Source organism: Gossypium hirsutum, chromosome A05 (genome assembly GCF_007990345.1).
Source record: "Gossypium hirsutum isolate 1008001.06 chromosome A05, Gossypium_hirsutum_v2.1, whole genome shotgun sequence".
In the NCBI taxonomy this organism is placed as follows: Eukaryota; Viridiplantae; Streptophyta; class Magnoliopsida; order Malvales; family Malvaceae; genus Gossypium; species Gossypium hirsutum.
Window position 1 is genome coordinate 20,464,315 of NC_053428.1, and position 72,089 is coordinate 20,536,403.

General features: G+C 31.1%; 4 protein-coding genes and 1 pseudogene across 5 annotated transcripts; 1 reads left to right on the forward strand and 4 right to left on the reverse strand.

Moving 5' to 3' along the window:
• The first annotated feature begins 10,800 nt into the window (after positions 1 to 10,800).
• LOC107958130 (uncharacterized) lies at positions 10,801 to 15,501 on the forward strand. 2 transcript variants are annotated; one of them, XM_016893805.2, is made up of 8 exons: positions 10,801 to 11,192; positions 11,407 to 11,536; positions 11,711 to 11,800; positions 11,882 to 12,544; positions 13,094 to 13,463; positions 13,977 to 14,058; positions 14,439 to 14,695; positions 15,202 to 15,501. In XM_016893805.2, the coding sequence occupies exons 1-7, from the start codon at positions 10,998 to 11,000 to the stop codon at positions 14,643 to 14,645; spliced, it is 1,737 nt and encodes a 578-aa protein (XP_016749294.2). In that variant the 5' UTR covers positions 10,801 to 10,997; the 3' UTR covers positions 14,646 to 14,695; positions 15,202 to 15,501. The 2 variants fall into 2 exon arrangements, with proteins under 2 accessions (XP_016749294.2, XP_016749295.2); XM_016893806.2 differs by having other exon boundaries at positions 13,100 to 13,463.
• An 11,366-nt stretch (positions 15,502 to 26,867) lies between these two features.
• Positions 26,868 to 28,008, reverse strand: LOC121229463 (transcription factor HEC2). The gene has a single exon (XM_041113884.1). It carries the CDS (start codon positions 27,812 to 27,814, stop codon positions 27,005 to 27,007), a length of 810 nt encoding a protein of 269 aa, XP_040969818.1. The 5' UTR covers positions 27,815 to 28,008; the 3' UTR covers positions 26,868 to 27,004.
• A 5,949-nt stretch (positions 28,009 to 33,957) lies between these two features.
• Positions 33,958 to 39,458, reverse strand: LOC107960726 (protein ROOT INITIATION DEFECTIVE 3-like; annotated as a pseudogene).
• Positions 39,405 to 41,242, reverse strand: LOC107958133 (heat stress transcription factor B-4). The gene is made up of 2 exons (XM_016893809.2): positions 40,605 to 41,242; positions 39,405 to 40,481 (listed from the first exon to the last, which is right to left on the reverse strand). Exons 1-2 carry the CDS (start codon positions 40,851 to 40,853, stop codon positions 39,648 to 39,650), a joined length of 1,083 nt encoding a protein of 360 aa, XP_016749298.2. The 5' UTR covers positions 40,854 to 41,242; the 3' UTR covers positions 39,405 to 39,647.
• Positions 41,243 to 61,465: 20,223 nt separating this feature from the next.
• On the reverse strand, positions 61,466 to 63,865 carry LOC107958134 (probable BOI-related E3 ubiquitin-protein ligase 3). Its single transcript, XM_016893810.2, has 4 exons — positions 63,653 to 63,865; positions 63,427 to 63,527; positions 62,845 to 63,170; positions 61,466 to 62,037 (listed from the first exon to the last, which is right to left on the reverse strand). The coding sequence occupies exons 1-4, from the start codon at positions 63,820 to 63,822 to the stop codon at positions 61,510 to 61,512; spliced, it is 1,125 nt and encodes a 374-aa protein (XP_016749299.1). The 5' UTR covers positions 63,823 to 63,865; the 3' UTR covers positions 61,466 to 61,509.
• Positions 63,866 to 72,089: the final 8,224 nt, after the last annotated feature.

A 72,089-nucleotide genomic window follows, 5' to 3' on the forward strand; every position in this document is an offset into this window, starting at 1 on the left:
ACATTCATTTCACGTTAACATTTACTTTATTAGCTTATACATGCCATTGATTTCCAAAATAAAGTTTCTTTCTATACCGAAATCCTGAGGTTGATAGTGTGATGTGTCTCCGACCAAATCCGACCTCCGAGCTCTTAATACTACAAAACAGGGAAAAAGGAAACGGGGTAAGTACTTTGTGCTTAGTAAGCTCATGTAACAAGAATTATACTTACCTAATATTTTCAATACAATACAATACAATAAACATTCTTATATCCATTCAATGCATTATTACCCTAACATGCACAAACTCAACATTCAAGTTAGTACAATAATTTCTATGTACCAATAATATATACTATGATTGATGAGCTCATCAATATCATAATTTCCATTTCCTTGTTATTTTTCCATATTTATCCCGTTGAATTTATCAAAATTTCGATGGATTTTCAAAGGTACACTTTTAGTGTACATTCCCGGGTCCGTCAATTCACATTCATGTGCACACATTTCCATTTCAGAGAGCACACTCCCGCGAACCTCATCCTTACAGCGGGATTACCAGTCCAGGCTAAATCCCATGTAATATAAACTCATAGAGTATTGTCGGGATTACCAGTCCAGGCTAAATCCCCTGCAACGACAATTACTCTAATGAGCTTTGATCTGAATTACCAGTCCAGGCTAAATTCAAACCCTAATTCGAATTACCCGTCCGGGCTAAATCCATTTTACACATATTCTTCGGGAGAGTTATATCAGGATAGGATCACCCGTCCGGGCTAGATCCTTTTTACCGTTAATTCCTTTTCAGAGATCCATCGAAATTTCCTTTCATTCAACCGAGATTTCTTCCCCCTTTTTATCAAATATATCAATGTTTCATCAATTTTCATACAATGAACATTCAAATAATATTCACATCAATAACATACATTTCAAGCATTTAAGAATATAATTCAAGTTACACGAACTTACCTTGATACTTGTTTGTAAACAAAAAAAAAATCTACTAATCCCGAACTTTTTCCTTTCCTCGATCTAGCTTCGTATTTGAATCTTCTGGATCTAAATAAATAAATTTAATTATCAATTTAATACATTTCATGTTCATATGCAACATTCTCTATAATTCAACTATTATTATTTATAGTTTATTCAAAGTTGTCTATTTGAGTCATAGTCACTAAATTATTTATAACTCGAGCTACGAAACTCCAAATTAAGATCCGTTAATTTTACCTGAAACTAGACTCATATATCTTCTTACCATAAAATTTTCAGAATTTTTTGGTTTAGCCAATAAGTACAGTTTATTCTTTAAATTCAACCTTGTTCTGCTGTCTGACAGTTCTGACCCTTCTTCACTAAAAATTAATTATCTCTTAATACAGAATTCGGATGATATTCCCGTTTGTTTCTCTTGAAAATAGACTCATTCAGAATTCTATAAATATAAATTTAAACCCCTAATTATTTTTATTCAATTTTTTATGATTTTTAAAACTTAGAACAGGGGAACCCGAATTCATTCTGACCTTGTCTCACAAAATTCATTATATCTCAAAATTTAAAAATCCATTGCTTACACTATTTCTTCTATGAGAAACTAGACTCAATAAGATTTAATTCCATATTTTGTTCATCTTTTAATTCGATTTCTAAAATTTATGGTGATTTTTCAAAGTTAGTCTACTGTTGCTGTCCAAACTATTTTAGTGCAAGCTGTTTATTACCATTTTCCCCCTAAGCTTTTAATAAATGATAATTTCGTCCCTACTCAATTAGCCTCTCAATTGAGATGATTTTTCTCAATTAACATTTTATTCTATCACCTTAAACTAGTTTACAACCTTTAGGAATCATAATTTCAGTAATAGACTTTAATTCCAAGCATTTTCACAATTAGGTCCTAAAAATCAATTTCTATTGAAATTACCTAATAAAATCATCTCATAAACAAATTAAAGTTTTAATTTCATTCTATTTCATCATAAACTTACAGCACTCAACCATGGTGACTTTCAATTTCATCCATGAAATCAAAAACTAATGAATTTAATAGTAGGACCTAGTTGTAAAAGTCTTATAAACACAAAAATTACAAGAAAAAGGCAAGGATTAACTCACTTGGTGCAAAAATTATGAACTACCAGCTTATATAACCCTCCTATGGTGTTTTTAGCTGCTGGAATTGAAGAGAAATGAAGAGAAATCTAGATATTTCCTATTTAGTCCTATCTTTATTTAGTTAATTTTGCAATATTCCAATTTTGCCCGTAATTTATCAAATTTCCTACTAATTTCATGCCCTTGCCGTCCAGCCATAATAAATTTTGGGTCTAATTCCTTTTAAATCCTTTCTCATTAGACTCTTAAGCTATTTAATCATTCTAGTAACTTTTACACCTATTACAATTTAGTCCTTTTCATTTAATTGACTACCCAAACATTAAAATTTCCTAACGAAATTTTAATACCACATTACTAAAATTTCATAAATATTTATAAAATTATTTTCAACTCGGTTTTACGAGATAGAGGTCCCGATACCTTGTTTTTACCTAATTTCTTCAATAATTTCTTTTTTTAACTAACCACTAAATCGGTAAAATTTTTCTATCAATATTTTCATAAGATTTTCCTATCATATCAATTTTCATGCAAAAATATTGAAATAAATTTCTCTTTAAATCGGATTTGTGGTTACGAAACCACTGTTCCGATAATTTTGAATTTAGGCCATTACAGTTCATCCCTGCGTTTTTTGTTTTTGAAGTTTTAGCTCAACAAATTCTTACAAACCTCCATTCACTAAACACTACAATTATAAGATTTGACTACTTAATCCTCTATTTGTGCCTAAATCAATTAAAAGAAGACCCAAAACATTATTTACCAAACACTAACAAAATTTAAGACTTTTTTTTTTGAGTCAAGTTAGAAATTTTTAACCTAAGCCAAATATTGCCCAATTATATATAATATATATTTTTAAAAATAATAATTATAATAATTATTTTTTTGTGAAAGATAACAATAATAATAGCTAAAGGAAAGCCTCCTAAGAGTTTCTAAAAGCTTTATCTTGCTAAATAGCGGTAACCACCAAGTCGGGGGTACTTCGAAGAGCTGGAGAGATGATTTCCAAGAGAGATTGATTTTTGCCAGTTGATCTGCAATTAAATTACACTCCCTAGAGACGTACTTGAAGTCCCATTGGCCATTAGAGCACAAGATTCGTTTGATTCTTCTGAGAACATTAATGCCCGAATCCACTAATATCTTCGTGGATAATGCCTTAATCACTTCAAGATTATTAGACTGAATTTGAATTTTCTTATAACCCTTATTCAATAAAATGAGAATTCCATCAAGAATGCCCTAGAATTCTGCCTCCAAATGTGAGCATCTACCCAAATAATGGGTGTATACCAAAATCCAATTGGCACTCCGATCTCGAACCACTCCTCCCGCAGAGGCATTCCCAGAATCTCTAGCAACTGGTCCATCAGAAAATAAATGAACCCAACTATTAGCCAGGTGATGATGAATTCCAGAATTGATTGTAGATCTAGGTCCACCAAGAAACGGTTCAAAATGTTGAGCCCAACTAAGGGAAGTTTTGATGGTCTTGTAAGCCTCCAATTGATGTCTTGAAAGATGAATAGGTTCTTGCTCTTCCAAAGTCTCCAAACAATTATCAATAATTATATTTTTTAAATACATGGAAACATTTATGTATTGGTAATTGATATGAAGGAAGTAATTGATATATGTGAATATATGATTAAATAATATAAATGATTAATGATATTTAGTTAAATGAATTGTGATTTGAATAAGGGGAAGCATATGATTTAATAAGATAAATTCATTAACTTTAAAAAAAAGAAGATAAATTCATTAATAGGTATAAGTGCATGACTAAATTATTACATTACATTAACAGGTATACAAAATTTTGGGGTTTTAGTGGAAGGGTAATTTTTTTTATATATAAAAAATATTTCTTTTTCCTTTAAATTTTTAGGATTAATTTATCAATTATATAAATTATAATGTTTCTTATAAGTCTTTTCTTTCCCGTTTTCATTTATTCTACTAAACGCAAAGTTTTCTTTTTTTCATGTTTTCTACCCTTCTACTAAACATAAATATTTTTTTCTTCCTTTTATTACTTTGAGTAGAAACCAAAAACTTTAACACAAACCTAAAACTTCAACAATAACAAAAAAATTCCAACAAATTAGATTTTAGTCGGGGATAGAGTATATATATATATTCGGCGGTGTTGCCTGACAGTGTTTTGGGATAACTAGAGCTACCTGACACATTGACAATTTTGCTTAACACACCGGCAACACCTATTAATTTTTTTTTTATAATTTTTTTGACACAACTGTTTTCTCACATTGGCGTCACCACAGACTGGCGGAACCATTTAAAAAAAATATTTTTTTCTTCACAATATTTTTTAAACATTTTTTTAAACTGGTGCCACCTAACAAACCAGTAGCACCATTAAAAAAATATTTTTTTGGTTTTTTTCTCATTGTTTATACTCTATTTTCACTGGTATTTGGATACATATATGTGTGCCTCCTAACACAATGACAACGACCAATTAAACATGGTAACAAACAACCCATTCCCTTAAATAATTTGTCTCCAACACATTTTCGTAATTAATTAATTTTTTTATTTTTTATTTATAAAAACAACCTTTTTTTTTTGTAGAAGATGAGAGTTTTTTTTTTATTTATCCTTTTTCTATAATAATTCTTCATTGGCTAAGGAAATACCCAATCAAGCAAAAGGTAGAAGAAGATGAAGCCACATGGGAAAAGACAAAAGAAAAAGGTTGTATTTTTAAATATATATATAACATATGGCAGCACTACATTGGTCTATATTATGACGTCGTTAGATTATTGTAACATTTTTGTGATCGTTCAGGAACCAAATATTTATTGTCCATAGGTACCGAATTAAAAACAAAAACATGTTTAAGTAAGGTATTAATGAATGAAGTATACTACATATACCAAACTACATATCAACCCTAATAAATCTCATTTAACAGTAGTTTATAAGGATCAAACTTGTGAAGCAATCGGTTAGTAACAATAAATTTTATAGGAGTGGATAATAAATGAAAAAACAAGGCTAAATTATTGAGATTTCAGTTGGTGGTTACTTCGTGCTTCATATGCAGGTTTACTATTAATGAGTAAAGATGGATGCAAGTTAAGGTGCAGGGAAGATTCATGATTTGTGCTAAATAAGTAAAAGTAATAAATATTTAATGTTAAAGAGATGGGTGAATATGGATGCAACAACTGGATAAGCTAGTAATAAACAATATTAACAAACAGTTGCCAACAACGTGAGAGCATGTGCTTGGTAGGAAGATATTACAGTTATGAGTAGGATTATAAAAATGGTCCCTTTGGAGGTTCGTTTCCAATCGAAAACAGAGATGATGCATGGCCTGGTTTTTCAACTTTTTTCGTGTTATGAAAAGAAGACAAATACCATCTTAAAAGGCAAATCAGATTGGGGTCAATGACTCGAGATACCACGCAAGATGAACCAGAAGAAAAATATCCATTCAAATTATTGCTATCTGTGAAGTGTACCACAAAATAATTAATTCGGGCAAAGCGACACCTGAACCTCAACCTCCTCCTCCCATCCATTCTACTCCAAAAAGGGGTTGGGTCCATTCCTGCTTCAACCAAACACACCTAGCTAACCTCACTCACCAACAATGATAGCAACAACAATGCCGACCAGCATAAATCAATTTATTAAAAGATTAAATATCAAAATAATTGTACTGAAATCTTTTAAATCAGATTATTAATTTTTTGAATGATTAAAATGTATTTAAAAAAAATTACTAGTTTTTTTAAAGGAATTAAAAGACTGAAACTAAATTATTAATTTCATGGAGAGAGTCAAAATAATAATTTTGTCATTATTCAAAAACATGGTTGCTCCTAGCAAAGTATATTATCAAATCGGGACATCAAATTTACCAATTTCATCTCATGATATGTGCGTATATGTATATAAGTAGCTAAGTAAAAATAGTGAGTACATATCCTTTATGATTTATTTATTAATCGTTTTATCTTTGATTATTAGTTCTTCCTATTTTAATAATTTCAGTAAACATTAATTAAAAATTCAGCAGAATATGAGAAAAAGGAAGTGAGGGCTGCGAACTGCTGCCTAATTGCTTTTAGTTTTTTTTTTCTTTAAATATATACTTTATACCATTAAAGGTCACATGCAAAGAAACAGGAAGCTAAGCTTCGTTGTAGGCCCCGAAGGCTGTTAGAGATGAAGAAAACTGTTAAAATTAAATATCCATGCAAGTTGTAAGGTGAGTAATACTAGTCGGATGAAACGAAGATGACAGCTCCACGTAGTGAGGCAGTTTTTTGCCCACTCAGGATGCAATGCTATGCAAGATTAAACCATTGTTCATCAAAATTAAAATTTTACTATTTTATCAAAAGACCCCTGCATATTAACCCAAGTCAAATGATAATGTTTGGGCATCTATATATTACAAATAATTAATTCGGTGGAACTATGCTTTTTGTCTGACTTTGTTACTTATATTTGCAACCAACCAATTTAAAGCAGTCAATAACACACATGATTTATTATTATTATGATATAGTAAAAGTTAAGAGAGGAAAAGAGCTAATTGCGGTGAGTTTCGTTTATTATATAGTTAGAATGATTATTGATGTAACTTTAGAAACAATGTTTTATTTATATGTGGGGTTCAGCAGTTATCATGAGCAAGACAAGCCATCAAAATAAAGTTGGAATTGACCCTAGATTAGAATTCCATTTATGACTTGAATACATATAAAGTCTAACAATTTCACTTTTTTTTTGTTTTTAATTATATTTTGGTCATTTATATTTAAAATGTTACGTTTTAATTATTTACGTTATCATTTTGTTATAAAGTGATCACTCTATTGTTACCTTCCTAGCGGCAATCCTACGTGATAGTTCAAATGGATTTTAAATATCAATTTGGATGTCTAATTGCTAGAATAAAAATAAGGTTTTAATTAAATAAATTTAATTTAGACTGCTATGTAGGACATCCAAGTTAATATTTAAAACCCTTTTGGACTGTCATGTAGAATTGCCGTTAGGGAAGTAACGGAACTTAACAGTAGGGTGATTACTTCATAACAAAACAATAATATAAATGACTAAAATATAATATTTCAAATATAAATAATTAAAATATAATATAAGACAAATAAAAATGACTATTTTTTTATAACTTACCTTTATATATATTCAAGTCATAAATGGAATTGTAATGTAGGGGCAATTCCGACTTTATTTTGATGGCTTGTCTTGCTCATTCCCTGTTTCTATTATGATTTCTAATTTGTTGATAAACATAATTATTTCTACTTACATTTTTTATATCTTTAATTTCTCAAATTATATATTTGATAAAATTTACAATTAACCAAATCATCTTTAATAAACATAAATAGAATCGATGAACAGTTCAACCAATAACACGTAAATTAATTCAGGAGTTTTATTTTTTAATATATATTTTCTTTTATTTCGAAAAATCCAAATTGAATTATATAATTCAATTAATGTTAAAATGCAAGCTCCTTTTGATGGGTTTCCTTTTTATAACACAAGAATTCCAACTTACCAATTATTAGTTTTGACCATCCTATTTTTCTCAAAATAAAAAAAATAATCATAAAATTATTTTTTATATAATACTTTCTCTATTATTCTATTAGATAATATTAATAATTAATTATTCTTTCAAAAAATTTGACATAAAAATTCAAATTTTATTGTTTGTAATTATTTATTTTAAATATTGTTATTAAGCCAAGTGTCACTCAAATAACACTTAGGGATAGTTTAAATATATTAGATTAAATATTAAATTTATATTATTATTTAAGGTGTTAATTAAATTGTTTCACGAGTCAACAAGGCACTAATTTAATTAAAGAAATTATTGAAATTTTCTTTCGTAATCATAATAAGTTGTATTATTTAATAGTACTTTGGTCTTTTTATTTTAACAAAAACCAATATATATATAGTGGTATTTGAATTCATGCCAATTGAATTGATAAAAACGTAAATATCTTAAATTTACTACTCAACCAAAGCTAAGAATGACAATAGATCAAAGTAAGATGGGACGGGTTTTTGCCCTCCCCAAACCCAACCTAAAACTTGACCCATCCACCCTGACCCTAACTCTTAAGAAAAAAATCCACCTCGAATCCAAAATTTAATACGAGACCAAGTAAGATTGCAATTTTAATTGTTTTATTTCTTATATTGAAATAAATAATATTACTTTTTTAGTAGTAGCAAACAATATTAAGCGAAAGCAATAAAATCAAACAATTCTATTGAGGAAATTAATATCAGACTGTAAGATCTCTTGAAGCAAATAATATTATTATTGTTAGTTTATACTTAAAATTTAATCTTTATTTATTTATATATTTATTTATTGAAAGAAAAATTATATACATATCAAGGGTATTTTTATAAATATCTCAGGACAAGGCACGATGGATTTACTTCAAACTTGATCTTAACTTGACTATTTTATTTCTTTGGTAATTTCATCCAAACTAGCCTGCCTGAATCTAATTTTTCAAAAAAATCCAATCCTAATAGATCGGGTTGGGTTACAACCTGTCATATTCTTGTTTTTTTGTCATCCCTAACCAAAGCTTTATTTTGATATGTTATATACATTTTTTATTTTAATGTGCACAATTTATTATCTTCGTTAGTTGTATATATTAACAATGTTGTGAATTGAGTTGGTGTTGCAAGTCAACTCGACATTTGATGACAATACCATGATAAACAATTGTAAACTTGTAGTGCATTTAGTATTGTTAATACGATGTATTTATGTGTTCAAAATTTATTTTACTCACAATTTGATATATTATTTTATTTTAATATTATACATATTTCATGTGTTATTATGACTAATTAGTTTCAAACTATTTTTTTATATGTTATTTTTAACCGAACACAGGTGTTTTAAATCTGTAATTTCTATACGCATACGTGTGTGATAGGATTTGTAATACTAAATAAAAGACTTTAAATTATGCCATCATTCTATACTCAATGTAAGTTACAAGCATGTACTTGAATTTGGTTCATATTAATTTTTGTACGTTTCGGAGTTTAAAATTTTAGTCTTGACTCAAAAAGTTAAGGTTAAATTTACTATGTCAAAAATTTTTATTAGTCTTGTATTATATATAAGTTGTAAATTTAGTCCATTTTCTCTAATTGAATAAATTTTATCCTTAAACTTTTTGAAATTTGAAATTTCAATCATAGATCAAACTATAACAATTAAATCCCTTAAATAAAATAACATGATTTTATTGTATTATGTGAAAATACAAAAAAAAAAGACATTGCATCATATATATATGTGGTAATATATTCCTAATATAAAATATTAGAAATAATCTCATTTAAATAAAAGAATTTAATGATTATTATTTGTATTTAAATTAAAATTTCAAAATTCAAAAAAATTTAAAAAATCAAATTAAAATATGAAAATTAAATTTGTAATTTAACATAGTACTATACTGATAATAGAATTTGATTTTAAATAAAATTATTTATCTTTTATAATTTTTATATTTTTTACAATAAATTTAATGGTTTTTATTTTTAAAATTAACTTTTAATTTTAGAATTTTAAAAATTTTAATTAAATATTGGCGTGTCATCTACGTAGTAACTCACATGTATGTATCATGGGCTGCGAATCAAATAATTAAATGATTAAATAGAGCTCAATTGACCCATTTTGAACAGTTGAACTGATCTAATCCATGGAACACATGGAGAAGTCTATTTACTTGAAGTATTGGTGGCCTAGTGAAATACTCCAATAAAACTAGAATTACCATGGTGAATATTTGTATTCTTAAAGGATCATGTAAAGTGTTTAAATCCCCCAAGATTCTCAAACTTATAGATATGCTTAATCTCAACTGTCGATATGATTTAAATTGTACCGTTTGATTTGGGAGAGCTCAATTATAAATGAAGATCTTTCCCTTCCATTGTAATCATTCAAAGTAATAGAAACACTTTGAGAGCATTTACTCAAATACTTTATTACGGTTTTTTTGTTCACTTTTTTCTCATTCGCTTAAAAATTTACTTTCACTTTATTTCAAAGCCTTAGAAAATTAAAATTTGTGAATCTTTATTTTTCTAGAAATAAACTAATTTAAATAGTTTTGAAATTAAATTCCTACTTAAAGTCGCAATATTAATGAGACTTAAGTTTTAGTCTCAATTTTATTATTTATTTTGAAGTGATATGAAAAAAATTTAAATTTAAAGGTTAAGAAAACGAAAAGTTAAATGAAAGTCGGAGTGACAATCATTATGGCGTGGTAAATTTGTTTGATCAATTTTCCCAATTCTCCTTTAACGGTTGCCTTTTTCTCCTTCTAGACATCATCATTTAATTCCGATAATTTGTCCTGCACGAAAAGAATAATTCATAATAAAACCAAGCATCTACTTATATATAAAAAAAAGAAATTTGTCCTAGAACGTGACAACCCCGCAATTTCTCTAACAAATGTATACCTTAAAGTCCTTATTACCCTCTTTGATTAAATCTGAATTACCATATATGAAAGGGCTGTCAAGTCAATTTAAAGCCGGTCAAAATCCCAGTTCTAAGACCATCCAACCCCGCAAATCGAAGGCATCAAACCCACTAATTAAGAAAAAAAAAACCCACTAATAAAAAAGGGTTTTAAAAAGGCCTTCGTCTTTAGCTCGAACCCGCCATATCTGACAACAGAATACAAAAAAAAGAAAAAAAAAGAGGGAGAATAAACAAAAGAAAATGGCCGGCCGACATTTGTAGAAGTAGAAGAACTAAAGAAGTGAAGCTTTGAAGAAAAATGGCGGAGCTAGGGCTTCAAGATCGAAACACAGTGAGATCAGGCTACAGAGCTGGAGCTGCGAGCCCTGACTCCGTTATATTTACTTTGGAATCGAACTTCAGCCTCTTCTCGTCGGCTTCCGCTAGTGTTGATCGTTGCTCTTTTGCTTCCGATGCTCATGACCGCGATTCCATTGCTTCCGAACTCTCTTTAGTAACTTCTCTAATCTTTCAACATTTTATTATCTCAATTTGTGAGTGCAGTAAGCAGAGCAAGCTGTAACTGCGTACATTATGATCGACCATTTTTTATAAACTTGCATGTTTTTTTTTCCTTACCTGATTTAAGGTTTCTTTTTCAATTTTTTGAAAAGAGGAAAACAGAAGGAAAACAAAAATTGAAATTGAAATGTCAATGTCTTTTGCAGCATATGGCAGGACAAGAAAGTGGAGATCAGAATGAGAGTTCGAGTGGACCAGATCCAGATCCAGATCCAAACAAAGCTATAACAGTCCCCAAGCACATTCGTCTCTCCAGAAAAGGAGAAAAAGTGAAAGGTACTCGAGATTTCTTTCATAAGTAGCTTCTTTTGAAAAAAGTTAAAAAATTGAAATTGCACCGGAAAAGAAAACGAATAAGCCCAATTTTTTTTTTTAAATTCACTCACTGTCCTTGTCCTTTTGTCTGCCTCCCCCTCGCTTCTCCCTTTTTCCCTTTCGCGACATACGCAGTAAAAACGGAAGAAAGCGGTCCAGCTCATACAGAGGACGAAACGCAACTCAGAGATTCAGCAAGAAACTCGTTTTCCCTAGCTCTTAAAGGTAACCTTTAGTTACTTTTTAAAGTTGTATTTTTTAGCTTACTATATTTCAAAAAGTAATAATTACGAATTCTGTACATAGAGTGTCAGGACAGGAAGACGAGATCTGACGCTTTGTTGAAGAATCCTGATAGGCGAAGACCAGCTTCATTAGATCTAAATAATATCTCTGGTTTGTCTCCACGGTTGGGGACTGTGAAGAAAAGCTCTGTTGTGCCACGGAAATTGGGTGCATTTCCTAGTCCTGGGACACCCAATTATCATCATCATTCAAGTGTTGGGATGCAGAAGGGTTGGAGTTCAGAGCGTGTGCCATTGCACAGCAATGGTGGAAGGAGGCAGGGGAATGCTTCTGGGTTGTTGGCTTTTAACAATGGAAGGACTTTACCTTCAAAATGGGAAGATGCTGAGAGGTGGATTTTTAGTCCTGTTTCTGGGGATGCTGGTTCAAAGCAATCTATTGTGCATCCGCAGAGAAGACCAAAATCAAAGAGTGGTCCCCTTGGTCCTCCTGGGATTGCTTACTATTCGTTGTACTCTCCTGCGTTGCAAATGTTTGATAGAGGGCATATGGGGAATTTCATGGCTGGTTCTCCTTTTTTAGCTGGTGTAATTGCAGCTGATGGTTTGACAGTTCATTCTCGTAGCCATGGTGGAGGATTTGCTGTTCAGACTGAGCCTTGCATGGGCCGTTCTGTTAGCGTACATGGATGCTCTGAGGCAGCGAATCCACCATCGTCTCAAGGTACATTTCCATCTCTATTGTGCAAAATTTCTGGTTTAGTTGATAATATGAGCGTTGGCCTACTCCAGTAATCTCGATATTATGAGTGCCTTTTTAATTTTATGAGATCCATCCCGGAAATTTCTTTCTTCATGTTTATTGTCTTGTCATCCAAATTGGTAATATTAATATTAAGACTTTATATTTGATGCGTGGTCATAAACTGAAACTTGTCATTTAATAAAATTTAAAGACCTTGTATTAAATCCTAATTTTTTTTTTTGAGTTATTACCAAGTGCATACCTCTCGATATGGGAACTATTTAAACGTTAAAGAACGTAAAAGTCAAGGCTGGTGGACATGAACAGAGTAGGCCTTTATTTCTCTACATACGCTTAGATTTATGAAACTGATGCTTCTTTTTCTTAATATGATCCATGAAATATCAAAACGAACATTCACTAAATCTAACCTTGATGTAATATTAAGAGATAGGTTGTCATCATTATGGTAATTATTAAGACTATTGTACTCTATAAGTCATCTTTCCAATTGTTTTCTCACCAAAGATGCAGAAGAAAACCTTGATGTCGTCAAGGATGCAGCCACTGATATTTCTCAAACGGTTTCAAGAAGAGACATGGCGACCCAAATGAGCCCACAGAGTAGCACCCACTCGTCTCCCAAAGGAAGGCCTTCCTTCTCTCCCTCTTCCCCTTCAGCTCTACCTATCATGGAACTGCAGAGCATCCATGGCTCTAAATCAGTACTGAGAGATGTGCCAGTAGATGAAAGAGTGACCCTGACTAGGTGGTCGAAGAAGCATAGAGCTCGAAACACTGGGAAGAGCTCAGAAATTGTTGATGATTGGAGAAAGAAAGTTGTAGATACTTGTACATCAACATGGGATGTTACAGAGACAGGAAAGAGCATTTCCAAGTATGTCTACTTCACTACTACATTGCCTCTATTTATTTTTTTAAAGTACAGATCAACTACTTTGGGAGTGACAATATGCCTTAAGGACTGGAGTAAACATCCTGTGGGTTCATTTCTATAATCAAGCACTCAAAGATACCTTCAGTAGCATGCTAAAAGTTTCCAGTCAGACATTTTGTTCTCTGTTCACTCACATTCACATTCTTCCTTCAGTAACAGCTTTAAATAATTGCAGTATAATGATTAATTTAGGAGATATTATGAGCCTCCTATCAGATTGTGTTGGATTTGCCTTTTGTCTTTTCTGTAGATCTTGCCTAAAACTGCATCGAACTTATCACTTTAAACAAGCAAAACTTAGTCTAGTTAGGTGAAAGGTTTTTCTGAAGTCTTTCATGTCATCTTCAGATATCAGAAACTGATCAATATGAGAGGACATTGGAAGAAATTGAAAATCCTATAAAACAAGCATGGTAGATATTCAATATCAATTCGTTTCCTCCTCTTTTGCAGGATGAAAAGAGAAGAAGCCAAAATCACTGCCTGGGAAAATCTGCAGAAGGCTAAAGCCGAGGCAGCCATAAGGAAACTAGAGGTTTCTTTTCTCCTGAGTACTATTAACAACTGTAGTAATATATTTAAGTCAATGATCAACCTTGATACAGAAAAAATAAAAATCCTCTCGCAGTATGATTTAAATATTTCTTTCAGTTTCTTATCTGTCTAGCTTGCTCATTTAGGTATTAAAGCAATCATGTAACATCTTGATGAACTGGAACTGAGTAGATAGTGTCACTTGTTCTTTTACCGGCACAACTTTTGGTTTTTCTCTTAAATAGAATATACATGACAAAAACATAGACAAAGTGACAAACATGACCACTAAATATGATAATTTGTGGTGAAAATGCAACAGCTCTAGCATGACCAAAAACCTTATTTCTTCATCATTACTGACACAATGATGTACTTCAGATGAAGCTGGAAAAGAAGAGATCGTCATCAATGGATAAAATAATGAATAAACTAAGATCAGCTCAGAAGAGAGCCCAAGATATGAGAAGTTTGATGCTGGCCAACCAGGCCCACCAGGTTACAAAGACCTCGCATATGGCTATATCTTTCAGAAGAACCCGCCAGATGAGTTCATTGAGTGGTTGCTTCACCTGCCAAGCTTTCTAATGCATTTGCTTATCTATCTGTTACTGGTTGAATCAGGCCTGAAATGCAGGGTAATTTCTGCTTGGAATAGTGATTACTGATTTGTTTTCTTCTTTTTTCATTTGTTTCGTTCTCCCTTTCCGTGTTTGTGTGCGCATGTGTGAAGTATAAACATTTATTCACCCTAAGTTTAGACAGTGATAACATATCAAATATCATTACTGAAACAACTGAAATGTCATGAATTAACCGTATGTATGTATTGGATTGATGAGTTCATTGATGTGGAGAGTACTCCAAATTCTATAACAAGTCCCAACTGCAGATCTTGGTAAACATATTAGCTATTCGTGTTGTTTAAACGGGCAGCTTAGCACTTCATGTAAATAGACTGCTTCAAGTTTTGATTATATGGCATCTTGTTCAGTAACAAGACACGAGATTACTTGCTTGTTTTACATTTAATTTTTAGTGAATGTAGAAAATGGAAGTGTGTCCACTTAGCAATCAAAAGTTTTACTTATTATATCGGTAGTAGAGTTTTATACTTACATTGTTTCATCTTATCTCTTGCCAGTTTGAAGAACAGAGACCTCTGGAGACGATGAATATTGCACAGGAAGCAATTGTTACGCGGACACGAAAATGGTGTCGCCATAGTTTTGATTGAATGAAGCACTGCTACCTCCATAAAAATTCCCTACGAGTGCAAGACCCCAGTTGGCATGTCCCGAGACTTCCCACGGTTTCCTGAATGTTTTGAGTAATAAAATCCTGTATGCATGTATGTATGTAAATCGACCTTTCAAGTTTACATATTTTTTCTGTGACAGCTTGCCATGGAAATGGAAATATCACTCATATCTTTTAAGTTTTACCCTATTATCTCAAGTAATAGTACCGACGATAGATCAGATAGATGCAAAAGCATTGCAACTTTGTCATTAGAATATCTATCGCCGAGTGGAGATGGATTCTTTTGTGAGAAATTTTCAAAAAACCGTTCGTCTAGAGTTAATGGATCTCACAATAGATTGATATTGTCTCTCAACTCAATGGAGAATCCGAGTGCTTTGACCTTACTTGAAGAGGCAACGGTTCATCTCATTGGATTGGATCTTACTAGGTGATTATGTGGTGAATATGTGTCACATATTGCACATATGGACTATCTTGACGAAGCATTCTCGTTCTGATAAACCTGTCATCTCTTCTGATAGCATTAGGCAATCAATTTTTTTACAAAGTCGGAAAGCAAAACCTCGAAAGATAACAATACTAACCCGTTGAAAGTTTCATCCCAAGAGATCCCCTCAACGTCTCTGTATAGAGTGTTGGTGAAACAAATCCAGTTATTCAGATTTGCCAATGACGAGGTATATGTCACTGAATCATCTTTGCCTTTTAAGTTCGTGTTTATGTATTGGGTCTTGAAGTTGAAGATCCGAGGGCGAGGATCCCATTTGGGTAGGTTGGTATAATCTTGTGCAGTAATGAACTGGTCAACTTAAACCTAGCTTTCCTGATTTTGGGCCAGAGGCCTAGTTCACATAATGGAAGTTTGGAGACCAACAAAATATAAAATCATAAATGGGCCTGGAATTTGTTTATCAGTTACATTTTGTCAGGAAAAAAGGGATAACAGCAAGTTTTACCCCTATAATTTAGCGAAATTCCCACTGTGGTACCTAAACATTTTACTGTTGTGACACGTTGGCCAATCACCACCAACATCTTTCAGTTTCACATTTCAACCTCAACATTTACCATCACAATCGAATCACCATATTATCTTCTACCTTCGTCCCCTCCCATCGACACCATAACTAAACCCAACCATGACCTACACCCACAAACAGTTGTAACAAACAACAAAAGAAAAAAAAATGTTATCCTTTTTATAGTTTTATCAGTAAATCAGATAATATACAAAACAATTATATTTTTAATGAGGTTATATCTGACTAATCTGTCAAAGATAAAACACTTTCTTCTAATTTCTCATAAACATAATTATTAAATATTAAAAAAACTAAAATGTAAAGGGGAAAAATGGTCCTTTCATCCAAGTTAAATACAATGGATGGTATCCACCGAAAAGGATGTATAATCTTTGGACCACCGATATTTATTATTGTAGAGTCCATAAATAACAAGAACAATGTGATCCAATATAGTTGGCAGACGTTCTTTTTTGGGGGTCGGTCCTAGAATTTTTACAGTGATAAACCCTCAGCACCCTTCGATCGACATATCTCTCTCTCAAAGCATTTTGCTTTCACATTTCTGGAAAACAACAGAATGGGGACAAACTTTTCCAAGATCCTGCAAGAAATACATCCCACCCCTCAAAAAAGGACAAATTGGAAAACATAACATTGTCCCAAGAGATTATATTTGTGTCCTTATCCCAGAGGGACCCCATTTTTCCTCACTAAAATCTAATCCGACCAACCAACCAACATATTTTAATGTTTTGTTTTCAGTAACACAACCGTCGATTTTCTCTTTTCAGTTGGTGCGTATTTCACTTTGCAAATCACGAAAGAAATTCATTTATATCTCCTTGGGCTCATTTTCTTTATTTTTGGGTGTCATTTTCTCTCAAAGATTATAGATAACTATGCTCACGTTTTCCTGTCTGGTGTAAGAATTAAGACAAAAACGAAACTAGTAATTTTGCATCAAGTTTAGCAACATAGTTTTGGTCATAACTAGAAAGTCCATGATAAAATGTCTGTACTTGGAGGGCCATATTCCATAGATAAGCAGCCAATTACAATTTTTCAAAAGTTTTTGAGCCTCCAGAGATCAAACTCGAACCTAATGCGGTAGGCATCTCTTGTCCTTGTACCCAAAAAAAAAAAAAGGGTTTTTCCGGAGCTTTTTACTCTGTGTCACATACAATATGCCCATTTCCGACACATAATCATTCATAATATTTGCCTCCCTAAGTTATGTGCAGCTCAAAATGATAGCCCACTTATTTGGACTTTCAATGTCATAGGCATTGTAGCATGGTCAAATCTAGTCTTTAAAAACGTTTGAACTATTATACTATATTCACCACTGATCAATGAAATTCAAGTTAAATTCACCTGACATAAATAATTATTTTAAAATGTTTTAACATATTTAAAATTCGAATGTCAACACTTTCAACTTTTTTTCACTTAAATATATAAATAATTTACTTCATCTTAAAATTTCAAAATTACCTATTTCTACAGTCTTGAATTCATCAGTAGTGTTTCAGAATATTAAAAGCATGTCTTGAAAAATAAATTGGATTGGGGGTTATGCCTGAAATAGAGAGGACAAGGGGGGCTCCCCTTTGCTGAAACCCAGTAATCCCACTATGTGCTAATGTTGGAGTTATAGTGGGCTATCTCACATGGGTTTTCTGATAAATATCTTCCACCATTTCCTATTATTATTTGTCTGCCCTCCCTTGCTTTTAAATATTTATCTCCTTGCTTCAACTGTGGCTTTTGGGTAAGGAGGAATATTATTATTATTTTCACATGGATTTTGGGGATGACATGCATTTCCTCCATTTTAAAAAATAATAATTTATTTTTACAACATTTACTCGGCACTTAGATCATTTAAAAATAGCGTATGAAAATTTATATGATTTAAGACCCACAATTGATTTGTGAATGCATAAATAACATAAAAAGAAAAATATTGAGCCAAAAGAGATCAATCAACAAATTCAATATATTAGGCATCTACATTCTTATATGTTATTTATGTTTGAATATCTAACAAATAAATAAAACTATCAACATTAAAGATATTAACAAAAAAAAATTTATGTCTCGGTTTGATGGTCATGGTATTCACCGCCTCAAATGTGATCAGAATTTGAGTCGCACTAGTTGCATTACTATTAAAGCTTTATTTTCTTTTTATAATTCATAAAAATTAATAATTTAAAAGATATTAAAAAAAAATTCAATCAATCATAACATCATCAAAGGGGATACGGGTCAGGAACCCATGGCCATCGTGCTTACTACCAAGGCTTGAAAATCTCCTCTAGACTTAATGAACTCATACTTCAAAGCTCAATCAAGTATATATTCTTGTAATTTATTGTGCTTACTACCAAGGCTTGAAAATTTCCTCTAGATTCAATGGATTCATACTTTAAAGTTCAATCATGTTTTTATTCTTGAATCCTTTACAGGAAAGATAAGGAAAATCCGCACAAACAAGTTAAATAAAAGGCTAAAGAGATATAAGCCCCTAAATTTTGGTGAAAAAAATGAATTAAGCTTCTTTATAAAAATTTGTTTAATTAAGTCCTTAAATTTTCAAATTACATTATTTAAGATATTTGATCAATGTTTTCTGTTTTTGACTATTATATTACTGATGTGACTATTAACGAAGCTGATGCAGTGGTCTAGTTAACTACCAAGTCAAAAAAAAAAACTATTTATGTTTGGAATGAACCTGGATAATTGTCCAGGTTTGAACTCAATTTATTTTAGATTTACTTTATAAAAATAGTTTATAAATTTATAAAACATTATTAAAGTCTATAAGGAATATCAAATAATTTTTTTTAAGTATAAATCCAAGATGAATTGTGTAATATCCTAATTTTGGGCCTAGTCGGAATAGTAGTTTTGAGACCACAAATCTGAGATAGAAAGAATTTTTTTTTATAATTGTTTTGAGGTCTATGATATGATATGATTGCATGATTGTGTGAAAATTTCATGAAGAAATTATATGCATAAAGTGCTTAATTTGAAATTAGGGACTAAATTGAATAAATTGCAAAACTTTTGTTCTAGAAGCATTTTGCATAAAATTGAATTAGATTATTAATTAGAGGTACTCACAGAGCAATTTGACCAATTTGTAAGTCTATGGACAAAAATTGCACATGGATGAAATTTTTGGAAAGTTTAGTAGTAAGGGCATTTTGGTCATTCGGATATTAAATGAAATTATGTAGTATAGGAAGTTGTAGATAAAATGGAATAAAAACGAGGTATTGAGACCTCGAATTCATAAACCGAGCCATAAATATTTTTAGAAATATTTATGGAGTGTAAATAAGTTAGTATTAAAGTTTCGTCAAGAAATTTTAAGGTTTCGGTAATTAATTAGGTGAAAAGGACTAAATTGAACTAAGTGCAAAATTTGTGAGATGTGATTAAATAGCTTAAGTATTTAAAAAGATGGATTTAAAGAGCAATTAGACCCAAAAGTTAATGGCTGGACGGTTTGGGTATGAAATAAGCAAGAAAACAATGTGAACAATGGGCAAAATTGGAAATAGCATAAAAGTTAGTAATTAAATAATGATGTAATTGAAAAATCTAGACATTTCTTCATCTTTCTCAGCCAGAAACGCCGTAGCAGGTCTACTATGCTGGTTTTTTATATTTTTCCACCATGTAAGTTCAATTTTTACTTTTTCTTAGTAATTTTTATGTTTTTGTGACTTTTACAATTAGGTCCAATCATCTAATTCATTAGTTTTTGATTTGGTGGATGAAATTGGAAGTTCCCCTGGCAGAGTAAGGGCATTTTATGATGAATTATTATGAAATTGAAGTTCTAATTTCATATTAAGGTTGTTTTATTAAGTCATTTTGCTAGAAAATGGTATTTAGGACCTAATTGTGAAAAAAATTGTGAATTAGATGTTGGTGTTGAAATTCAGAATATCAAAGGTTTTGAAATAGTTTATAATGATAAAATAAAGAGTTAATTGAGAAAAATTAGTTCAATTTATGGGTGAATTGAGTAGGGACTAAATTGTAAAAACTATAAATTTTGGGGTAAAAGTGAAATTTCGAAATTTGAACAGCATAAATTGTGAAGTGAAATAGAAATCAAATAAATGCTAATGAGTAGAAATAATTTATATTATAGATCAAGAGAAACGAGATTCAAGTCGTGATCGAGGGAAAAATAAAGTTTACGAGGAATAGGCTCGATTGCTAATATTTTATATCGAGGTAAGTTCATATGATTTTTAATAATGCAATGTGTAATTTAATGTTTTGAAATGAAAATTTCATGAATGATATAGTATATTATTGCATATAAAATGTCATTAAACTGTGATAATTGTAAAATGATATTTGAATAAAAGTACAAATTAAATGGAACAACAGACTTGAGTACTTTCATTCAGTGGCTAAGAAGAATTGACGGAAAAGACCATGGTTGGACCATGGCAACATGTGAAATGTGATTTCCGTATAAGACCATAGCTGGGCTATGGCTTCGGAGAAATGTGATACGTGCTACTGTATAAGACCATATCTGGGATATGGCATCAGTGTGATACGTGATCCGTGTAAGACCATGGCTGGGCTATGGCCTCGGTATGTGATATGTGACTATGTGCAAGACCATAGTTTTACTATGGCATTGTGATAATGAGGTACTCAATTCCGTAATCGTTCCCTAATTTGATTATGAACGAAAATGTAAAATGGCCCGAAAAGATTAAGAATTGGTGAATACTATGAAAATGACACGATTTGGAATAAGTTCTTGATACTTGATGACATTGAGATTATGGATCTATGCTTATGAAGCATAATTATGTGTTCTTACCATGATGGATGAAATGATATTGTATGGATTTAGTGAATAATAGTGGTGAATGAATAAATATGGCCTTGGCAGTTTTGGGTTACTGCAGTAGTGTAACTTTTGAAATTCACCATAAATTGTGGAAATTGAGTTACGGGCTGAGTAAAATATTAAATTAAAGCCTGATGAGTCTAATTTCATATAGAGGAAACGGTATATGCAATTGGATTTTATGTTATGAGATATTTAAATTGTTGTGAGACAGAGTCTGAATGACTTCGAGATCCCCTGTTCTGATTTTAGAAAATCATTAGAAATTGTACAAAAATAATTATGAGTTTTAATTTATATATTTAAAATCGTTATCGAGTCTATTTTCAAGATGGATAGACGGGAACATCATCCAAGTCCCGAATTATGAGATAAATAATTTTTAGTGAAGAGAGATCAGAACTGTTGGACAGCGAAACAGGGGAAACTTTAATGAATAAACTGTACTAAATGGTTAAACCAAAAATTCTGGAAATTTTATGGCAGAAAGGTATATGAATCTAGTTTCAAGGAAAATTAACGGAACTCAATTTGAAGTTCCGTAGCTCCAGAAGTAAATTATTTAGTAAATGTATCTCGATAAAACAGTTTAAGCTGAGTATGTATAATTGTACAATTGTGGTGTTTTATCTTAAAAGCATGTTCGTAATTGCTTATTAATTTCATATGGACTTACTAAGCATTTATGCTTACTCCTTCCTTTTCATTCCTTGTAGTTTTGACAAGCCAGCTCGGAAATCGGGAACAGTCGGAGGCCCACTCACACTATCCGTATACCATCTTGGCATAATGGCTTGTATATTTTGAGTATGGCATGTATAGCATTATAATCATTTTGTGTATATGGTCTTATGATATGGATATTGAGTGGTATGGAAATGCTTGGTAATGATTAGCCATTGGAATGGCTAATCATGATCATATTTGGTGTTATGTATGCTAAATTGCTAGCTAATCCATGGAAACCATGAAATAGGCAAAATTTACCATAAAATAGATTCAGACAGCAGCAGTGATGTGAGTTTGAAAAATCATTAAAAATAGTAAAGATACAATTAGATGATGAATAAAATATGGAATTGAAGAATTATTAGTCTATTTTCATATGGATGGAACAAAACAGGTATATGAGTTATATTTTATGAGAAGTTTAAATTTTTGTGAAACAGGGCCAGAGTGATTTCTGGATCCCCTATTCTGACTTTGGGAATTCACCATAAATTGTACAAATATAATTAGAAGTTATGCTTTATATGTATAGATTCCTTATTGAGTCTAGTTTTATTAGAAACAAACGGAATAGTCATTGAAACTCTGTACAGGGAGATATCTGATTCGTAATACACAGAGGTCAGAGCAGTCGAACCCTAAAACAGGGGAGACTTTAACTAATAAACTGTACTAATTGGCCTGACCAAAAATTGTAGAAAAAAATTAGTAGATAGATATATGAGTCTAGTTTAAGGAAAAATTTACAGAATTTGATTTCGAGTTTCGGAACTCGAGATATGAATTTTTAAGCAACTATGACGCAGTTGGACAGCTTGTCCGAATTTGTTTAAGTGCTCAAATAAGTTTAGTAATGCCTCGTGCTCGACTCCGACGACGGTCTCGGGTAAGGGGGCGTTACAAATTGGGACATACAAATTTCAATTTCAAACTAAATCTGGACAATTGTACGTGGAAATTTATTCTTGATAAATTTTTTAAATTATATAATATTTAAAAATATTTAAAAAAATTATTTCAAAAAAATTTAAAATATATTTTCTAAATATCAGATGTGTATCAATGTTTTAATTTTAATGATACTTTTAGATTATATAAAAAATAAAAAATAATTTAGAAAATAAATAAATAAAATTTTATTAATCAAACTAAAATAGTGTGAACATATACCAATTAAAAAAATGTGTATCATCTATTTCGTTACATACGTAGTCTAAAAGGTGCATAAATTATTTTATTACATGTGTAGCTTAAAAGGTCAAATAATTGAGATGTATTTACATTTTTTTTAAAACTTTGCTAGTATGATTAAGAAAATTAATATATATTTATTTTATGAATTAATTTTTATATGGGTTAATATTTGGTACACTAATAGTATATTTTATTTTTTATTTCACAAATAACCTTAAAAAAATTGTTATGTGTGTTTTTAAAAAAAATATTTATTTATTTATTTTTAATATTAGATTATATCCCTATAAGACACTTATCGACCTTATAATCTTACTTGTGTAGTATAAAAACTCCATTGATAGTATACCAAATATTATTTATTTTTATATAGCATAAATAATAATAATGATATTCACATAATTAATAATGGATAATAAATCAATTTTAAATGATTTATCAAACGATTTATTTATGAAAAGAAATGAGAAAAATGATTATATTTGTGGGGAAAGGATTATATGAAACTGTGATTCCATGTCATCCTTATCCCTTCTCAATAAAAAAATGACAAATCAGATTTTTCCTCCTGATTTTTAGCATTTTTAGTTTGAATTGAATTTTGTCAGGAGAAAAAAGCTGAAAATCAAGAAGAAAAATTTAATTTATCATTCTCTCATTAAAAAGGGATAAAGATGGTGTGGAATCACAATTTGATGTTTGTGTGCAATTCCTTTAATAAACAAGTCTGAAGATGATATTCATATTTATTGTTTAGGTTGATAAATAAAGATAGAGACATATTTAGTGTCTTAATCAAATTTGTTGATTAGGAAGAAAAGGATTTGTGAGAGTAGATATGGGTCAGTGGTCCAAAATTCCAAATAATACATGAAGATGAAGCCCAATCCACGACAAAATTAACATCCATCCTTTTTGTTTGATGCTTACCAATGGCTCACATCCAGAAAATGACATTTTAGTTCCTTTGAACCTTTCCCACTTCTTCAACTGGAAAACCTCTTTTTTATTCACTTGAAAATGATATGTCTGTACCCACAAAATAGAAATGAGTTTTGTTTTTCTAATTTTTTTTGTAAATTGTCACAATCTAAAACTTTCCATTCCTCATCATATTTATAAATAATTTCAAATTAACAATTTATGCACCTGCTAATTCTCTGGAAATAAATTTTCTTGTTTTTTTTTATGTTAAGAAAATTAATTAGAAACAAAATTAAAAATACCCATAAACGGATTATTGTTGGTGCGTGGAGATAAAATAAATTCATGAGAAATTAATAAAATCTTCAAGGCATGTATCAATGTTGTTTTTTTTTAAGTTTTATTTGTCCCCACTTATATTATGGTGTGTAAATGAGTTATTGATAAATGAACCTTGAAGATACAATGAAAGCCAATGACTATCTACTTTTTGCACTAACGGAAATAGTTCACTAAGCACTGATGAGAGGATAGCAAGGATATCAAATTCTATAAATTCACTCATATTTATAGTAAATCTCATATATCTTCGTAGGACATAACCATCCAAGTGGATAGTCATATATTTAGCAATAAACATAATTATTTAATAGATATTTAATTGAATAATTATGATTATTTGTTATTAATCAAGTGACATAATTTTTGAATTTAAAAAACAAAACTCATCACTATAAATAGTGACAACTTTTGATTAATAACCAAGTGGCATAACTTTTCGTTATTTATAAATTTTCATTTGCAACTATTGAAATACCTTATATATTTTGAAAATGTTCCAACAATCTTCCCCACTTTTGAAATATTCTAAATTTTGATAACTTTATAAATCAATTGCATAAATAAATGTGTCTTACAATTGAACCTTCGCTTAGTAAAAACATTTTTAAATTAATCGATTGTAGACTATCCTTTGAACCAACTATTCCATCTGATTAACCAAACCATCTCACACAATTATTTTAACATCAGTCAATGCACAGTATCCAGGGACACTATTATGGCCATGTGTTTGTAATATCTTTTAATGAGTGCTGTTATAGTCAAGCCTTTGAGCTTCTAAAAGCGACATCACTTCAACTCACATAGGTAGATCCCATCGAAAGTGTTTTCGTAATTATAACACTCTAACATATTTATGTTATGAATCTATTAAAAGTATAATACTCATCATTCCCCTTATCATTATGGGTATCTAACACTTTTTTACCTTGAGATGATGATATATTATATATTATTTTACAATATTGATTATGTACTTTGTTTTATTTAACTTAAAACTTAACGTTATTGTAATAACATATATTTCAATGATGCTAAAAATGGTGGTTTTGGAATTTTATTTTTTGATGATCGAGTCCTTTAATATTTTTATTTAATATTTACAAGTATATTATAATATTATATTAAATTGATACTTAACTAAAATATAAAGATTAAATCGTAGAAATGATAAAAGTTAATCAATATAAAATTTTAATTGCTAAAAGAGCTAAATAATATTATAATAAGGTCAAAGTGGAAATTAGAGCATTTTTACTAATAGTTGACGGTTGGTGCTTAGATTTGGGTGATTTACTTGTTGAAATTTTAATTAAAATAATATTAAATGTTAAAATGATAATAATAAACAAAAGAAAAAGTCTATCATCATCATCATCTTTCTTTCACCAACATCCACCGAATTTTCACCATTGAAGAAGAAATAAAAGCTCCAAATATTCGGACATTGCATGCAAATCCAAATCGAGTCCGTTTTTTTTTTTATGGATTTTATGTTTTTATCATCATTGAAATTTGGTTTAGTTAATCGTGAGTTAAATTTTAAAAGGAGCGTTATAAAAGTTGAATGTCAAAGTCCTCTGTATTGACAGGAAATTTTCAGTTTCTGAAGTAAGCAATCGTGAAAGAAAGTAGGTATGAGACGTTGAAAACTACCGTAGTATTACGTTGAAAACAGGGTTGTATAAATTTCGATTGGGGTGTGAAAACAAAACGGGTGCTGTCGGCACGTAACGCATGATATTTTGACGTATAATACCCATTTCCAACAAACAAACAGAGAGAAGATAATTAAAATAATGTAGGATATATTAGGAATAATATTTCACCTGCATCATGTATTTGATTGTAGAAGTGAGTTGCTTTCGAATTGAAAAGTGAGAGAGGTGAGTTGACGAAGGTGGCGTGGAATTAATGGAGTATCATCACGTGAACAGCTGTTGAAGGAAAACGACGTTATCGAATTGCCACATTGCTATTCTACAATTCCCTCCACCGCTTTGTCAGTCTTCACGTGAATTTCCCCCATGCATCTCTCTCTCTCTCTGAAAATGACATGGAAAATCATCAAAACACAAGACTCAAGTCACTTTTATCACCTTTGATGGGTTAATATTAATTCCAACATGCATTAATTACTGTTTAACTACTACTTGGATTCGGTAGTTTTAGCCCTCCTTTGTTTGCTGGAGAGAATCGATGTCATGATAAAACAGCTCGCCATTTGGACATCATCTTTTGTACAAATTTATATTATGAGACAGAGACAGATACAGAGAGATGATCTTGAATGGAAAAATATGGAGTACTATTGATCTAATATGAAGTTTTGATTTGGGAAATATCTATTCAGGGATTTGAGCCTGAAATATACATAGCAATACAACATGGCTAAAACATGAAGACACTGCTAACAGTCATCCATGATCATGATTATCAATTCGTTTTGCTTTTTGTTTTTTATTTTATACATCCAAATAAGTCTAACATTTGCTAGCCAAAAAAGGAAAAAAAAAAAGAAAGAAAGAAAGAAAAGGTTTATGCTAAAGATACTTGTTTTTATTAAGCTAACTTAGCCAAGCATCTCCAAATTCCTGAAGGTTTTGAGTAGGTTGATATGGTTTTCCCATTGGATGTAAACTCCCATTAGACATTGCAACAGGGAACCCTAACCCAGCCGGCCTGCTAGTGGCAACTCTCTCCAGTGACTGCACCTGAGTCTTCAAAAACTTGACATAGTGAATTGCCTCATCTAACATGGATGCAGTGTCCATTTTGGTTCCTCCGGGGACAAGCCTTTGAAGTATCCTAATTCTCTCACTTATCCTCTCCCTCCGGTGCCGTGCCGCCACACTTTGAGGGTCCTTTGATATCTTCACGTTTCTTCTCTTTGGTGGCTTCACTGACTCAGGGTCTATATGAATCGGTTGCATAGCGGCTATTCGGAAGATCATCTCCCTCATCGCGGCCATTGAATTCATCTTTTGGGAAGAGGTGGAAGAAGCATTTGAACCGGATGATAATAATAATAATTCCCCTGCACTTGCACTGTCTGGGGTAAACGAGAAACTTGGTTCTTGAACCGGCGTTGAACCATTGAATGAAATAGTGGTCGTTGGCAGGTTTGCAAATGGTCCGGGTGAACCAACCTGTGGGTTTTCAACAAAATGCGGCATGCTATTGCCATTGATGCTATAATTGCTAGTATTGGAACTATTGGTAGCGTGATCAGCTAGCTCAGCGTGAGGAAATTCAACAACGTTGTTGTAGTCCCCGTAGAATTCAGGGAGCTTTCCCATCTGCATCTGCATCTGCATCATCATCATCATCGTCTTCATTTCATCTCCTGTTGCAGACTTTAACTGGTCAATTTCCATGGGACTGGGAGAATGTCTGATAAACAGAGTGATGGGGAAGATAAAAAGAGAAGTGTATAAGAGTAGGAGTTGTATCAGAATTTGCAGAAGGGATAAGAAAATAGTAGCTAGCTACAGCTTATTATTACAAAGGCAGGGAGAGAAGAAAGGAAAAGGAAAAATAAAATAAAATAGTAATATATTTGTAACAGGCCATATCAACCTATAGTGGGAATAGATGACTATATATAGCATAAGTGGTTGAATATTATAATATAATATTTAAAATATTTCCCCAAATTTGATATTTTCTTCTTCTTTTTTTAAAAGAATTTTCACAAGGTAGTTAAGGTTTTGTTTGTTTTCTTTTAATTTTGGAACAATAGGATTGCATGGTTTAAAGAGTTGGAGGAGATGGACAAATATTTCTATTTATGAGGATAGCAACATACAATACATCATTGAAGCATTCTTTAATTGACATATTTTATTTGGACAATTTAAAATTATTTGTTGTCATTTTCATGGAGATGGGTATGGATTCAATGCCAAAATCTGGATGTAATCAATATGATGAGTAATATTTACTTTATTTGTTTTAAAGAAATTCTTCTGTTCTGTTTTGTTCATATATTGTATGAAGCATTGTGAGATTAAATTAAAAAATGAAATTGTGAAAATGAGTAACATAGCAGATAGTGAAGCCCTAGGGGAAATCTGAAGTAGTGGACTTTGTAAAGGAAAGAATTATAAATACATAAATTGTTTTAAACTAATCTAAATATATAATGTCATCAAATGAAATGTGTATTTTTATATTGTAATAATGGGACAGCTGTAACGTGAAATAGAATTATATATCCTGAAGCAGAGGGGGTATAAAAGACAGGTGAGGGTGACAGTGTAAGGTAAACCCATTTTCACTCTGCCCCCCTTCGGCCCCTCCGTTTCGAAAAGGCCACTGTTTTATAGGTTTCCTTTCTGACGTCAACTTCCTTTAATTTCACTATTTCACAAAACCTATTTCCACAAATTGAGATATTTCAAAAATTTGTAATCCTTGACTATCTAAATGAGTCAGTTTAATCAGTATATCAACTTCATAATTCTCTTTTTTAAGAATATTGTAGATTCTCCAATATTAAAATAAAAAAAATTGCTGAAAAATTCTCCTACTCAAAATAGAGTTAGATCCATTTGTGAGTCCCTTGTAACTACTTCAACACTATTTCCCATCTTAATTCAGTACTAATTCTTTTCTAAACATGGAAACACAACTTAACATGCCATGCTAATTAAATTAATACACATTAATTAATAATATTATTGAAAAAAATAACCATCAATGACAAGATTAAAATTTCTTTGCACACCATGAAATTAATATAATGATCCTCTTATATATGAGTTTGAGTGCGTTAAAATGCATTATTTTCCTATTTATAAGTTAGGGAGGGACTATAAATACTTTGGTTTTGTTTAGTTTTGCTTCTCAAAAATGCTTTTCAACCTTGAAGTAAAAACAATGTTTTTTAGCTTTTCCTTTTGGCAAAAGTGCTTATAGGAATAAATAATAATTTTAACCTTTATAATGTATTTTATATAAATAATAATTTTAACCTTTATAATGTATTTTATATAATATTTATATGATACATGTAATTAGTTTCTTATTAAAATTTATTTTATATATAATATTATATATTTAAATTTTTATTGATCATATTTTATTATTTAAAATACAGTTTATATATTCGAATTAAATTTTATGAATGATTAATATTAATTTCTTAAAAAAATTGAAATTTAAAATTCATATATTAAAATATTAAGAATAAATTATAATAAATTATTTTTATATTATTACTAAGATATCACAATATTAATTTATTTGAACATTATTTAAATACATATTTATTACTTTATAACACAATGTTTAAAATAGACATTTTATTTATCAAAAATATTTTTTCACAATAATACTAAACACTTAAATCTTAAACTAAACTTTTCAAAACTACTTTTCCCCAAAACACTTTCCAAAAGCAATGCTAAACTGGCCCTTCTAAACATTAAGTCAAAAATAACAAATATGATTAAAAACTATAATAAAATTATTCAAGAAAAAAACTTAAATTTAAAAGAAAAATAATATTCAGATTTTATCAAATTATAAAACACATTATTTTTAAAAGAAATTTTTAAGTCTAGTAATAGGTTCACCGTTGACGGTACTTAAAACCGAGAATTGCCTTTAAAAAACCAAACTCTCTACTATTTAGGGCAAGAGATATTTTTTTGTTTAGAACAATAAAAAATATTTGTCGCAAAAGGTGTACTCAAAAGGTACACAAAAAATACCATGATTGTTTCTAAACAGCTTAGAGTTGGCTGATTTTCTTCGGTTTAGTACAGGTACAGCTTTCTCTGTACAGACTTATTATACCAAGTTGATCACTTTTTTTTATTCCTCAAAAATAAAAAAAAAGAATAAAACCAAGTCCGAAATCTGCTTTCAAACCCAGAATTGGAATCCATGGAAATACAACCATGCCAAAAATGCAGACAAGAAAAAGATAAATTAAGTTTATCTCTTCGAAGTTTAATATTTCAGGGTTTCTATTTTGCTTACAGGCTACGGATTACTGTAAATTTCATTTTACTGGTAATTTAGTTTTGAGATACTGATCATCCTTAGGCTGCTTCTCCTGCTGGGCACACGATGATATGATGTGGACGTCCTTAAAGGAAAGCTCTATTGAGTGAATTAATTAAGGTTTAATCCTCCAACCAACGACAAAGCTTTGATTTCTGCCATTTTTGTAAGAGACAGATAGTGACTCAATTGCCTTACCGGCTTAGTTATGAAAAATGGGTTTGAAATTCTTGAACAGTGGTTTTGAGAGCTATCCATGCACGTAAAGTTAAAATATATGCTAAGTATTTGAAGCTAAGCATGGATATTTTCACTAATGTTCTGGGATTATATCTTATCTTCTGTCTTATTAAATTGATGTAATTCCACATTGACAATTAGTTGGTTGCTTTCATGCAGAAGCCAAAAAGCCTACCTAAAACATCGCATAGCTAATGAAGTTGTGTATGATAAGAGTAGTTATCAAGACCAGAGTTGTGGCTGCAAAAGGTGAGGGGTGATGAAAACTTGAAAAATGGAAAAAGAAACCCGGAATTCAGTTAATATGACCACTTCTATTATATGATATTAAAATATTTGGGCTTCTTTTTGTAAAGAAGAAGGGAAAAGTGAAAAAGAGATTGGAGTTTTGCCTATTATTCTTCAGTCTTCTGCAACAACACCAGTAATCTAAACACACATTAGATCGCCCTGATTCCAAAGCAAAACTGCTTGAGATTGACTAATATATTAACCACAAGTTGAGAAATTAAAAGCGCCCATATTTCTCTGTGTGAATTAACTTTATTGTGATAATGATAATAAATGAAAGGATCTGTTGATATATGTGAAATTGATTTTATAATAGAGAAAGACATGAACAAAGCGACATGTTCTGTGCAAGAAGAGGTTGGATTGGATAAAAAGAATCCAGAGAAGCAAGATATTGCTGTTGGGTTGGTTTCTTTTACTTTGCATTATCACAGTTGCACCACCACCTTATCTTGTAGTCCCCACATCCCATTTTATAATGCTTTTTTTTCTTTCTATTATTATATGATATAATATGAATCCAACATAGCAAACAAAGCCACCATTATTATATTCATTATTCTTGCTTATTCCTACTTCCTTCACCCTCTCTCCCTCATCGGGAACTGCAGGGTTAGCAGGCTCTGTGATGTCAAGCAAAGGGAAAATATATATATATGTATATATAAAATATTACTTTATTCAATAAAGAAAATGGTCCCACTTCTACCAATCCCTCTCTTTCCCTGCATGATTTTCAACATTTTCGATTTGGGATCGTTTTCAAGTTGCCCAATTGAACAAATCTTAGGGAGTGTTTTATTTTTCTCCAACTTGCTTTTCCAGCCTCCCATTTTTCATGAATTGTTGTAAGAGTAAAAGAAAGAGCGGTGAAAGTGGCTCTCTTTGGAAGGAATAAAATAGCCTAGGGTTTTGTAGAGGAAGGAGAAGCAGGGAGAGCAGCTTCCCATTTTACTTATGGGGGTTCATTTTCTTATTTTCTAAGTGCTAAATAATATTTCATGATATATACCACTATTAAAATAAAACAGAAAATTGTACACAACTTATAAATTAATATTTATTATAATTATCATATTTCCTCAGTTTAAATTTAAAGTTTATATTGAATTTTGGGTTTTAATTTTAAAATTTTTATTTAAATAAAATTATTAGTATTTATTTATAAATATTTTTTATTTTACTAGTAATAGGTGTGTTATTTACTATTTATTAAGTGTTTTATTAAGTTAGTGTCACTCTAAACAATCCCATTAAGAATAATGTTCTTTCATAATTAAATTAAATGTGAGTAATCAACTCGGTTAGAAAATTTCGAAAATCTCCTTCTATAATTAAATTAGGTTATACTATTTAGGGATATTTTAGTCTTTTTCTTAAATAAATAGAAATATGCCTATGATAGGATTTGAACCTTTAGTAAAAATTTTAATTTATCACTCAATTAAAGTTTTATTTTAATATTTTATATATTTCAATTTTTAATATGCACACATTATTACTTCCATTAACTTGTTTCAAATCATATATTTTATTATTTATTGCATATTATTTGTGGTTTTAGATTTCTAATTATTTATTATTATACTAAACTTATGTAGTAATAATATAAAAAATATTCACCTCTATTTTAAAAGGATTGTAAGAATTATTTGGAGATTGAAACCAAAATTAATGTGAACTTAAATATAAAATTTTTACCAGACAATTTTCAGATCTTTGGAGTTTACGTGGCTTCCTCCTATCTTGCATGTCATTCACGGTTTCCTCATCAAAACAAAAATTGATAAGGCGTGAACGTGTTACACATGAACATATATTTATTTAATTTTGGTAATTTTGAAAGTTTTAAATTTCATACTTTCTTTTATTAGATATCTCAAATTTAAAACATTTTTTTTACAAAATATTACATCAAAATAAACCATTCCAACTGTTATCTTTTTCAATCTTTTTACGTTTTACTTGAATTGATGTCTTTTTAATTGTTGTAACAGAGATAAAATTTAATCCATAGAATATAATTATAGATTTTAAAATTGAATCGGTAATCGATTTAGTTAGGTCACCAATTCCTGATTCGGCTGTCGGTTCGGTTCAACTAAATAAATTATTAAAGAATTCATAAAATTTAAAAAAATATATAAATCGGGATCACTCGATTTTTATTTTGCTTCAATTGATTCAGAGTAATTCGCATTCCAACCGATTCAACCCCTTTATCTATAATTATATACCGATCAATTTCCAATCTAACTAGTACAGTCTGATTGCAACATAGTAATATACAAAATCAATCGCATGTTAAAATTATAAATAAAAAACATATGATTATGATTACCCGTCGAGATAATATATTCCAACCATCAAGACTTGTTTGAAATAATGATTAAAATTTTGTTGAACTTAATTGATAACACAATTCAAACCCTATCTTCTAATATTGTAATAATAAAATGTAGGTAATATAATAAAATTGAAATGAGTTAAGAGTCTAGAAGCCTCAAAACATTATTGAGAAGTAGTTGATAGACCCTTCCATTATTATTATTATCATCATTAAGAAGAAAACAATGAAATTATTAGTATAATATTGGTTTCTTTGCTGGACCCATGAAAATGCTGGGTTTGATTCCCGCAGGCCTACCACTTGAATCTGATACAATGGAATAGGAATAGGAAAACATACAATTCCATGATTTCTTTTCTGAAACATATTTAATATTCCATGAATTAATAATTCTTAAGAGGCTAATTAAATATTTCCTTGAGAAATCTAACTTCATCTTTTATATGGTATACTTGGGATTTCCTTTCTTCAGATAAGATACACATCTGATGAAATTATTAAAATATTTCTTTGATAGCATTCATTGTTTGAATATAATAAATTTCAACAATTTGTCTCTTGGACACGTTTATAATGTCTTACAGAGCTTGAATATGAAATTATTGAGAGAAAATAGTAAAAAAACATTACGTTCAAAACAGAGACCACGACATGCAGATTAATACATCTCTTGTTTACTTGGAGAATGTCTATGGTGCATGCCTACATGGTTATATTTTAAGACCATGGAAATGGAGGTAGATAGATCACCAACTTTGCAGACACACTAGCATTCCATGTGGTCACAGATTTCTAACTTTGTTGCTAGCTGAATGTGATTGCATAGTAGAAACATTACTCATCAAACTGAACATTTTGCACACCTGTCCTGAATCTGCATAATCTTTCTAGAATATGTTTCATTATTATGAGGAAAATTTGCATATTTTTGTAGTGGAGGTGGTAAATCTCGACTTCTTGAGGAGCTTGCCCATTTGGTCCTGCTGCCTGACCAAGAGGGAAGATTGGTCACAGGGCCTGAATATGATTGAACATAAGTTAAATGGTTTGCGGGTGCAAAATAAAGAACATGGTGCAAATCTATAGTAGGAAAAAGGAAAAGGAAAAGCACACCAACTAGATGAACAAAATCTTAGCTTTGGCAAAGGAAAAATACTAATTTCCTTCTTATGCTACATTCTTTGGTTTGTTTATCATGAGCACGAAACTATAATGGAAGCACTCCTTTAAAGTGTTGGAGATTAATTCTTTTAGCATGATAAACTAGGAGAGTTCTTATTAAGATGGAAACTTAATATGGAATTCTTGGTAGTTCTGAAAATCTTAGTCAAGTGCCAAGTTCAAGGGACTCGTGATTAGTAATCCTTCAGAAACAAGGGATTATATCATAACCAGACTGATTAGCGGTCCAGTTTTTCATTTCTCTTCATGGCTCTCTCGTTGAATGTTCCAGGGTTCTGTTCAATAGACTGTGTTTTAGATTCCCCTACTTTAAGACAGTAGTAATAATATTTTTACCATTTTATGCATGCAGCATGGACTAAATGTACAGCGCAGAATGTGAAGAAACAAAATCTATGCTTTTTCAAATGAGATCCGTTTTAAAGAAGATGCAAAGCATGCAATCTAATCAAGCCTTTTGAAGAAAACAAGTAAAATCTCTTGTTGTTTGGATGAAACCTTTGGCATGTCTAAACATGTGAAAGATGTTTTGGGTTTTCACATCCCAAACTCGAACCATGCAAGTAGCAGCCTTACTGTTCTAAAGTTTTAATGGGGAAAGCACAATATTTATTATAAACTACGACTATTATTAATCCATCTATGAGTAAAATTATGACGTATCATCAACTTCATGTTGGTGTGTGACAAACAAAAAGGACTAAAATTTAAAAAGAGATACCACACCAACCATCATAGACTAACAATGCCAGAATTACTTAATTCAGTAAAGATAGGAAAAACAAAAACAAATAACAAAATAACTCCTGTGATCAGGTAGTGAACCGATGATGTGCAGCCCATAACTGTTGCTAGGTGAACTTTCAGCATTAAGGGCAGCAATATAGATTTTACCATCTTGAAAGCCACCGTAAAAGACATGTTCACCAGGGTCTAAAGCAATTGCATCAATGATGGAAGGAAACATAATGTTTCTTAATAATCTTCCCCTGGACAAGCTCCAAACCTATCAGCAATGTACAAGATATCAGGAAACCTTTATAAAGCAACTAGTAGAACAAAAGGATAGCACCATGTATTAGCAAAAAAGGCATCAGAATCACATCAAGTAATTACAAGAAGAAGTCAAAAGATCTACTATGCAATAAGGTTCTATCACCAGCATGATAGATTTGTCATAAACACACACAAAAAATGGTGATCTATTCTCTTCTGAGAGAGCATTAGTTGCTCAAGCAACCCGCGTCTTTACAACTATATGACTAATCTTCAATTTATGACTAAGAAAATGCTTTGGCAGATGCCTCAACATCAATCTCACAATCAGAAAAATATCACCTTGATAACAGAACATTTCTTAGCTTTAATATTACCCGTTCAAAAACAGAAACCGAAAAGGACTATAAATAGGTTCAGTTATGGTGCCAATAACTTGCCACCTAAAGATTCCATCTTGGTTCTAATGCATAGTCCAGAAGGAAGCTCTAGTTACCAATCTTCCAAGACATTACATGCATTTGGGCTTTCAACTAAAACCAGAACAAACCTACATGTGTGATCCTCGGAAGCCGACACTATAATTGCATTGCTTCTACCTTAACCCATAACGATATCAGTTACAAGCAGGGTGTGTTCTGCAAAACAATGCTCTGTACAGATGCCTTGCCTGCAGCCTCCTAACATCATCAAATACCCTAGCATAACAAGCTAATAACCACAATAATCAAATAAACAAGCGCAATCCTGACAGAACATGGAGCATGCATGAAAAGCGACCAAACTCTAACGCATCCATCCTCTGATCCAGAAATGAGGAGTGAATCATCCTCGGAGAAAACCAAGCATGTAACTGCCTCATAATGAGCGTGCCATTTCTTTGATAGCTTACCCGTAACAACCTAAATTGTCAAAAGAAAGTAAACCTAAAAACCTTAGCTTTAACTAACAAATCAATGGCAAATAATAAAGCAATTGAATCTTACCTCCCAAAGGTAAATATCACCGGATGAAACTCCAGCAACGATGTATCTACCTTCGCTATTAACAGCGAGCTGTTTAACAGCTTCCGTGGGAAAGCTTTTAACTTTTGCCTGAGGCTGTGGGGAAGAGAAAGAGTTCAGGCGAAGAGTGGAAGAGCTAGTATGGTTTTTAGAGTAAACCTTGGAGCAAGACTAGTAAAGGAGGTGGCGGAGGGGTGGCAAAGTTGAGAGCAGGCAAGGAAAATGCAACCTACGGAGGCGAGGCCGTGGGGAGTAGAGGAGAAAGCCTTGTAACGTAGTTGCTCGGGACCCAGTGCAACCAATGGCGATGTCAATAGATGATGGCGCTACTACTACATTCATTGTTGTTTGGACAAATTTGTTACAATTTTTTATTTTGTTCCAGAATTTGGTTTAATTCAACAGTACAGACCAGGGGGGTTTTGTTGGGGTTTAAGTACTACAGTACAGAGGTGAATGCTGGACCCTAAACGAGGCCGTTTCTATATTTATTGGTCATCCTGGGCTGAGCCTTAAATGGGCCTCAAAGCGGAGTCTTCTCTGAGACTTGAGAGAACCCTAAACCCCAAACGAAACCAATAAAATAAAACCTAATTTCCTCTCATCATTCAAGCCTAACCTAACCAAAATCAAGTAGTATCTATAATATATAAAAACAAAAATTAGAAGTCTGTTCTTCCTTTTCTCAGTCACTAAAGGATAAAGTAAATGTTAAAATGAATGCAGGTCTACAACCAAAAGGGACAAAATTGGGGATATATCACCCAACAAATCTATCTATATATTCCAAAATTTATATGAGTGCTTAGCCATGTGCATTGCCGCACTCTATGTATTTATATATTTACAGTTCTAATCCAAAGCAGATCACCACATCTGTTTTTTTAAAACTCACATTCCAGTTGAATATATCAGATGAAAACTTATTATTTATCGGTGTATAAAATAAGATAGAAAGCCAATGAAGTGATGCCCCCCGAAAGCCTTTAAAACTTATGCTGTAGTTCCATATTGTAATATTCAATGTATTATTGAAAATGATTAAAATGATGCTTCAAATTCATCACCAATCCAAATGTACTTTGCTCAACAAATTGGATGAAGGAGAAAAAGTAGCTAAGATGGAGATTAAACAAATGGACACATGCATCTTTGCAGCCTTTTACACATTTCTTTATTTCCTCTCTATACATACACTTTTTCTTAATGTAGATGTTATTTAATAGTCTTCTCTTTTTCTAAATTGTCAATAAAGTGTTGGACCAAAAGGAATGCAAAAACAAAGTGGATTTCCAAAGTGCAAACAAGAAGAGGAGTAGAAAATAAAAGAGAAAAGAAACTTATGTCTTTTTTTTTTTTTTTAATTTCACATTTCTCTCTTCCTTTTTCTTTTTCTAAACTTTCTGGGGAAAAAAAAACAAAATAGAAGAAAATTTTCTTGGTCCAACAGGGCAACTTGAAAAAAAAAATACTATGTCGTTATATTGCAAAATATTAAATAAAAAAAATCAATGAATATGTTGATAGTAGTACCTTTTCTAGTATTTAGTTTCTCCCATGCCATCCTTCTGCATCACACGTACACTTCATTTCTAGGTCACGTGCAATACTACAACATCAACTTGAGAAAAAGGGTAAGAGGCTGGCATAGACATATATAGTGTCAAACTAGCTTATTAGGGTTTAGGGTGTTTCTTTTTAGAATTTTATTTTTGGTATGATATGGAAAAGAAAGCATGTGCACGACAAAGATACTGTAAGAATTACATATCGATGCATTTATGTCTCTAGGTAGAACTTAAATAGATGTTTCTTAACTTACTTTCATCACTGTCTCACATAGTTTTCTCTGTCTTGGGTAATTAATAACAGCATGAAAAAAATATACAGAAAGAAAGAAGCAGATTCAAGAAAAATAGAAAGCAAAGAGCCTGTTGAAATGCCTAGTCAAACTTTATCTGAAACTTTGTTTGTATTGGGATTTTAGACAAAGAGACAACAAGTAAAAGACGTAAAAGAGAAAATGGGGTGTTTTTTCTTGGGAAGAAGGAGGGTTACATTGTTTAGCTGTCAGTCAAGCGTTCTATCTTAAGGTTTTTGGTGTGGAAGAAGAGGAAAGAGAGATTGGAATTAGTAAAAAGAAAAGAGGGATCCATAGATGGATTTTGAAGACGTTGATCAGATACTTAAAGTAGGAAAAGGCAAAGGTTTTCTGCTCCTCAGAAGAAGTATAGAAGCCTTGATTGCAACATTTCAAACAACATTTTTAGTTATTTTCTCTTATATTTCGCTTTCATCGAATTACTCACTCTTTTGGAATTTGTTTTTTTTACTCTCTATCTGATTCTCAAATTTAAAACTCGGTATTTTGGGTTTTTCCTTTTTTGCTCGACTGACAGTTGAGTGGAACAAGAAATGATAATGGAGCTGATTATGATTATAAGCTTCATCAAACGATATGATAACCTTCTTTTTTGACAATAATCATAACCATAATCATAATTACACTGATGATGATGAGAAACCAAATGTGAACTGCTGGTTATTTACCCCTCATTTTTAAAGTAAATCTTTTTGAATGGGATTTTTTTAATTTCGGAAGAGGGTATCAATTAAAAGCATGGGTTGTACGTATCATTCATTAATGGAGTAAGCAGAGAAAGCCCTTGAGAAGCTGTCAATGGGGCAGCTATAGCCAGAGACTTTCTCAGGCTCACTTGAAACTGAGGACACTGTCTCTCTGATATCTCTCTCCTGCATTAATGCAAGCATATATGTAACTGGAACATACAGTACAGATATCAGAATCGTGAAGAAAGGGAGCAAGAAAGGGTATGAGCAATAAATTGCACCAATGGAAAACTGAAGAAACATCAAAGAAAAAGATTGGTGTTGAAATTTTGAAATTGATTTTCATCTTCACTCTAACCCAAAACCCACCTGCATTCATGTGGCTAGCTAGGTAGGGGAAAGAAAATAGTACCGGCACTAAAAATTATATACACAGTCACAAACACTCACACACACACGCACAATTTCCTCCAACAATATCATCATCAGATTCTAAGAGATAAACAAAAAGAAAAAAAAAAGATGGAAGAGGAAGCTAGAATATTCTTGAATGGATATTTGAAACTAACATGTAGGAGGCATAAGGTTCAGCCGTAAATCATCTTTTTCCAAGACCAAACGTGCTTTGTTAGTCTCCATGTTAGTTGCACCATACTCGGGGTGCAACCTCTTCTTTGATTGTAAGGGTACACCAAAGAGCTTTGTTTTGCAACTATTGCTGCATGGTTCTTCAAGAATCGTCAAGGAGCTTTGGGATGTAGCCGTTGGAGAGTTCAAAACTTGCACTCGGGGCTTCTGACTATTTGGATAGTGCCCAAGAAGCTGGTTGGAAGGCTTTTGCAAGAATGAACTATTGGTGGTGGTGGTATTAACAACAGGAGCAGCAGCAACGGATGAAGGAGGGCCATAAAGAAGCAAAGAAGGGGAGTATGAATTGCTAGGAGTGACAGGCTTAACATGGTTTTGAACAAAATAGATAATATCATTGTAAAGCTTTTTCATATGGGCAAGTTCAGACATCAGCAAGTTGTTGCTTTTTCTCAGCCTCTCATTGTCTTCTGATAAAGCTGTGACCGAGCTATTATAGCCTCCACCCCCGCCGCCACCAGCAACTGAGACTCCAGTGCCTCCTCTTGGAGAAGAAAGTGGCGGTGAGTCACACCAGTTGGCTTGTTCGTCTGAGTCTGCTGGAGAAATGCTGACTCGGCTTGGAAACGGAAAGAAACTCGGGGCATTAACCAAAGGAGAATGTGGGTGGTGATGGTGATGATGATGGTTTATCCCCACTTGTGGTTGCGCAGTTTTTCTTCTGTGGATCTCACAAAGCAAGTGTTTTTCTCCTTTCTTGAAGAACTCATTGGCAAACTCCCATCTGTCTGGCACAATCTTCCTAAAACCCTAGTTCCATTAACAAAAGAAAAACGCAGAACAAACCCAGATCAGTACAATAACCCCCAAAAAGAAAAGAATTTACAAGAAAAAAGAGAAAGTGATAAAGATTGGGTATTTTTATTATTATACATAAGTATTGAGCTGTCTGACAAAGCTGGAGAAGTTGTTGTGCTTGAAGTAATTAGGGAGGAGATCACGAGCAAACTCAGGAGGTCTCCAAACAACGAAAGTAGTGTCATCTTCACCCCATGAGACGATGCGGTCAGTGGCGGGATCATCGACTAGTTGGTATGTTTTAGTGAGGAATGGAGCTGGCACTGATTTGTGGGAGTCTAGTGATAGTAATATCCCTTCACAGTTATCAAGCATCAGAGCCATTGAAAGATGAAAGCAGGAATGGAATGAAAGAGAGGAAGAGAATGGAGAGAGAGATGGTTGAGGGAGATACAAGGGGTTTAGAGCAGACGATCAGGTCAGGACAGATAGTTTGATGGGTAGATCCTTGGGTGGGATAAAAATGTTGGGAAAAAAGGGGGGGTGGGTTACTGTAAAGAAGCGGTTGTTTTTTTTTTGGCTTTATTAATGCTTTTTTTTTTCGGTTGGCAAGTTTTTACGTGTTATTTTTTTGTGGGTAGGAGGATTAGTATATATTTGTTGCTCTCCTCGGTTATGTAGTGTGCGAGAATATGTGTCTATCTGTCTGTCTAGGACTGTTAAATAAGGGCCTTCCAAGACAAACCCGTGACTCATTCTCTCTCTTTTCTGACAATTGATCGCTCCTCGCACACCCACTTAAAATCAGGCACAGGGGCATGGATGGTTGCAGTGTGTCTCTGGGAATTGACAATGTAACCCCCCCTCCTTCCCTGTTTTTTTTCCTCCCTTGTCACGTTCTATATTTTAATGTTGCTCATCTTAAAATAGTCAACAGTTCCTTAATGCAGAAACTTGAACGAGAAGGGTAACCATTGTTCATATTTGATCTTAAAAAAGTCTTTTGCATTTTTGAGTATGTTCGTGCTACTCATAATTAGAAACTAAGGATGAGTATTGGGTAATATGGTCAGAGTGAGAGACTTGTTCTTTTGATGCATGAAACAAACAAACAAAAAAAAAAAAGAAGGGAGAGGTGGTTTCACTTCATGTCAAAACGAGGGTCCTCTTTGCCATTTTGTAGCTTTACGTTTGTTGTTTAATATCAAGAAAGCAAAGCCAACCCAGCCCAGGACACCCTCCTATTTGGAATCCCATGATTTTCATACACCAATATACGACTTTGTAATAGATATATGGTAAACCATATATATCCAACTACGTGGTCACCACATTTGTTGTTCTTTTTGATAATACTCATTTTGTTTTTTGTTATTTGCTTTCGTAATGTTCCGAACTTCAATGACGAAAAATAGACATGCCCCGTGGATGTAGCCGCTAGCTACCACCTTTACTGACTAATAAACTTACAATTGTAAAAACCCATATAGCTCTATGTGTTGTAGACCTTTCTCTTTGAGCCTCACAACTATGTATCAGCTTCTTTCTTTGCTCAGGTGATTGAATTATTGGCTCTAAAAGTTTCCATGGATAACTGAAAACATCACACCTTTTCCCTTTCTTTCTTGTAATCTTTCAAGAAATATTTGTTTTATTTATGTCTCTTCTCTCTCCGAGGGGCCAGGGATAATTTTCTTAAATTTGCGAGTAAAAAATGACGTTCGAAAACAGCAAGCTGAGACAAACATTCAGTCTTGGAATATTTATGGATTCTCTAATAAAATATACTATATAGAAAAGCAATACCAATAAGAACATAAGAAAAGGGGTCGTCTAGGATTTTACTCCAACAAGTGTCAAAATTAAAACGAGATTGCATGAAAACCATATAAGCAATTAGTGGACAGTGAGGGATCCTATAAAAGCGAGGAATGGATTCATGTTGTGATGAGTGAAGGGTGAAGAAAAAGTAAGGAACATTAGGGACACCAATGGCAAAGGTGAAGTCCAAAGTGAGAAATAAAATAAAAATGATTACTAATTATTTCACATAGATCCTTATGTGATTTTATTTTTTGATAATGCCAATGATTCTCATTATTGGAAAAACAAAGTTAAAAATCTGATTCCACCTTCGAACCCAAAAAAAAAAAAACATATAACTTGTTCCACCACCCATTATAATTCCTCTCTTTACATTTACTTTGTGGCAGGAGAGGGTACTTTCCATTCTCAATGAAGGAGTTTTTTCTCCCAAAGTTAATCCCCCTATAATTAACTTTTCAATATTTTTTTATTTATCTATAATATATAGATATAAATATTATAAGCATAAAACTTTTAAATTCACAAGAATATATATCTTTTATTTTTTATTATAATATTAAATTAACTTTCAAAATAATTATAATTTAATTTAGAATTATAATATTAAAAATGTCGTGCTAATTTAAGATAAAATTATAATATAGAAAAAATAATCCATGAAAAAATTTGGTATTAATTTTATTTTTTAAAATTGTGTTTATTAATGTAAAATAGAATTATTACTTGAATAAAACTCTAAATATCTTAATTATCACTTAATTAATATTAGTTATATACCAATTAAAATTTAAGTTTAGCTTGATAAATAGTATTTGGTAATCTAGCATATTCAATCAAGTAGCATCTAACAAAATTACTTATAAAAAATATGGAGATTTTTAGCATTTACAAGTTAGAATTATAAAAAAGAATAAAGAATTAAAGTCACGATTCATCGAAGAGAAAATATCGAATCATATTTGAACAACAATGACATCAGAGAGTGATCGAAGATTATATTAATTGATGAAAAGATAATATGATACTATGATATTATTATTTTTTAAATATTCTATAAGTTTATATTACGCGAAGCAAGTACTCTTAAAACCATTTCTTTTTTATTATGTTATTTGTTTAGTATAGGTGGAAAATGTTTTGTGGGTTCCTTTTTGAACAAGTTATTTTGCCTATTTTTTAAATTTGTTTTCAAATTATCATTATAGTTTACTTTTATATATATATATTCCAAATTTGTATGTTATTTAAAGACTAATAGAAAATTTTTATTATCAATAATAGGTAACAATAATTAAAAATAAATTGTTTAAAAATTAATTAAAACATAAATATGTAAATTTTCATGCAACAGATCTATCATTAAAAATTAGTCTAAATAAAAAGGTTAGTAATTAGAATTTTATAAGTTATTGACTGACATTTAAGGTTTTTATAAACAATCCATTTGTTTTAGTAGTATATTTGGACACAAAATAATTGGATGAAAGTGTAATAAAATTAAAATATTTTATTATTATTGTATAAAAATAACTAGGCTAATGTATTATAAAAGCACTTAAACTAGACATGTTTAAGGGTCGAGTTATCCAACCAAACTTGAAGGCCCGCTTGAAATTTGAAAGGGTTTAAGTAAAAATATTAAGCTCAGAAAATGGGTTTTAAAAAAAGTATTTAAAATATGAGTCGGGTCAAGCTTGAACATTTAATACTCAAGCCCGACCTGACCCAACCTTTTTATAGTTTTATTATATATTATATTATGTATTTTATATACGTAATTTATAATAAAAAAGAAACAAAATCTATAGTTATATGTAATACTATAATGTAAACATTAAAAAATGTTAAGTTACCTATATAAAAAATTAAAATAACTGAAAAAATATAATTATTACATTCTACATTAAAATAATGTAATATATTTTGAAATTTGATTATTGTTTTTGAGATCACGATACCAAGCCTTGGATATTGCGATACTCACATGATATATTTTGAAGTTAGGCTACTGCCTTCGAGATTGTGATACCAAGCCTTTGCTATCACGACATCCACCTAACATATTTTGAAAATTTTTAATTTAGTCCTGATTTGACCCCGAGATGGAACTGAGCTTTCGTAAGCTCGATTTAGACCTGTAAATGCTTGTTATCATATTTTGAGTTTGATTAACACTTGATTACATGTATAAATGTTTGTATATTGATTGAATGATTGTAGTTGCTTTGCAACAAATATGGCAACTTGTAGCTTGGACCCAATGATTGGGTCTTGCAAGGGTATTACACTCTTTCCCCTTAAAATGAATTTTTTTTCATTTAAGTCCCTTTATAATTTATAAAATTTTAAATTAGTAAAGTTAAAATTACACTTTTTCTCTTAAAATGATAAAAATTTGATTTAATCATTTAAAATTTATAAAGATATACGACTATTTAAATGGTGAAATTATATTTTTATTATTATAAAAATATATAATTTAATTTGTTCGAATTATTTTTTTCTTGAATGCATACAGTAGCTTCCACAACAAATGTCGTAGGTACGTTCATATTCATATGGGTATATCTGGGCAGGATCAAACCTTCTTAATTTCTTACCACTACTCCAGAACTTGAAATTTCCTGCTCCCTTCTAATCGTAGTGTCGAAGTTAACTTTGATCGGAGCTTCCTTTGGTGGTACCCAGCTAACGTCTGGGCGAAGAACTAAAGATTCCTGAAATCGTGCAATTGGGCTAAACTCCAATAAAGGTATGTAACTCTCTATTCTTCCTCTAATGAATATGCTTATTACGAGCATGCCACGATGCATACAATAAAAATAAATATAATATATAATATTTTTGAAATGTGATAAATTTTGTAAAAATAAATATAATATATGTTAATCGACTAAATCAATACATAGCATAATAAGATTTAAATATATACATTATAAAATTAAAATAATTTTACATATTTTTGTAATTATTTATATAATTAATATTTTAATTATCTAACCGTGATATAACATATAAAGTATTTTAGATCGATATGATAAAGATATTAGATCGATTCGAAAATTTACATGCATGAAAGATACAATTATATTGATAAATTTAACAATTGAATTATATAAATAATTTTAAAAATATTAACTAAATCCCTCTTCATATATACATAATGTGGAGATTTAAACCTAACTTTAATCAGTGTATTATAGCTTTATTGTTTTAATGGTGGAATAGATTTATTATTTGGAAAAAATTATAGAATAGCAATAAAAAAAATTGTGTTAGAAATTGTTTTATAAAAAGGAAAAAAGGGGGCTAAAAAGATTAACTCTCTCACATCATATCTTTTTTCTTTCTAAAATATACAACTATTTCTAATTTCACTTTAAAGACCATAATTAGTCGGTGCAAAGTAAATAACCGTGCTAAAGACTAGATTGGGGGACTGTTTGTTAGCTCCTTTGTTTCCCAATGCATTATCATAACAAGAAAATAAATATAAAGATTTTGCTAAAACAATGGCAAGAAGATTCGATGTGAGCTTCTAAGAAAACAGATCACGGTTTCACGCTAACCCTTCTATTTCCTCTTCTTTCAGTTCTTCACACCCTCGCCAAACCCCTTTTCTTTTTTTTTTTATTTTTATAAGTATGTACAACCAATTTATCTCACCAACTTAATTATGATGTCATCCTCAATTAGATCAATAATTTAGTTATGAAAATTATAAATATACATCTTCTTTTAAATTATAATTGGTATTATTATACATCTTTTATATTTTTATATTATCTTTAAATAAAATAATTAAAAATATAAATTTATTATTGAATAGCATTTAAAAATATTTACTAAAATATCAAATTTATGAGATTAATTACCGAAATTAAAAAAAAAGAAAAACATATAGTGCCATACACGGTGGCATACTAAACAAGGACGTACCCAAAATCTTGTCCTCATTTTCCCACCAGTCATTGTAGAATCAAAATTAAGAAAAATAACAAAGTTGCATACTTATTAGTGATGCAAATATTTGAAAGAACTGAATAATGCATAACGTGACTGCTTGTCACATCTAAGGCCACCGGTACCCTTTTCCTTCTCCCCAAAACCAATATACCTTACCCTTTGTAAAACCTAAGTTTCAATTCCAAATAAGACAAAACGTATCTAATCGCAACGTTTCCACTTGATGTTGAATAGGTTTGGAGAGATACCATGTTATGATTTTGATTAATTTTTTTTGAATGGGTTTGGAGAAATGCTTTGTTAAGAATTTGATTAAATTTAAAATTTCAAGTATCTTTAAAAATTAATTTATTTTTACAATTCTATTAATGTACCTAAAATAAACTCTTGCATTGACAGAGGCGAGAATGAGAGCAAGGCAAAGGGTCTTAGCCCCTAAAAATGAGAAATTTTTAATTTAGTCCTGTCACAAATAAAAAAATTATAAATTAATATATAATAAAATTATATTTTGACCCCACAAAAAAAATTTCAATTCAATTCTCTTATAAATAAAGAAATTATAAATTAATTTTTAGTAAAATTACATTTTAACTCCCTTGAAAATAAAAAAAAATTATGCTTGATCCTTTCAAAAACAATAAAATTATAAATAAACACATAATAAACTTATATTTTGATTTATGCAAATTTATATGTTTTGCCCCTGATTATAGGATTTGTCCAAATAATTAAATAGTTTTGCTATAGCCTTTTATTTAGAAGCACAAACTTCAAGATTTGAGAGGGTGTATTTGAATCGAGAATGCATGTTAGCAATCAAGATGAAACTCGAAATTATATTTTTTGCTTTCACCAACGACATTATATAGTTGCAGATTAAGTCACAATCCAGTTTCAATTATCTTGTATAAGTTGTACAAAAGTGCATGTGTGGGTCCAACTTATTTTTTAATATCCTAAAATAGTTTCCTCTTTATTAATGTTTCCTTAACTCTCCAATTGCACCTTTCCCTAAACATTCAACACTCCCAACAAATAATGTCGTTGAAGATATGGGAACTATAAACCGATATGCAGACATCCGATACTTGGTGTTGAACTCATCATATGTCATGGTAATATATCAAGATATTTCAAAATTTTTAAGGCATGCATTACATCTATGTCAATGTTGCACATATGATACATGGGTTCATTTGTTATAAGAACGCGAGTAGATCCACTAGATTGAGGGGCGTTTTTAGCAATATTGGTTGAGATGTCTCGATCAAATTCGAAATAATCACCATCACTATGGCCTCATTCTTCATCATCGATGTCATCAAGTACATTGTGATCATTAAATTCCGTTATATTTACATCGCTGTATGCTACGTCGTACGAGACATCCTCCATACTCGACTTGATAACATTTTTTTGAGTGCAATGTTTCCAATTGGAACTTTTACTAGGGGAGTGCATTCATTTTTTTAGTCGGCTTGACCATTTTTTTGTTAAACCAACTTTGTAACACCTCATATTTGACCCGATTGCCAGATTAGAATGTGTGATGTCACATTACGTTGCCGAAGCAACTCAAGCTACTATAACACAAACACATTCAATTTAATCATCATATAATTCATATGCATCATTTCATTAGTTTATGAGGCATAAGGGTTAATTTCAGAGCTGGGACTCGAATTCCAAATTCATGTCTAAAGGCAATGATCTTTATGTCTTGAGACAAGTCATTAATTATTATAGGATTATTAACTTTGAAATTTGCATGTCTCGAGACACTAGACATTGTGTCTCAAAGAAAGGTTCTTTGTAGCACCTTTTACCCGATCTCGATACCTTATTATTCGACACCACTGACTTTTGGTACGCACCACTTGTACATTGACTAACTGACCAATTAATAAAATATATCAAATCATAATTCACTACTATATTATATTTAACTAAAAATATTAATTAAATATATCTATAAACTCTCTCGTCGTAATTATGGTCCCACAATCATTGTTTCCAACACTATTGGAAAACGAGTTGTTACAACTCTCCTCCCTTAGGAAATTTCATTATCGAAATTTTTACCTGTGAATAGATTTGAGTAATGTGATCTCATAGATTTTTCGTTTTCCCAAGTAGCTTCTTCAGTGTCATGTCGGTGCCATAAAACTTTCACTAACGGTACTCATTAAATTCCATAGTTCTTCTATTTACAAAGCTAAAGTTTGAATGCTTTTCTAAATATAACAAGTTAGGTTGTATTTCTCTTTCATCGAGAGTAATCACGTAAGAGGAATTTGATCTATACCGTCATAGCATTGAAATGTAGGAAACATTATGAATCTTTTCGAGCTCCGAAGGTAATACTAGTCTGTAAAGCACATGACTAATTCTCTCAAGAATTTCATATGGCAAAAAAATTCTCGAACTAAGTTTCCCTTTTCTACTGAACCGAAAGACCTTCTTTCATGGGGAGACTTTGAAAAATACTTTATCACCAAACTGAAACTCAATATATTTTCTTCTCAGATCAGTATATAATTTCTGACAATATCAACCAAATGATATTTAAACCAAACCACATATATAATTTTAAATGGTAAAATACCAACTTCAACTCAAAATACATCATAATTTATTTTCTATTCTATCACTTTGTTCACACTCACCATTCAATTTGTGTCATGCACCTTTATCATAAACATTCATTAGCCAAAATCAAATTCCATATCTTCACATTTCCATTATTTTACTTCTACCCCATGAAACATCGTAAAAGAATTCAGTACACAAGTGAAAATGATAGTGTCTGGTTACCTAATTGGGTTAAACTTACACGAATAATGAGTAATAATGTCTGGTTACCCATTAGGGTTAAACCTATACGATGAATAGCCTGATCAAGGCTTAGTGTACATGTATTCTTGAGTCTGCAACACGTATTGGAGCTCGGAACCTTTAGGCATTAACCATAACCTCGTGTACGAGACTTTTACTAAGTTCATCGATATTTAACATCAAATTATACCATAATTCATAATCACAAACAAATCACTATTTCATAATTAAGTATTACACATCAGTAAAAGGAATTTATTTATATTGTATTAAGTTACCTCACAAAAACAATAGTGGTTTAAATAACAAGGGTATTCGACAGTTTTCCCTTTTTCGCGTAAATCCTCCGGTTGTTGTAATTATTGATCTAAATCATAATTCATCTCAATCATCTATTCTAAATATATTTTAACGATACATTGAAGTTAATTAACAACTCAATTTCATTTATATAACAATTCTTCAATTTTTCATTTATTTCAATTTAGTTTCTAAGATCGAAAATACCTTAACTTTCACATTTGAGCTTCGGTTTCGAAATCGATCTCAATTCTGTCCTCCTATACAATAGTACGCATAATTACAAAATTTTCCATTGTAAAAGTTTCACAATGGTCCTGATTTAGTTTCGAGTTTGTTTAAGGGTTTTTGTAAGCTCGTTTCACAATGCTCGTTTAAATTCTCATACTTATAGGCCATAACAAGACCTTTAATATAACCAATTCTTAGATCTAAAAATGTCATATTATCACATAGATATCCTAACATTGTAAACTACCACATTAATCAATTCACACATTTGATTACCTATATCAACCGTGTTTTACTAACTCATTCATCAACGTGCCTTAAAAATATTCATCAATTAGCCATATCTATACATATATCTAGCATGATAAAACTATATATATAAGTTGATTGGAAATATAAACAAAATGTAATTCTTAACATTTACACAAACTTTTCCAACTCTATACATGCCATATAAACCATAATGTACGTTGCAAAAACTACCGGAATGATCTGGATAGTGTGACTTGATATGCTAATCCGATCTCCCGACCTTACGATAATCTACAAGGACATTAAACAACACAAGTAAGCTTAATAAAGCTTAGTAAGTTTGATGGGTTAAACGTAAATCTTACCGAACCTACTATAACATATCAATTGAGTAAATTATTCAATGTACACTTCCTGCCAATCACAACTTCAATTGATGAATTCACTAATTTTAGATCAATATCAATAATAACAATAAATTTTCCAACATTAATTTCATATGTCTCTTACTACATCTTACCCAATCGGAGAACGGCTTACGAATATGAGTACATCGTTTTTAGAAGCTCGAAGGCTGAACTGAAGCTCATAAGAGCTAAACAGAAACCCAACGGAAGCTTGTAAGAGCTGAACGAAAACCCATAAGGGTTAAACAGAAGCTCAAAAGAGCTGAACGAAAACCTATTAGGGTTGAACAAAAACTCATGTGAGTTAAACAGAAGCTCGTAAGAGCTAAATAGAAAGTAAACATGGAAGTTCACAACAAATGCTGAACCTTGGTTTACTTGGGTAATTTTCTGTCAATTCTTTCTTTGCTGTCTTTCACCACAGAACGGTTGTACTCAATCTCGCGTTCCATTCATTTTGAACATTCAATTCAATTTCATAATTTTAACAATAATTTTATTTTCAAAAAAAGATATGAATAAATACATAATACCATTCATTAATTTAATATATAAACATTAAATTTAAACGATCCAAACTTACCTAGATTGAATTGTAAGATTTGCAGAAGTTCGAGGACTATTTTACTAATTTTCCTTTTTGATGATTATCTACGGGCTCTTGATCTAAAATATAAAATTACTTATTTATTAGCATATATTTCAATTCCAATTCACTTCACAATTAATACCCTTCAATTTTAAAAATTACACAATTACCCCAACTTTTACAACTTTTGCAATTTAATCCCTTACTAATTAGTCTATCAAATAAGCTAATTTTTCTCAATTGATAATTTATATAAATATTCTAGGCTATTATACAGCTCTTGATATTTATAATTTCAATACCAACCCTAATATTTAATCTTTCCACAATTTGGTCCCAAAATTAATTTCTATCAAAATCACTTTATAAAATCACCATATAACAAAATTAAAGCTCTAAATCTATGTTAATCCATCAAAAAAATTTAGTATTCATCAATGGTAACTTTCAAAATTACCAATAAAATAAAAAAACTAATGAAATAAATAGTTGGACCTAATTATAAAAGTCTTAAAAACACAAAAATTACAATAAAAGAGCAAGAATTGAACTCACTTGAATAAAAAATATGAAACCGGCTTCTCAAGCTCTCTCTCCTATGGTGTTTTTAGGCTGAAATTTGGTGTTGAAAAGTTTAGAAACTCTTAAATCCCAATTTAGTTATTTTACTTTTTAAATTTTATTTCCCATTTTGCCCTTCTCTCACCTAATTTCATGATTTTTTTCTGCCTATGCCGTCTCAGCCAACTCATTTAGGTTTATTTACTCTTTAAGTCCTCCCTTATTTAACACTTAATCCATTTAATCATTATTTTGCATCTTTTTCAATTCAGTCCTTTTTAATTAATTAATTATCATAACGTTAAAATTTTCTAACAAAACTTTAATACTAACTTAATGACACTCCATAAATATTTATAAAAATATTTATGGCTCTGTTTATAGAATCGAGGTCTCAATACCTCGTTTTCTAAACCACTTAACCTAATAAATCCTTATAAAACACAAATTGCTAATTAAAAAATCTTTCTAAATTTACGTTTAACTCGTAAATACTAAATAATAAAATTTACGGGCTTACTCGTTAGGTTTGGTAGTCTCGAACCACAGTTTTCGACACCACTAAAAATCAAGCTGTTAGACATGTTCTTTTTGTCTTAAGACTTAATGATCAAATGGCCAAAAATGCACATTTCCAAACATTCAAACCTCACCTAATTGTACAAAAAACATACCCCATTACTCCACCAATACAAAATCACCAATTTAACACATGTAAACACAATCAAACGTCATTAAATCATTGTATCCAAAACATTAAGACTTAATATACTAATTAACGCATTCAACCTTACATAAACAAGCATAGATAATCAGAATTCAAGTGGTAAAACTTATTTTTAAAACTTTATAGGTCATAATACCAAAAGTACCAAAATTAATTTAAAACATACTGACAAAACTAGGTACATGCCATTAGACCTAAAACACTTAAATACATGCAAGTTCTGAACTTGATATTATTGATTTACACATGAAGAATTTTGAGTAGTGAATCTAGGTGAAGTTCGAAGAGTAGCTACATCTTACGTTTGCTCACGCTCATCCAACTCAACATATAACTCCATTGCAACATTCTTATTTGAACAATGTGTTGCTAACATTGTCTCCATGTCATCATTATTAACAAATTTGAGCAAATTATATATGTATGGATTTGAAGACATTGAAAATATGTAGAAAAGTCTGGATACTACCTTTCCACATCGGGTTGCAATTTTGGGATTAATATTTAATTTATTCCTTCAAGTTTTACCCTCTTCTTAAACCTTATGTTTATTTGATGATTAGACTCAAATACAACTCCAATTTTCATGAAGTGAATTTTTCCATAATAATAATAGACGTATTCAAATAATTGGTTAGTCATCCTGTAGGCTAAACCTACAAAATAAATTGCAATAAAGCATATATGTTTAGTTAAAATTCAATAAATATTTAAGGTAAAATTTAAAATACTAGTAGAAATTAAATACAAGGAGTGTAATTTAAATTTTTTTTTCAATGACATGAATTTTATTATTTTGCGTGGTAAAAAGAGAATTAAAGTCGTATGTAACACATTAACAAACATTTGGGTGTAATGATAAATTACTAATACACTTTCAATAAACAACATTCTTAGAAAAAATAGTTAGGAACTATAAAATTATATTTCGTAAGTAGTTTTTAAATTTATTATATTCTCACCATATTTCATTGCCTGCACCTGACATGGCGACAGTCATTGTTTTTTTGTTTATTGTTGTTGATGAACTTCTTTGTTTGTTGCCATTGTCGTGATTCTTTCCTAGACAACCTAAATACCGCTTCTCTGCATGTTTCATACACATTTCTGGTCAATATTATTTCCTTTGAACTACGCTAGATATTGTTTGTGTTTCCTCACCTACCACAATAATAATAGATTAACAGTACTTTGGTCTCTCTGCTACACCTTATCCTTTTCAGATTTACAGACCATAATTACTTCTAAATTAACTAATAACCTACCTCCTCTGATTAACCAAATCATGTAATTAACCCATGGCGGTGGTGAACTGTGAAATTAGAAGAAAAAAAAAAGGTCCCAATCTCAATGATTAAACTGAACAATTTTGGGGACAAGGAACGGATTTTGAATGAATGATGATGAAATTGAAAAAGAAGGTGAAAACCGAATGAAAACTTTTTCTTTTATTTTTCTTATTCTTTTATCTACTGGGAATGAAATCAAAATTTGTTTGCATTAAGGCATTCATGATATCTAAGGGTGTGATAGGGTCCCATGAAATGAATCGTATGGAAATCTAGAGAGGAAAGGCTCATATTTTTCACTTTCTTTCTCTCCAAACAAGTTGTCAGCAACTTGGACACGGATCCTACTGAGCCCACCATTATTACTCCCAATCTCTCTCTCTCTCTCTCTCTCTCTCACACACACACACACACACTTCTTCCCTATTTCCATCTCTGCACTTTTGAGGAGCCAAGAAGATTCGATTCTAATTTCTAAAACGCTGTGAAAGTGAAACCCGCCACACCCACACCCACACCCCTGCCCTGACCTGACCCCACCTTTCATCCTCTCTCACATGACCACCGCCGATTCACTTTCCAATATACTGCATTTTAGTATATAATTAATACAACAACCTCACCCTTATTTAAATATAGTATTGGTGGATATGGGAATTTCAAGGAGAGACAACTTAGAACACAGAGCGAATACGGATAAAACCCTACATACTTTATATTATTTTAAGGGCTGGCTGATGGCTAAGTGTTGGGTTAAATAAAAACTTAGGGGTAGCTCCTATTATTTTATTTGATCTTCTTCCAACTCTGTTTTCTTATTTCTAAAGTGTTAAAAAGAAAAGAAAAAGAAAGAATCAAAATCAGTATTCTATACGACAACGACAAGCTACAAGGTTCTTCCTTCTGTCTCTTCTTGCACTCTCTTTTGTCTGTTTCACTGTCTTTTTTCCTCAGCAGAAGCGAGGGAGAGAGAAAGACATTGAAGACAAACCCCATTTGCTGATTTTACATTTCAATAAATTAATACTACATATTATATTACACATTACAAACTGGATGATACATACATATATAAATAAAATATAAAGTATACCACTATATGTTATTGTTATGTTCATTTGTTTATACATGCAAAAGACAAGAGCATTGAATCGTAGTGAAAGAAAGTTGAGAACATGTAGAAAGGTAAAATTAGGCGAATTAAAGAAAAAGGACTAAACTGCGGGTAAGGAAGAGGGATCACGAGGGAATGGCAGAGTGATGTAAATGGAGAGAAGACAAGATAGGAAACTGTGTTGACAGTGCAGATATGAAGGCAGGGGTTTGTCTTTAGTGTTTTTGTTTGTGTGATTGACATCTCTGTTCTTCTAGATGACACACCTCTGCACCACTCGAAGAGAGCTACATGATCTGCCTGCCCACTGGGTGCTGGCTGCTCTCTGATAATGCATGCAAAAATGAACAACGTGCTATTCTTTTTCCCTCGGTTGATTAATACTAACATTTTTTATAATCTTTGACATTCATTTTTATAGCGTTTTCTTATAATTTTAATAATAATATTAATACTTTCGGATAATATATTTGTTTAGATATTCAAGCTCTTAATTTACTTCATTTTGATGAGTCAGCCAGGTTAAGCTCAGCATTTAGATTCACAATTTTCTAGGAACTATGTGAGGGAAATTGTTTTCAATTACTTGGCTATGTCTCGAGTGTAAATTGTAAAGCTTTCGTTTATAAATGCATGATTCTCTTTCTCCGAACTGAATTATCTTCTTCAAATTCTTTAAATGCTGAATGCATATGGTGGTCCATCGTGGTTTCCATTTTCCAACAAAAGGAAGAATTTGACTTATAACATAACTATTTTGTGTTTTTTTCCACAATAATAAAGTTTCTAGATGTATATTTATGCTTAAGAGCGTTAACATTGATTTTATGAATGTGTTTCAAATGGGATCGATTGAAGAAGTTATCGTTTTTATCAATTGATTAAAGGAGCCTGTTCATGGAAGGTAAGCTATTAGAATAATGGAGGGGTTATTAGGTTCCCATGCAAAAGTTGTATTTTTTCCATCTAAAGAAAAAAAGAGGTTAAAAAGCAGCTTCTTTCACGACCAATATCTCTTTAACAATGGGTCCAAAAGAGGTGGTTTCCATATCGAAATTTTAGACTTGCATGGGCTGCTGTTTCTTAAAAAAAAAAAGAAAAAAGAAAAGCTCATTTTAACAAAAAACACTTTAGAGAATTTACATTAAAAAGAGAGAACAACAAGAGATATCTTTCCTCCATTATCTTCTCCTTTTCCTTTTCTTTTTCTTCATTCCTTTGTTAAAGACATGAAAATTCAACTTCTCCCTACTATAAAAAGTGTGCAACTTTGTCATGTACAAAGGACAATATATATATAGATTATGCAAGTATATTCTACCTACGAACTACAGATGAAATGAAGATCAGAATTAATAAAGTTAGTACTTTCCTCCACACGCACAAAAGAAAGAAATAAAGATATCAATCTAGTTGGTATCAGCTAGCTAGGTATGGGTTTGATGGGATTTGGCTGTGGTGGTGGCCTCTGAATTCCACTACTACTGAAACAAAAACAATTTTGCTTTTAATCAGTGCATGATGAAAACATGACCGACCTTGCATGTCTAAGTATGGGCCCAAAATTAATTAAGTTTTTTAGAACCAAAAAAAAAAAACATCATTAACATATACATGTAGATCTATAATTATATATATATGTGGTATGTTATGTGCTAAACATGGTTAACCAGAAAAGCAGTTAGCAACCGAATGTCAAAAAGTGAGTTCGAAGGAATGTAAAAGGAATGGTGGATTTTGGATGGGATAGAAGAGGGGAACATAAAGGCTGTTGGATCACATGCACATCACATTCTTTTTCTTTCTTCCTCTTCGCTTCTTTTTATACTGTGGGTGATGAACGTTAAAGAAAAAAAAAAGGTGATTAAAAACAAAGGTCCCACGATTCAAGGCTGCTGCTTTGGTTCATCCTCCTCCTCAATCCAAGGGATTCTTTGTGTTGATCAACCCAAATTCTGGGTCCCTCCATCATCATCACCATCATTTCATGCATAAATAATTTATTAATGCATGTATATATGAAAGTCCCACCTCACTTTCTATTTTACTCTTGCCAAACCAAAATGCTTAAAGGTGATCCCTTTTTTTTTTCTCTGTTCACAACCAATAATTTAGGTTACAACATTAAACTTTGCAAGTTCTTGATTTTTTGTTTCATCGAAATTCGACTTGAATTATTGTAATTTGATGGATATATCTCATTTGGGAAAATGCAGTTAGGCGCGAATCATTTGCCCTGTTTGGTTAATTCGAGCAGTCCAGTTCCCTAGTTCAACTTCTTTTCATATTTTACTACTATATATATATTATTGGCACCTAACTATCCACTATACCAGGTCAATCATGTCCAACAAAAAGCTTGCAAGTCACTCTGGTCTTCGATCATTCCTCGAAAATGACCATCCATAGATGAAAGTGATATAACTCCATTCTTCCACTAGACCCCGGTTAAGAGGTCTTGACATAATATTGCTAAATGCAATTAATTGATGTTGATTGTAGCCACTACGAAAATGATTAACTTTGGCTACCAAAAGTGAGCAATTAAAAGCTCATCAACTTGATGACAAAGAACTTGCGGCTACTCATTATTAGAGAGGAAAATGCAAATTCAAGGGCTAGTGGCTCTCACGCATGAGAATTAAGGGAACTGAAAAGGATAATTATAAATTACAGTCCTCCAATGAGAAAAGCCATATTTGAAGAGAATAGGACAAGGTCGTGAATTTAAGGTGGGTTTTTCTACGTAGGACCACTGTTGCCAAAAGTGAAGCCAACAAGCAATAGAGAGAGGGATAAGACTTTGCTTTTGCTTGGTTTCTTTTCTTGTTTAAATAAGTAAAATTCTACTGCAAGTCCCTCTACTACTGTAACTATAATTTAATTCGGTCAATTTTAGTCTATGTATTTTTTAAATTTTAAAATACATTTAGTCTTTGTAATATTTGTATTTTAAAATTTCATTCCTGACATTGGATATGTTTGGTTATGTTATTAGTTTTGTACTAAGTTCAAAATTATAGATTTAGTCTATATCCTTTAATTTGATTATTTTTAGCCCTTATATTTTTCTAGTTTTGAAATTTTAGCCACGACATAAACGACATCTGTTAAATTCATTAACCAGTTTTTTTAGAGTGATATGCGTAAATATCAAGTTGGCATGGCATTGCATATGTAATAATGTGTATGCCACATAAAATTTTAAAAATAGTAGTACTTAATGAATTTACCCGCTATTGTTTGGTCAACATTGAAATTTCAAAATTCAAAAGTGCATAAACTAAAAAGGGATAAGTCTCAAAATTACACATAAACTTTGGTTTAATATGCAATCTTATACATAAACTTTAGTTTGGTGCAATTTTACACGTGAAACTTTGATTGTGTTTGAAATGTATAGATGAAACTTTAATTTTGATTCAATCATTCACATTAAAGAAATAAATAGATCAATTTATTTTTTTATTGGATAAATATAATTAATTTTGTCTATAATATATAAACATAAAATGATGTTATATCAATAATTGTGTTAATAATTTGTGAGAATTGAATCAAACTAAAATTTCGTGTGTAAAATTGTACAAAATCAATATTCACGTATACAATTGCACATTAAACTATAATCTATGTATAATTTTGAGATTTATTTAAACTAAAATATAAAGATTAAATTCACAATTTACACATAGTATAACCACTAATAGTATAAAAAGAAACCAAAAAGCTCATTTATACGTACAATTATAAACATAGGATTAGAGGACAAAATCTACAATTAGGATGTTGAATGGTGGAGCCAATAAGGGATAAAATCCCAGTCCTGCTTTGTATAGAAAAGCCTACAATGATAAATTGAAACATCAAGAGAAAATTCATCTTTTCCAATGACAGAAGGTGCGGTGTTTGCATTAATTGTTATATAATATTAGCCGGTCGAGGAAATGATAGAGTAATAAACTAAAACTAAACTGATATATGTTAATAATGAGATTATAATATGGGGGGAATGGGTGTAAAGAGATTGCACATGATACAAAGACAGTCCAAAAAAAAACATTAAGAAAAACGAGGAAAGACAACGCTGGGAACTATGAAAATACAAATATTCCATTTTACGTTTGGGGACCCCTTCAGAAACTTAGCAGATTGCAACTATCTATATAGTATAGTCTCGTCATACCCGAGGCTGACGCTGTGGGTATCACGAGATGCATTTTCAGTTTAAAAATGGAATAAGTTTGACAGTCTAAGATCACATTGGAGTCCCCCAATATTTATATAATTTTCACGGATGTACAACTACATCTGATGAATAAAAGGACAGGTTAAAAAAAAGGAAGAGAAAGCAAAGTGGAGGTAAGCCCCTCCATTAGGGATAACTCGAAGACCCCACAAGGGGGGGGGGGAAGAAAAAAAACAGCTTTATGGGGAATAAGGAGGAGGTTGGATGATTGAACTGGACTAATATAAAGTGTTACTTCGATAACATTTCAATTTCTTCGATTTTTGAAGGATAAAAGAGAGAATGGAATGGAATAAAAAAAGGGGGAAATGTGGGGGTGGTGGGGGCAATGACAAGACTGAGATCGGCTCGGGTTAGCGGTGGGAGGTGGAGGTGGAAGTGGAAGTGAAGGTGGAAATGGAATAATAATAACAGCAATAATGGATAGCAGATAGTTTATAATCATGGGGGCAACCAGATTCACTTTCTTCTTTGTCATCACTTTCCAAGGCATTATTAGAAAAAAGTTAATCAATCTTCCACCTCCACTCTTAAAGAAATTAAAAAGCATTCCCTCCACTTTTGTCCATTTCTACATCAAATTATTATAACCTGTTTTCCTTACTAGACTTGTACAAATATACTAATTACAATATTAGTTAGTAGAGAAAAAGTATGGGGTCTTCGGGTTATTATTCCTTTTAGGAAGTACTTTGTATAATGCACATCGGCCTTGCAATTTGATTTCTCAGTTGGGACGATGGCAGTTCAACTACTAACAGTACTTGATATGAAATTTTCTTTTTCACAAGTACTGCAGATTTGAACACAAATCCTAAAGTTCAACAGTTGGTTTTTAGAGTAATACAGAATTCAGTCAGAAACAGCAATTAATATTCCCATAGCTTTAGATCTCACTGATATCTCCCACCATTTTTCTCCATAATGTGTTGCAGTGCATGTGCATTGTGCATGGCCCTTGCGCTATCACTTTCTCTTCTTTTTTTTTTTTCTCAGTTGCCTTATAAAGTTTCTGATTTTCTGCAAACTAGGAAGCCAGCTATCTTGTCTACGTGATATATGGTCAGACTGTTGCTATATATATTCAAGTAGAATGTGCTACTTTTTGTTGAAAAGCGAACGTTATCTTGTACTATTTTTCTTTTCTAAAATAAGACCTTTCGAAATGATGGTGTTACGTTATAATAGTAGAGCAACAACTATCAGAAGCAAAGAAAAGAAAATGTTTTAATCCAAATCCTCTTTATTATACTTATATGAATGTGGTTAAAATTAATGAAAGGAAAAGATGGGAGAGGAGTTCAAAGGAACGAGAACAACATGGGATGGGATTCTGGTGAATAAGCAAAAGTAGGCATGGGGATATGTGACATTAGAGGAACTTCACTGAAATGCGATCTACTTCAAAGAGAAACCTAGAATTTAGCCCAACCAAGGGAGCAGTCCATATTCCTCGAAACAGTGAAAGAGCTAAACGCCGGCTAGTATTTAAATTACTGGGCCATGGTACCAAAGCAGATAGAAGCTAACTAGCTAAAGTTCAAACACAGATTCCCAAAATCTCGACAGTGCGTAATGTCAACAAAAACATGGGGGTTGCTTTTGCATCTCTGATACAAATATGAGGCCACTTTATTATTATTATTTTCAACATTTTTGAGTTTGAGCCGTCCATGGCTTAAATTGTTTCCCTTCTCTCCAATTCATATTCCTAAAGTAAACTGTTTTCCTTAAGGATACAGAGATCAAATTCAGGAAGAAAGGGAAGATGAACAAACCAGGCTATATAATAAATAAAAACGCGTCTTTCCAAGGAGAAATGCAAGTTTTACTCAAAGTCTAAACAGAGACCAAGAAAAGAACCTACTAACAGTAAATAATAAATAGGACAGTTCAAATATGAACAATTAACAATAAATACGTAATTGTTCTAAATACTCCACAATTGCTTCAAAAACCATGCATCCATGGCTCAATCACCTGTCCTACTACAATTACGTGTCTACAAACCTGTAAACCCCAACCTCCGCTTCCTAATGTGTGTTTTGGTGGGGGCATTTCACAACTAACAACACGCTGGTGCATCCAACAGATACAGCAATGAACAAATAAGTCATTAGGGAAAAACCAAACGGGATTCCTTATCATTTTATAAACCCTTCAACCACCTCTGAGAATCATTGTAGTTATATATAGTTCAACCTAACTAAAAGCAAGTGTAATCACAACTTTAGATATTTTATATAACCAAATACTCGAGGAGAAACCTTCTTGAAGCATTTGGGATTTGCATCAACCTACACTCACTTTCTAAACTCCCACACTGCATGTTTTTGCTTCTATATAACCCCCCTCGACAACAAAGACCATGAACCTCACATATGCATTGGTCTTCCTGTGTTTTTTTATCCCCTCAATAACATTCTCATAACAAGGTCTCCCGAACACCTTGCTACTTAAACTAGCATAAGCAAGTTAAAAACAAAACTACTTGAACATAACAGTGAACGAGAGAATAACAATGAACACTCATTCAACAGCTTAAGTTAGTGCAGGTGTAGTATCCTTAACATGCAATGGATGACATAAAAGGGCTTTTGAACAACAAACTGACAAACTAGCAATCATCAATATCACAAGAATACAGGTTATAACTTTAGTATAACATTAAAGCATTTATACGTATATCATTACATAAAGACCTCCATACCAATAAACTTAGATGACTGACACAGGGGGCAAAAACTAAGCTTACTTTCACAACTTTTACACAGGCAGAGATGCTTACAAGGTAACAAGAGCATGCAGGCTTCATTCACTGCACAAACCTTACAAGCCATCAACTCTTTCTTGTCGCTATTCTCCTTGCAGAGCAGTTGGAAATCAATGGCTCGGCCATTGCAGCATGAAGCTGTATCATCAACCTCACTATCACCACATCCTTCCTTACTATCTCTACTTTGAGCATAAACTTGCTGAAGATTAAACTTGAGGGCAGTAATCATGTTCTCATTGTATCTGGCTCGCTGCTGCCAGGCACCTGCTTCCATTGTCAGTTGCTCCATTTTCTCTTCAAGTTCCATATTCTTTTTGTTAATATTCTCCACTTCTGCTTCTTTTTCACGAAGTTTCTGAAAAACTTTCTCTTCCACAAGCGAAATTGTCTGGAGCTGGTTAGCCTGAACCTTCTCCAACACAGATTGCTGTAATCGGTCACCCTATTCAAAGAAAAAAGATTAGAAGTTAATGCCAAAATATAACATAAACAATAGGTTTCACCACCATGAACTTCACCTCAGAGTGTGGAGAACAGAAACATCCTCCAACTATAGAATGACCAAGCATGATAGATCATCAAAATTCATTGTCTATGTGAAGGACAAAAATAGTTCACTTTATTCAATTCCACACTAGTTTTCTTCATTTCTAACATAGACATAATTAACCCTTGTTTCTGTAAATAAGTAGAGTTACAAAACTAAGCACATGATGAAGAGATCCATAATTAATGACAAGCTGAAAACGCAGATGATTAAAGATATATCTTAATTGCTATTACTTCTACCAAACAATGAAAAGAGAATGGGGAAGAACATTACTATTGCAAAAAGTTCAATACTAATAGCTAAAACGTTGAAGGGGAAACACAATGAACATATGCAGGACATGCAAACACTTGACTCGTTCTCAAAAAGCACTCCACTGCTAGGTAACAACAATGACCACAATCTCAAAGAAATGTAAATATGACATAACCGCCTTATCCAGAGCTTACAGAACCATTAACCACACCAAGAAACTTAAAACAAATATACGAAACAAACATCAACAGCAAAATTTTAGCACAAAACCATAATAATGTTATAAGCATTAAAGGATCATAAAATCCACTGATATCCACATATGGCGTAAATGATGTCCTAAATAATAAATCAATCCTTGCAACAATGGTGGAAGCTAATCAAACATGTTTTATTTCCGGTTAACTACATTTAAAAACTAAGCTAAAGACAACAAAGAAAGACCTGAACTTTGAGGAACCTATCAATCTCTGCATCTTGTCGTTGCAACTCATTATCTATGTCATCACCAATGAGGGACAACAAAGCCGAATCACCCGAAGAAGCCATTCGATTATTATTGTTATTGTCAAGTGACAAACCTAACCCTGTCGAGACTGACTGTGCTTGAAAAAAGTCAACAGAAGATATTTGTGAATTGTTCTCCAAAAAATCTTGTTCCTTTAACTTCTTCCTTTTAGGCTCAACCCCATTGTTCCATTGCATCTCAGCTCCTCCATCACTCCCATCTGTAACCGGTACCGGACCCGGTGCAAACCCCACAACATGAACTAAAACAATAAAAAAAATCAACATACCCAATTGTTATAAGAACATTTTCATGAATGCATCTGAATCCCAAAGACATTAAACAACAAAGTTCCAAACTTGATGCCTAACAGGTAAAAGAAAGAGATAACTAAGTTGTAAGCTCAGCTAACTAGCAGTAAAGAAGTTCAATTTTAACTTAACTTCACATAATTCTTCATCAATTAAATAGAAAAATAAAGACATTTTTTTAAAAAAAAAAAGGAAGAGAGGAATTACAAGGAGGGATATATGGAGGATGCTGAGAGGAATTTTGTAAATTAGGCGTATTGTAATAAGCAAGTGGTGGCGAAACCTGAGCGTCGATTGCGTACAAGTTCCTGAGATCAAACATATTAGAAAGAGACATGTTCAAAATTTTAGGGTTTTCTTTTTTTTAGCAGAAAATCAAAAATGATTTTTTAGTTATTAAAAAGATCGATCTTTTTTTCTTTTGGGGATTTACCTGAAACTTTTTGATTGTTGTTGTTGTTGTTGTTGAGGTTGGTAGTGTTGTTGAAACTGCTGCTGAGGGAACGCCATTTTTGGGAGGGTTGAGTTTTCTTTCTTTCTTTCTGTTTTTTTTTTTTTTTGTAAATTCTCTAGAGAGAAATAGGAGACGAGTTTTTCCGTCATATAGAGAGAGAAGACGATGCGTAGGCGCGTGGCGATGGACAATATTCCTTTTTATTTCTAGTTTGGCCTTATTATTTATTTTATTTTCCGATTCGAGCCATATTTCCTTTTAATTACCCGAAAGACCCCCTTGTTGATTTGCTTTTTTACAGAGTAGCCCAATTCCGATGAACAAAAAGAAATCCATGTCCGTATTTATACCACTATATATATATAAAGGTCCTAATGCCTTCCACAATTTTTTTAATACAATCATAATTGATAAATTTTAATTTCAATCCCTTTATTTTTATAATCTAAAAATATCAAATTTTAATTTGATCCCTATATTTTGTTGAAATTTGAGATTTAACAATAGACACTTGTCTATTTTTTTTAACATAAAACCATAATGGGTAAATTTCAATTTCAACGCCTTTATTTTTTAGATTATAAGATTGGTTGAATTTCAATTTGATCCCTATATTTCATTCAAATTTGAGATTTAATCTACATATTTTAATTTTGACATGATTTGGTGCCTCAACTTTTATAATATCATTAGCTAGCCTAAATATTTTATTCTAATTAAAATAATTATGTGAATTTTTAAGAATTGTTACCACCATTAAAATTCTATATTAAATTCAAGTTGGGTACAATATTTTTTATTACATAAATATCAAGTAATTTTTTTAATTTTAAAATATCAGACCAAAAAATTTAACAAAAAAATTTTAATAATCTTAACAAATATACCTAAATTTTTAAATTTAAAAAATAAATAATTAAATTTTTAAAAATAAATATATAGAGATTAAATTTCAAATTGTAATGTTTAAATTTTTACTCTATGATTTAGTTAAGAAATAAATAATTAAATCAACATAGAGCGTCCGTAGAAACCATACTAGTACCTATATACAAAAGGACACATGGCACTCACCCACATGTTTCCCCCTTTTTGCATTTCATAGAAAAGGCTAAATTTCAGGTTTGCTCCTTCTAATATGTTAAATTTAAGATTTAATTTATATAATTTAATTATTAACATAATTTGGTACCTTAATTAGTCCATTTTAACACATTTTTTGGGGGGGTTTGTCCTTATATATATATAATAAGATAATAAAATTTGACCTTTAATTAATTTATATATTTTAATTTTTTTTTCAATTTGATTCCTCTATTTTTATAATTTGATTCAACATTACTTTTATTGTTAATAACTATCAAGTGATCTTTTTTCTTTTTTAATTTTAAAATGTCATACCAATAGGTTTAGTAGAAAAATTTTAATGGTGGTGACTATTGCATCTGAATTTTTAAATTTAAAAAGTAAAGAGACTAAATTCCAGATGTATGAAATCTATAAACACTTAGAGCATATTTTAACCTTCAAATTTTTACTTTATAATTTGATAAAATAATTAATCAATCCAGTGCAAAATGTGAAAGCCATATTAGTATGCATTATATTTAAATCCTAGTTAACATGATGCCACAAGTTAATCAAACATCTAACTCAACTAAAAATTATTTAAAAAATCAACATTTAAAAAAAAATCTCATTATAAAGAATTTTATATCTTTCAATTATTTTATAAAGTTTTTAAATTAAAACGTTTAATATTTAAAATAAATAAATTAAGTTAAGAGTTTAAATATTTTAGGATTAAAGTAGATCCTTAAATATAGAAAAAAAATATTAATAGGCTGTAATTTACTTTCTAATTAATGAAAGTTTTGATTTAATTGCAATGTTGAGGTGTTGAAATTTTTGGCATGTATTTTACTTGGATATTTTTGACATATGAGTGCGTATATAATGTAAAAAAAATTACCTGTCTTAATTTGACAGATAATGTGCGTGTATAATGTAAAAGATTAACTGTCTTAAGAAAACTCAGGCGTAAATGCGACAATTTAAATTGAATTCTTAAGTGAAGGGAAAAAAATTATATGAAAGCAACACCAACGATTAAACATAGTTCAAATATTTTTAAAATTTTTAATTTAATCATTCATTTATTTTGAATTTTTCTTTGAAATTGTAGTTTAAAATATTTAATTTAAAAATAATTTATATCAATATGTTACGAATTTATCAGATATTAATTTAATAAAAAAATTATAAATAGAAGAATGATACGCTTCAACGCACTCAAACCCACACATTTCTTTATTAACAACAATGTTCATATAAATCGAGCTAAAACTCGATCAACAATATTATTATAATAATACGGATATATTATAGGACAGAAATATAAATAACATAATTATAGAGTTAAGAAATACATAATAAGATTCATAACAAGTTGGTTTGTTTACGGTATAATCCCAAACAAATATTAAAAAAATGTAAATCAAAATTTAGGGATATATATATAAAGATTTATGATTTCTAGAAATAATTCAATGTAGATTAGGGGTGAGCGTTCGATCGAATCGAATGAAAAATTTTTGAGTTAATCGAGTTGACGAATCATATTTTATCATCCTAATTTGATTTGAAATTTTCTCAAATTGAGTCGAGTCGATTAAATTTTAAAATTTAAAAAATAATTTTGAGTCCTTCTAACCACTGTCACCCATCGTAATAAAATTTTCCACCGTAATCAAATTTTTTATTTCCTTACATCACCTCATAATTTATTTATTAATCTTTTATATACGATTTAGCTTATTTGCTTGCTTAGTTGTTTCAATTATCTTCATATTCTTGTCGCTATATATTTTGGAATTAAAAAATATATTAAATGTAAAAATGTGATTTTTTAGTAAAAGTTATTTTAAAGATAAAATGTGAAATTGATACCGATATAAAATTTTAACACGAATATTTTATGGCATCATTAATAATTCAATTTTAATATAAATATTCAATATGACTAAACAATTCAATAATATAAATAATATAAAATGTGAAATTTAATTTAATAATATAAATAGTAGATATAAATAAAATTATTACTATTTATGTTTAGGGATTTTTTTTGGATAATTTTAATTTTTTATTTGGGAGTAAAGAGTGAGAAGTAAAAGTTTAGGGGAAAAATAAAAAGTTTTGGAGAGTAAAAGTTTGAGGGAAAGTAAATAGGGGGAGTAAAATTTTGGAGGAAAAATATTAAAAAAATAATGGGGATGGGTTTGGGGTAGATAGGGGGTGGGATGGGAAGGAAGTAAAAGTTTTGGGGGGAAAGTGAGAGGGAGTAAAAATTTAGGGGGGAAATAAAAAGTTTTAAGGGTTTTGAGGAGTAAAATTTTGAGGAAAAGTAAATGAGAGAGTAAAATTTTGGTGGGAAATGGATTTTGGGTAGATGGGGGATTAAGATAGGAGGGGAGTAAAAGTTTTTGGGGAAAAGTGAGAAGGAGTAAAAGTTTTGAGGGAAAAATAAAAACGTCTGGGAGTTTGGGTAAAAATGTAAAATATTATAGTTTGATATTTGAATTATTCGAGCTATTTGAATTCGAAAACTCAACTCTATTCGAACTCGAAATTCGAAAAAAATTTGAGTTGATTCGAATAACTCGATTCGTTTAACTCGAAATTTGAATTTTTTTTTCGAGTCGAATCGAATTTTGCTCACCACTAATGTAGATCATGAAATTAATGCCTCAGTATATTAGATCTAACTTTTACATTTGTTTCATGTACATATTCCTCACAGTAGATCAACCATTATCTCGGGTTGTCGTTAAATTGAATCAAACCAAATTAAATGAAAAAATTTTAAATTACTTAAGTTGGTAAGTTTTATTTTCTCATTCTAACTCGATTTGGATTATTTTTCGAATTGAGTTGTGTAATACCCTGAAAATTTTTACAATAAGATATTATCCTTAATATAGTAAAATAAGGAAATAAAGTGACAAAAAGGGAAATTTTGAGTTATGTCAATATTGAGAAATATATTATGATAGATTAATTCAAGAAAGGACTAAATTATAAAAGTGAGAAAAGTTTTGTTGCACAATAGTAAATACTCAAAATTTAAGGGGTTAAAGTGTAAATATGAAAAAGTTAAAGGACCAATAGTGTAAATATTTTAAGAGTGGAATGATCTAGAAACTAAGAAAAATGGATGAATTAGGACCAAATTGAATAGGTGAAGAACTATGAGGGACTAAATTACAATTTTACCAAATTAAATAATGACTCAAGGATAGAATTTTAAAAGATAATAAAGGGCAAAATGGTCAATTGGAAGAGAGATAAATTTAGAAAGTAATGATGATGTTGATGATATTTTATGATTATTTAATTAGATATATATTATTTTAATGAGATATTTTATTATTTTATTATTATTTTATTATTAATTATTTAGTATAAAAGGAAGGAAAGATGAAGAATTTTCATCATCTTTCCATGCATGCAACTAATGTTAGAAGAGAAGGAAAAGAAAAAACTTTTATTTTCTTTACAATTTGGTCCTTCCACCAAAAATTCACCATTTTCATCTAGAAATCAAAAGAATTTCCATAGCCACTAAGAGAGAAAAATGTTAAGGAGACCATGGGGAGTTATCAAGTTGGATTCAAGAAATAGAAGCTGGAGGAAAGATAAAATCAAGTTAAAAATTAGTATCAATAGAACAAGGTAAGTATATCAAGATTTCAATATGTTTTTAAGTTTGTTATTTTTGACAAAGCATGGAAATAATGTTATAGTAGAATTTTCTTACATAAGGACTTATGTTCTTGATATGTTAGTGAAGAAAAAATAAGAGAAAGTGATGAGAAATGGTCTAGAAAAAGAAAATAACGGTGTTATAACATGGTAATTAATATCTTGTACTAAAACAGTTTTGGACAGCAGCAGTAGTCTAACTTTGAAAAATCATCAAAAATTGTAGAAATATAATTATAGGATTAATAAAATATGAAATTAAATCTTATTAAGTCTAGTTTTCTATAGAAGAAATGATGTAAGCAATAGAATTGTAAATCATGAGATATGATGAATTTTGTGAGACAAGGTCAGAATGATTTCGGGTTCCCCTATTCTGACTTTGTAAAATCATAAAAAATTGGATAAAAATAATTAGGGGATTAAATTTATATTTTTAGAATCCTGAATGACTCTATTTTCAATAGAAACAAACAGAAACATCATTCAAATTCTGTATGAGGAGATAATTAATTTTTAGTGAATAAGGGCCAGAACTGTCAGACAGCAGAACAAGGGTAACTTTAAATAATAAACTGTACTTATTGGCTAAACCAAAAATTTTATGGTAAGAAGATATATGAGTCTAGTTTCAGGAAAAATTATCGGATCTTAATTTGGTGTTCTATAGCTCCAGATATAAATAATTTAGTGACTATGATGCAGATAGACAACTTGAATATTCATAAAAGTAAATAATAAAAATTATGGATAATGTTACTTACAAGTGTGTTATCTACATTAAGGATGTGAAATGGAGAGGAGGAGGAGGGAAAATATGTATGAATATTCATCTAGCATGGCTAATTTGTATATTTTAGGCTCAGGGACTAAATTGAATAAAAGTAAAACTTTATGGGTAATTTTGTAAAAATGTCAGAAATGACCAAATTGCATGAAATGGATTATTTTATTATTTAAATTACAAAATTGAATGAAATTATTAATTTAGTTCAAGATTGAGGGAAAACATGTTTTAGGGATCAAATTGAAAAGTGTTGAAATTATGGAAAATTCTGATATTTTATAGAATTCATGGACTGTTATCAATACATATGAGAATAATAGTTGGAAATAAGGATTAAATTGTAAGAATTTTATTTTCCTGACCCTAAGGATGAAATCGTCATTAATTAAAAATTTAGGGGCAAAATGGTAAATTTGCCTAGAGCATTAATTAAATGCATTAGAATATGAAATGAATGAAAATGATTTTCAAATTTATTTATAAAGATCCGGACGACTCAAATATGAGACTTGATCGTGGAAAAGAAAAGATATCGGATTAATGAAATTATAAACACAAACAAGCAATGAGGTAAGTTCGTGTAACTTGAATTATATTCTTAGATGCTTGAGATTGCATGTTATTGATGTGAATATGATTTGAATGTAGATGCTTGAGATTGCATGTTATTGATGTGAATATGATTTGAATGTTCATTGTATGAAAATTAATGAAACATTGATATATTGATAAAAAGGGGAAGAAATTCCGGTTGAATGAAAGGAAAATTCGATGGATCTCTAAAAGGGAATTGACGGTAAAAAGGATCTAGCCTGGACGGGTGATCCTATCCTGATATAGCCCTCCCGAAGAATACGTGTAAATGGATTTAGCCTGGACGGGTAATCTGAATCAAGGTCTGAATTTAGCCTGGACTGGTAATTCAGATCTAAGCTCATTAGAGTAATTGTTGTTGCAGGGGATTTAGCCTGGATTGGTAATCCCGACAATACTCTATGAGTTTATATTACAGGGGATTTAGCCTGGACTGGTAATCCCACTGTAAAGATGAGGTTCGCGGCAGTGTGCTCTCTGATATGAAATGTGTAAGACCATGGTTGAAAGATACCATGGCAACCTGATATGAAATGTGTAAGACCATGGTTGAAAGATACCATGACAACGTGATATGAAATGAACAAGACCATGGTTGAAAGATACCATGGCAACATGACAGAAAATGAGTAAGACCATAGTTGAAAGACACTATGGCATCATGTCAAAGATAAATAAGGCCGTGCATGGGAGATGCTATGACATCTGTTGAACAATTGATATTCAGGTAATATGTATCAGATGACGAATGATTATATGAAATGGTTGTGTGAAATGTTTACAAGAACTGATCATATGGAAATATATGTACAAAATAGTTGTATGAAATAATTATGAAGATAGATAAACGAAATAAGTATAAGTAAATGGAATATAATTTATGTTAAGATATAAGCTATTACCGGAATAAATATACATAAAATATGTGTGTAATATCCCGAATTAAGGCCTAATCGGAATAGTGGTTTCGTGACCACAAATCTGAGATAGAAATAATTATTTTATAATTATTTTGAGGTTTATGATATGATTGCATAATTGTGTGAAAATTTCGTGAAGAAATTTTTGGCATAACGAGTTTAATTTAAAGTTAGGGACTAAATCGAATAAGTTGCAAAACATGCATTCTAGAAGTTTTTAGTATGAAATTGCTTTGAAATATTAATTAGGAGGTCTTAAATGGTACTTTGACCAATTTTAAGTTCATGGACAAAATTAGGACATGGAAGGAATTTTTTTTGAAAGTTTAGTAAAGAGGGGCATTTTGGTCATTTGGATATTAAATGAAATAAAAAGGGAAAAATAACACAAAATTGGTTATCATCTTCCTTAGTTGCTGCCGAATGCTCCCTCTCTCCATAGCTAGGGTTTCTTCATAGCTAGGGTTTCTTCAACTTTCAAGCTTCATAGTAAGTGATTCCAAGCCCCATTTTTAATGATTTTTACGTTTTTGAAATCCCGGTAACTCGGTATAGCTTATGATAGTAATATTTTGAGTTAGAGTTCATATTTATAAAATACCCATAGGTGAAATTTGTGAATTTTGATGTTTTATGATAGAATATGAGGTTTTAAATTATGTTAGACAACTTGTGCTACTCGGTTTTGAGTGAAAACGAGTAAAAGAGCTTAATCGGCAAAAATACCTAATAGTCATAAGTACATGTTAGAGTGAGTATTTGATGTTGCCATAGAAGGGAAAAGTTATCAGCATGTTATAAAACATAAGAATAAGGAATTAAGTTTAATTCCCGAGATTTGGTGCAAAAGTGTAAATATGCAAAAGTTTAGGGGTAAAATTGTAATTTTTCTAAAATTTGAATTAAAGACTAATTTGATAATGTGAGTATTAAATAAGCTAAATGTGTTATTTTAGATCAAGAAAGACGTGGAATCGACCCCAATCAAGAAAGATGGCAATGATATGTGTTTGATGAAAATCTCGTTTGAACCTTAGGAATAGATTAGGATACAAGTGACATGTCACTAGGATGGTTGAGCATCCGAACTCGTTGAGTTAAGTTCGAGTTCACTTACGGATGCGAATGTTCGAACTCGTTGAGTTGAGTCCGAGTTCGTGAGATGTAACTAGGCATCCGAACTCGTTGAGTTGAGTCCGAGTTCACTTATGGATGCGAACGCCCGAGCTCGTTGAGTTGAGTCCAAGTTCACTTAGGGGCGGGTTACATGATTTCTTGATTACATATGTGGCACTTATGTGCAAATTATCCATGTATCCGAGTTATATTCCGATGTGTTCAACGGGTAAAA

Coding starts and splice junctions, on each gene's coding strand:
- LOC107958130 (XM_016893805.2), top strand. CDS start 10,998: ATGGCGGAGCTAGGGCTTCAAGATCGAAACACAGTGAGATCAGGCTAC. Junction 11,193..11,406: donor TTGCTTCCGAACTCTCTTTA/GTAACTTCTCTA, acceptor TGTCTTTTGCAG/CATATGGCAGGACAAGAAAG. Junction 13,464..13,976: donor ACAGGAAAGAGCATTTCCAA/GTATGTCTACTT, acceptor CCTCTTTTGCAG/GATGAAAAGAGAAGAAGCCA.
- LOC121229463 (XM_041113884.1), bottom strand. CDS start 27,814: ATGGAAATTGACCAGTTAAAGTCTGCAACAGGAGATGAAATGAAGACG.
- LOC107958133 (XM_016893809.2), bottom strand. CDS start 40,853: ATGGCTCTGATGCTTGATAACTGTGAAGGGATATTACTATCACTAGAC. Junction 40,482..40,604: donor TCAGACAGCTCAATACTTAT/GTATAATAATAA, acceptor TAATGGAACTAG/GGTTTTAGGAAGATTGTGCC.
- LOC107958134 (XM_016893810.2), bottom strand. CDS start 63,822: ATGACGGAAAAACTCGTCTCCTATTTCTCTCTAGAGAATTTACAAAAA. Junction 63,528..63,652: donor CAACAATCAAAAAGTTTCAG/GTAAATCCCCAA, acceptor GTTTGATCTCAG/GAACTTGTACGCAATCGACG. Junction 62,038..62,844: donor ATAGGTTCCTCAAAGTTCAG/GTCTTTCTTTGT, acceptor TTCTTTGAATAG/GGTGACCGATTACAGCAATC.